Source organism: Solanum dulcamara, chromosome 12 (genome assembly GCF_947179165.1).
Source record: "Solanum dulcamara chromosome 12, daSolDulc1.2, whole genome shotgun sequence".
NCBI classification, from domain to species: Eukaryota; Viridiplantae; Streptophyta; class Magnoliopsida; order Solanales; family Solanaceae; genus Solanum; species Solanum dulcamara.
Window position 1 is genome coordinate 21,593,506 of NC_077248.1, and position 72,089 is coordinate 21,665,594.

At 35.1% G+C, this 72,089-nt stretch overlaps 2 protein-coding genes and 1 pseudogene across 3 annotated transcripts; 2 read left to right on the forward strand and 1 right to left on the reverse strand.

Moving 5' to 3' along the window:
- The first annotated feature begins 12,545 nt into the window (after positions 1-12,545).
- LOC129877918 (5S ribosomal RNA) lies at positions 12,546-12,665 on the forward strand (annotated as a pseudogene).
- An 18,338-nt stretch (positions 12,666-31,003) lies between these two features.
- On the forward strand, positions 31,004-32,461 carry LOC129876693 (fasciclin-like arabinogalactan protein 21). The gene has a single exon (XM_055952181.1). The coding sequence runs from the start codon at positions 31,082-31,084 to the stop codon at positions 32,276-32,278; it is 1,197 nt and encodes a 398-aa protein (XP_055808156.1). The 5' UTR covers positions 31,004-31,081; the 3' UTR covers positions 32,279-32,461.
- Positions 32,462-51,795: 19,334 nt separating this feature from the next.
- Positions 51,796-58,047, reverse strand: LOC129876231 (protein TIC 62, chloroplastic). 2 transcript variants are annotated; one of them, XM_055951601.1, is made up of 13 exons: positions 57,777-58,046; positions 56,479-56,590; positions 56,312-56,384; positions 56,172-56,220; positions 55,888-56,064; positions 55,602-55,683; positions 55,420-55,492; positions 55,204-55,314; positions 54,561-54,713; positions 54,048-54,175; positions 52,975-53,148; positions 52,711-52,893; positions 51,796-52,085 (listed from the first exon to the last, which is right to left on the reverse strand). In XM_055951601.1, exons 1-13 carry the CDS (start codon positions 57,934-57,936, stop codon positions 52,031-52,033), a joined length of 1,530 nt encoding a protein of 509 aa, XP_055807576.1. In that variant the 5' UTR covers positions 57,937-58,046; the 3' UTR covers positions 51,796-52,030. The 2 variants fall into 2 exon arrangements, with proteins under 2 accessions (XP_055807576.1, XP_055807577.1); XM_055951602.1 differs by lacking the exon at positions 52,975-53,148 and having other exon boundaries at positions 57,777-58,047.
- Positions 58,048-72,089: the final 14,042 nt, after the last annotated feature.

The following is a 72,089-nucleotide window of genomic DNA, read 5'->3' on the forward strand; positions in this document are numbered from 1 at the left end:
AACAAATTCAAGTCAAGGAAATGGACATTACCTTCAACATTCTCGTCGGTAGGCACGAATAGATGTGGATATTTAGATTTTATGGCTTCCTCCGCTCCTCATGTGGCTTCCTCAACAAATTGCTTCCTCCACAGGACTTTGACTGAGGCGACCTCTTTGTTCCTCAACTTGCGAATTTGGCGATCAGGAATTTGGACCAGAACCTTTTCATAAGACAAGTTATCCTTAATTCCAACGCTATCAATGGGGACTACCAACGAGGGATCGCCCAAGCACTTCTTCAACATCAAAACGTAGAACACCAGATGAATAGAGGATAGCTCTGAAGGTAACTTCAACTCATAGGCAACACTCCCAATCCGCCTCGAAATCTAGTAAGGACCAATATATCGAGGACTGAGCTTCCCTTTCCTTCCAAACCTCATGACACCCTCCATGGGTGACACTTTCAAATACACCCAATCATCAACCTCAAACTCCAAGTCTCTCCTCCTCATATCGGTGTAAGATTTTTGGCGGCTTTGGGCTGTCTTTAGCCTATCTTGGATAACTCACACCTTCTCCATGGCTTGGTGAACAAAGTCAGGCCCAATCAACTCAATCTCACCAACTTCAAACCACCCAATGGGCGATCTACACCTCCTCCCATACAAAGCTTCATAAGGAGCAATTTGGATGCTTGCATAATAGCTATTGTTATATGCAAACTCTATGACAGGTAAGTGATCATCCCAATTTCCCTTGAAGTCAAGCACACATGCCCTCAACATATCTTCCAATGTCTGGATGGTGCGCTCTGCTTGGCCATCTATCTAGAGATGGAAGGCTGTACTCAAGTTCACCTTCGAACCTAATCCCTTTTGAAAGGATTTCCAAAATTGGGAAGTGAATTGGGCTCCTCTGTCTGAGATGATAGACAAAGGGACCCCATACAATCTGACGATCTCCTATATGTACAACTTTGTATAATCTTCTGTGGTGTCAGTAGTCTTAACCGCCAAGAAATGAGCTGATTTCATCATTCTATCCACAATCACCTAAATGGAATCATGTTACTTTCGGGACCTCGGCAAGCCTGTAATAAAGTCCATATTGATCATCTCTCACTTCCATTCTAGAATTTCTATGTTTTGGGCTAAACCACATGGCCTTTGATGCTCAACCTTCACCTGTTGGAAATTTGGGCACTTGGAAACAAATTCCGCAATATCCCTCTTTATCCCACTCTACTAATAGATTTCCCTCAAGTCATGATACATTTTTGTAGAGCCTAGATGAATAGAGTATCTGGAACTATGCGCTTCGGCCATAATCCTCTCTCGAACATCATCGACATCAGGTACACACAATCTACTTTGGTACCTCAATACACCATCTCCCCCTTTGGTGAAAACCATCACCCCTTGTTTGTGAACAACTTCCTTCTACCGAAGGAGGATGGGATCCTAATCTTGTTTCTCCTTTACCTCTGCTACAAGTGAGGATGTAGCCCCATCTCGAGCGTTTACTCTACCTTCATTGTTCTCTTCGAGTCGAACTCCCAATCGGGCTAATCAATGTACCTCCTTCGCCAATACCCTCCTTCCCTCCTCCACATGGGCAGTGCTACCCATAGACAACCTGCTAAGAGCATCAGCAACAACATTAGCTTTACCTGGATAGTAGAGGATGCTCATATCGTAGTCCTTGAGTAGCTCGAGCCATCTTCTTTGCCTTAGGTTGAGTTCCTTCTGGTTGAAGACATATTGTAAGCTCTTGTGATCGGTGAATACGTCAACATGCACTTCATACAAGTAGTGGCGCCAGATTTTAAGCGTGAATACCACAGCCGTCAGCTCAAGGTCATGAGTTGGATAATTCCTCTCATGAACCTTAAGTTGTCTCGAAGCATAGGCTATCACCTTCCCCCTTTGCATCAACACACAACCCAAACCAATTCTGGATGCATCACAGTAGACCACAAAGCCCTCTATTCCATCGCGCAAGGTCAGGACAGGAGCAGTGGTTAGCTTGGCCTTCAGTTTCTGGAAACTCTCCTCACAAGCATCGGATCATTGGAACTTAGCCTTCTTTTGAGTCAGCTTAGTCAATAGTGATGATATGGATGAGAATCCCTCTACAAACCTTTGATAGTAGCCAGCCAAACCCAAGAAGCTTCTTATCTCTGCCGGGGATGTGGGTTTGGGCCAATTCTTCACAGCTTCAATCTTCTGGGTGTCAACCTGAATACCGTCTCCAGATATAATATGACCTAAGAAGGCCACTGATGCAAGCCAAAATTCACATTTAGAGAACTTTGCATAAAATACCTGGTCTATCAAGGTTTGTAAAATAACTCTAAGATGATAGGCGTGCTCCTCTTCATTCTTGGAGTAGACCAGAATATCATCTATGAATACAATCACAAACATATCAAGATATGGTTTAAACACCCGGTTCATGAGATCCATGAAAACTACGGGGGCATTTGTCAACCCAAAGGACATGACCAAAAATTCAAAGTGGCCATAACGAGTCCGAAAAGCGGTCTTTCGGAATATCACATTCCCTCACCTTCAACTGATGGTAGCCGGATCTCAAGTCTATCTTTGAGAAACACGTGGCACCCTGAAGTTGATCGAATAAATTATCTATTCTGGGGAGAGGGTATTTGTTCTTTACAGTGACCTTATTCAGCTGTCTATAGTCAATACACATTCTAAGGGACCCATCCTTCTTTTGCATGAATAAGATCGGAGCACCCCATGGTGAGACACTCGGCCTAATGAATCCCTTATCTAACAAGTTCTTCAACTGTTCTTTCAACTCCTTCAACTCGACTGGAGCCATTCTATATGGAGGGATTGAGATAGGCTGGGTGTCAGGAAGAACATCAATCCCGAAGTCGATCTCCCTATCAAGAGGGACTCCAGGCAGATCCTCGGGAAAGACGTCGGGAAACTCATTGACAATCGGGACCGACTCGAGAGATGGAGACTCAATATTTCCATCTTTTACTCGGACAATATGATAGACACACCCTTTTGAGATTAGCTTCATGGCCCTAAGGTAAGAAATAAACTTACCCTTAGGCATAACAGGACTACCCCTCCACTTTATGATAGCTTTGTTCGGGAATTTGAATTCGACAACCTGAGTTCTACAATCAATAGAGGCATAACAAACATAAAGCCAGTCCATGCCAAGGATCACATCAAAATCAACCATGTCTAACTCAACTAGGTCGGCCAAGGTATCCCTGTGATGAATTGACATAGTGTAATCTCTATAGACTCTCTCAGCTAAGACAGAATCACCGACTGGAGTAGATACACTGAAAGGCTCAAGAAGGCATTTAGGAATTTTATTGAATTTACTAGAAACATAAGGAGTCATAAAAGATAGGGTGGCACCCGGATCCATCAATGCATAACAATCAAGAGAAGAGACTCGAATCATACCCGTCACAACGTTTGGAGAGTTCTCTTGATCTTGGCGACTACCCATGGCATATAAACGGTTTGTACCTCCCCTCGTGCCTGAGGTAGTGCCCCTCTGATCACCCCTATCTGGTGGTGCGGTAGTAGAGAACTGGGTCCTGTCTCCCCTTGCTGGACACTCTCTCTGAAAATGGTTCATTTGGTTGCATTTATAAGAACCAGCCCTCCCCTCTTTACACTCTCCCAAGTAGAGCTTACCACACTTGACGCATGGTGGCTTCTCTTGCGAACCTTGACCCACACTAGCTTGGGATTGAGAACCCTGGGGTCTGAAATTCTGGCGACTCTGTCCTTGCCGATCATACCTGTTCTGCAGCATAGGTGCACTTGTGGTAGATGAGGCATAATTGGGAGGCCTCTTCTGGAAGAAGGACCTGTTGCCCTTGGTTTGCCTCTGCTCATTCTCATGCCCAGCTGATCTTGCCTTTTTGCTCAGATGCTCCTCTCTGTCCTTTTTCTTCTCATCCTCCACCTGTTTAGCATACACCATTAGTCTAGAAATATCCATATCGGAGATTAGCAATGCTGATTTGCACTCCTTCTTCACATGCCTCCCTAACCCGGAGACGAACTTCCTCGTCTTTGACCTCATATCTGGGATCATTTCTGGAGCATACCTGGACAGTTGGATGAACTTCAGGCTATACTCCTTAACAGTCATGCCTTCTTGTTTCAGATTTACAAATTCCTCCACTTTCGCTTCCCTCAATTCTCGGGGAAAGAAGTGGTCAAGAAAGGCTCCCTCAAATTCTTCCCACCTAGCAGTTTTAGCATCCTCACCCCTACCTTACTCCCATTGGTTATACCAGATGTTTGCCACATCCTTGAGTTGATAAGACACCAACTCAACCCCCTCAATTTCCGTAACATGTATGGCTTTCAGAATTTTCCACATCTCATCAATAAAATTTTAGGGATCTTCATCAACCTTAGAACCCGTGAATGCCGGTGGATTCATCCTCAGAAAGTCTCTAATTCTAGTAGCAGCAGGCGACTCTTGGGAATTAGAGCTAAGAGTTGGCGAACTCTGGTTACCATTTCGGGCAGCTATTAATTACGTGAGCATTGCAATTGCCCCACGAAATTTTGCCTCTGATGTGGAGTAGCAGGCACTTGAGGTGCCTCCGCATACCTTGTCGGTCGGCCTCTAGCCCTCGATGGGCATACCTCTGATTGGGGCATCTCGAGGTTATCAACATTCCTCTGTCTAGCCGTACATTTAGGAGGCATTATCTATAACGTATACACGCACGAATTAGAAAGGAGTTTTATAGAGTTTAACTCTATCGCACGAATTTCAGAGTATGAAAGAAGTGAAACAATTCCTAATGTCTTATAGCCTCCTGATTATAAGTGTGGTGCACAACACACCCATAAGCAAAACTCTAATAGACACGGCTTCATAGACTCCCTAGGACTCTTGAACTCTGGGCTCTGATACCATGTTTGTCACGCCCCGAAAGGGTATCCTAGGCATGGCCGGCACTCGAAGGCCATTTCTGACCTCTAAGCGAACCGCCTGGTCCAGTTACCCATTTATTCAATCACCTTCTCTTAGCAAAAAACTCAATTAAGGGTATACTGTTCATAAGTTAGGGCCAAAGGACAAACAATCATCAACTCGACATGAAATTTTAAAAAGGGCTACTCAAAAGAACAATTCAACATTTCTACACTCCGGTCTATGAAGCCTCTATCTACAATCTAGAAGGTGCCCATGACAAGCCCATGGATACCAATAATCAAAACAAAGTAAATGACATCAAAACTATGCAAAAAGGGCTTAACATCCTCCGAAACTAGGAGGACTCACCACTAGTTGGGAGTGGGTGTGGATCTTCAATGGAGCGCTGGTTGATGATCTCTGGTACATGTCTCTGCATCATGAAACGATGTAGGCCAAATGACGTCAGTACGTGGAAGGTACTGGTATGTAAAATGGCCGAATAAAATGACATAAAGGAAACATCAAACCCACTCGGAACTCAACTCAAGAGAAATAACAACTCAATCAAGTGTCCTAGATCTAAACAAGAATACGGTTTAGACAGGACCAATCACATATCATTCAACTCAATCCGACTCAGAGTACTATGAATACTTATGTGGGAGTTTCTCTTATCGGATAACCATCACTTATGAGCCAGTGACAGTATAACAAGCCGACGTTGTTTCCGCGTCCGTTCATGCTTTGCTAGGGCATGAATGAGTCAACCAATCATGGATCCAATCCAACCAAGTCCTACAATGTCAGGACAAATATTTGGGGAAACATCTGACTTTAACGGTTCAATCCCCTCCTACGTTTGGCGATGTAGTTATTGGGTTCGAGTATGGACTTTACCCTTACCCAATTCGGTGCTCGATACTCCTCCCAAGACTCAATGCTTATAAAACTCCATCCAATCAACTCAATAAAATCATATCGACAAGTCTCATTTAAACCTTGCCAATTCATCCACTCTAGCTCAATCAATCATCTGTAAATCACATCTTTCAAGAGAAATTTAAAGGCACATTTATAGCAATATGTAAACATAACCAATCATTTCCTCTATCCATTTAATCAACCTTTGAATCTCATCACAATTCCAAGGCTTTAAATCTACAATTCAAGATAAGCATCATTTTTAAGAAAATAGCATCCTTTATCATAATCCACATTACTAAGAAAAATCAATAAAACATATTTAACAACTCATATTCATCAACTCATACTCACACAAAGACTCTTTTTGGAAGTCCTTGACTAAACCTCATCAACATAGCAAGAATTACTCTAATAGACAACAAAACTCATTTGAACACAACCTAGCAAGAAACTTCATTTCTATGGGCATTTATCCTCAAAGAAGGTATAGGGCACATGGGTGGACTCAACCAATGTTTTAGATAGCCTTACATAACTTAGAGAAGACTTAAAGAAAACCTTGGTGTTGGGTCTTCAATGGAGAACTCGAATCTTGAAGCTCTTGGAACTCTTCTTGTTGGAAATTGAGAAGAAGAAGAGAGAGAGAGAGAGGAACTCCTAGGGCTTTTTAAAGAGAGAGAGGGGGCTGAAAATTTAAATCAAAATGGACAAGGGTGATACATATATAATTTGGGTAAGTTCCCAAATTACCCCTCCTCAAAAGTTTTGAAAATAGGCTAAAAATGCACCTGGCGCGATAGTGGTGCATCGCGCCCTTGCAGCGCCAGGCTGATAATGCCTAAAACCTGCACACCTCATAGTGGCGCACCGCGCCAAGGACTAAACTATTGAGGTACATTCTTCGTGCGATAGTGGCAAGTCGTGCCCTTGTAGCGCCAAGGCCAATATTTTCTGGGTTCTGGAAATCGGCTTGAAAAACCCTACACACCTTTTAGTGGCGTACCGTGCCAGAGACCAAACTACTGAGGCATGTTTCTGGTGCGATAGTGGCGCATCGCGCCACTGCAGCGCCAAGCCCAGTTTTCTAGCAATTGCAACCCAGGCCTGAAAATTTCTGCTGTGCTAGTTCATCTTAGGATCATCATATCTTTTGACTCCGAACTCCAAAAATTACATTCTTGGTGGAGTTAAAAAGAAGACTCGATGAACTTTAATTTGATGGGTCGTGGGCCACCCAAATTTTTGTCTTTCAAAAGATAGGATCATTAGAAGTCGACCCCTCATATGAACTCATCCTAAAACTTAGCCACGACGAATATTTTGGACTTAGCTTGGTCCTAGGGTTCCTTCGTGACCCCACATCACCTCTAACACTTCTCAATTTCTCAAGAACTCATCTTAACTCATGCAAATGCTCCACAATACTCGAGTTCTACCCTACCCGAATACAAGAAGGGTCCAAATTTTAGGGAAAAATTTTGAGGGGTGTTACAATATATCTTAGTATGAGGTACTTGGTACAGATGGTATTGCTATACCAAGTACTTCCTGGTATGGGACTGGAAGTAGGTTTATATTATGACTTTCATTCATATATGTATTGCCTATCACCAATATAGTTGTTTATACCTGTGGGGTAGTATGGAATGCTGTGCGAGTTTACTTGTTTGTGAGTGAACTTCCTAGGCACATAGGGGCTCAGAAGGTATTATCTTACTATTTTCGAACTTGTGGAGGTATAAAGGGTGGTCTCTTATATAAAGGTAGTTACTGTTGCCCTCGTTTTTATTTATCTAACTTTTATGCAGGGATTTAGTTGATACGGTCCTTTGGACCTTTATATGATATCTGTGTTTACTTCTATTAGTAGGATGTCACTTAGTTGTTCCCTCTTTCGTAGTGTGTCAGCGTGTTTAGGTCTTGGGCTGGCGTCACCAGGTACTTCCTTGGTTTCCTTGCTTGTTTCCTACCCTTTCTCCCTTTCTTACATTCGATGCTTCTTATTGCAGCCTTCTGTATTATTCCTGTTAGTTACTTGTAATTTATACTCCTTGCTTACATGTTATTTATACTTGTTTTATCTTTGGAGCTCAGTTGGCCGATGACTACTGAGTGTCACTTGTTGGTACTCATACTACACTTTTGCACCTTGCAGATCATAGTATGGGTTTTCGCTACTGATTTGGATATCGTGCGGAGCAGCTTTTGGATTTTGGATATTTTGGTGAGCTTTTGGCATTCGGAGTTGCCTATCTCCTTCTATTTTGAATTGGACTTGTCATGACCCAACTCCATAGGCCGTGACGAGTGCCCGAACTAGGCACTCACGTATATCCCTTCTATCTGTAAGTAAATTTGTCCCTTGTTTAAGTTATAGCACATCAACAGACAAGATAACATATTAGTCAATGAGGCTTATCATAGGCACCACTGTACATACATCCATATACAACCCACATACATGTCCATAGACCTCTAAAAGTAATAATAGTAACATAAGGCGGGATAGGGCCCCCGCCATACCTGTGAACAAATAAATATATACATCAAGGGTTAATACCAAAACTAGGCTCCGACATAATGGAGCGCTTCTGAATTGCTAAGTGGAACTCCTACGCTGACGGATCCCCAAGGTGTGTATTTGTACCTGTGGTCATGAATGCAGCCCCCTCGAGAAAGAGAGGTCAGTACGATATATGTACTGAGTATTTAAAGCATAGATATCATAAGAAAATTACAATTGGCATAGGGATGCAGGGGGCAAGTATAACATTTAACCATTTACCGTACTCGCATCGTATAAAAGAAAGTCATACATATTACCATCACATATTGTGACCAGCCCATTTTGGAGACTTGGTGTACCATCTACATCATTCTGTCATCATATGCACATATATATTATTAGCATTGTGGAACATACAACCCGATCCATGTATATAGTAAGTATATACCGAAGAACGTACGACCCGATCTGCACATCGTATAATAATGCCGAGGAATGTTCAGTCCAATCCACATATCATATAGTAATACTGAGGAATGTTTGGCTTGATCCACGTATCATTAGTAATGCCGAGGAACGTTCGGTCCGATCCACATATCATATACCGTACCCAGCCCTTTATGGGATTTTGTGTCATCATATCATCATATACCATACTCGGCCCTTTATAGGAGATGGTGTCATCATATCATTATATACCGTACCCGGCCCTTAATGGGACTTGGTGTCATAATCATCATATACCGTACCCAGCCCTTTATGGGACTCGGTGTCATCATATCATCATATACCGTACCCGGCCATTTATGGGACTCGATGTCATAATCATCATATCTTGTACCCGACCCTTTATGGGATTTGGTGTCATAATCATCATTACCTTACCATCATAGCACCACACTTATGTCAAAGACATATCAAGAGGAAAGAAGGGTAGCTCTACGTACTTATGCCAAAACATACCAAGAGAAAGGAGATAACTTCATATACTTACTACTCTCCATCATATAGAAGCCTTGAGAGGCAATAACTCAACTTGTATAGGAATTCTACCATCAAGAAGTGAATAAGACTTATGAGTCATACTTTGGGTTATATGAATGGAATTATCCCCACATTTCGTATATCAATCACTTAAGGCTAAGGAAAGGGTAAGCTTCACATACCTCTTACGGATTACTCTTACATGTTCTCCGCGTCGTATCTTGAACCTATTTAACATGAAAGTAATACTAAGGTTAATGACCTTTCACTTTCCGATTTCCAACTCTATACCCAAGTACTCATAGGAGTTATTTTCTTATCCATTACCCTCGACTAGTTTGTTACTAGTTCCGAATCTACCAAAAATCGGGCAGCATCTCCCCTATAACTTCAACATCCCCGAGATTTCAACTCGGACACAATATCAACAACCATACCACCAACAACAACCAGTAGCATATTTACAAGTAAATCACTTCAACCTTACACAATACAAGCTCCAAACTACGATACGAAAATAGAGTATTTTAATCTTTATTTCACAAAATCTTTAACCATACCAAATGGAGAGTTGTGTGGCTGAAACAAGAAGCACCCACACCCTTTTTAAAACACTTTAAATCCCTGAAACACGCAACCCAACCAGCTGCACCTGCAGAACCACAACGACAACCCACTACTGGACTTTGATTTAGCTATAACCACTTCAATTTAGTTTGTTTCTAACGTCAAGCATTCTTATGCAATTTTTCTACTTACAACCTTACTTAAGACATGTAATATACCTCATAGAAAATTTGTAAACTCCAATTTGAAAGGGAATCCCTTACCTTGCCCGAAACTCGTCAAAACTTGCCTCAGAAGTTCCTTTAGCACGCCTAAAATTTTGTGGTTGTTTGCTAACATTTTGGGCTTCTCCAAACCATACATTTTCATTACTGACACCTTCATAACATCGTAGTACACCCTAGATAATTATTTTATGGAGGAAAATTGAAGAACTCGCCTTTTTTTCCCAAAACAGTAGCTCTCTCTCTAGCTTCAAGTTTTCGCTTCTCTTCTTTTCTTGAATCTTTTTTTTGATAAAGAAGAAGCTTAAAGGATAAGGATGAATTAAACTCATCAAACATATATATATGTAGGCCACCTTAAGGGGTGACACGTGTCAACCCCTAAGTGGTGACACATGTCAAGCCATAAGTGGTGACATGTGTCAAGCCCTCATTGGGCCAACACATCCCTTCCTCCAATCACGGTCTGCCTTATGGAATGTGGGGCCCACCCCCTTTGGCATTCCCAGCTGCTGCCACATGTCACTCTCTTCTTTTCCTCATGGGTTCGTAATCTCGTCTTGCTTTATGAACCTATGTAATCCTTGCTACGTAAGCTTGGTATGTACTCAAATAGTTTAAGTACGTAAGATTTACAAGTTGGTAGCTTAAGTAAGTAAGTCGAGTCCTACGACTCATTATTTGGTCTCTAACTCCTTCTGGATTTTTACTACCCTATTTCCAATCTTCTTTATTTTAAGGTATCTCATTCTCCCTTCCTTGGAGTTATTTGGTAGCGTTATAGATTATCCGGATCACATGGTAACTTTTAAGAAGATCAAGAGCTTTAAGAAGCTCCAAGAAACTAAGAAGCTTAAGTAACTTAGGAACCTTCCAAAGTACAAAAGCACGGGGTATAATATACTTCTCCCCTTTAGAACATTCGTCCTCGAATATTAAACAAAACCTTCTTCAAAATCTTACACAGACTATAGGGAAAATTCCTCTCTATTGCAATAACATATACTTCCATCAACTTAAGAGTTTCAAAAGTTGGAATTACCTGTAGAGATAGGGAATAGGTATGGATATTTGTGTTTCACTTCCTCTTCAGCTTCCCAGGTCATTTCTTCGCGATTCTCATTTCACCATAACACCTTGACGAAAGCTACATCCTTAGTCCGCAATCTTCTAATCTGTCAATCCAAGATGGAGATAGGTTTCTCTTCGTAGGATAACTCCTCTATGACCTGGATATTATCTACGGGATATACTCGGGATGGATCACCAACATACTTACGAAGCATTGATACATGGAAAAATGGATGTACTGCTTTCAGATCCTTTGGTAAGTCTAGCTCATAGGCAACCTTGCCTATTCGGTGAAGGATCTGGTAAGGGCCAATATATCTCAAACCCATCTTCCCTTTCTTGCCAAACCTCATTACTCCTTTCATGGGCAACATCTTCAAGAACACCCAGTCACTCACTTGAAATTCCAAAGGTCGATGTCGATTGTCTGCATATATCTTCTGTCGACTTTGGGCAGCTAATAATCTCTCCTGAATAAGCTTTACCTTCTCCACAACCCATTGGACCATGTCTGGGCCTATTAGTCGTGTTTTGCCAACTTCAGACTAACCAATGGTGACCTACACTTTCTGTCATATAAAGTCTTACACATAGCCATACGGAGACTAGAATGATAGTTAATATCATAATTAATCTTGATAGTAGTAGGTAATTGTCCGAGCTACCTTTGGAGTCAATTGTATAGGCCCGAAACATATCTTCTAGAGTTTAGCTAGTAAGCTTAGTCTGTCCATCGGTCTGAGGGTACAATAGTGTACGAAGACCTGTTTGTGTTCCCAATCTCTTTGTGGGATGATCTTCAGTAGTTAACTGTAACTCAGGCTCCTTTGTCTGAGACAATAGTTATGGGAACTACGTCAAGTCCCACCATTATCTTGATCTATAATTTCATACATTCTCGGCTGAACAGGTAGTCCTTGATCAAAGGAACACGGGTTGATATTGTTAATCTGCGGATAACATTTCATATAGAATCATCTGTCTATGGAGTGCAAAGTGAGTCTTGTAGCCAGGGTTGTATTGTGGAATATTCAACCTTGTGTATTACTTCTTGCCTCCATTAGATGACATCAACTGGTAACCTTACCTTTTTGGGTTTTTTTCTGCTACCAAGTGTTGTTGAAGTTCCCCCACACAATGACCCCCATAGCCGTTCTGTATTTTGCTTGTCACTAGCTGGTATTATATTGAAGAACTATGGCACACAAGTGCGTCATCTGTTGGTACTCAATTAATCCAGCTCGTTTTGCTCGAGCCCTTTTACAACTCCCTTAACCCACTTATAACACTCTAGGTACATAATCTCATGTCGTTGCTTCGTCTCTAGTTCGAATTCTCCCATCTCGTGCGATCATCACAGCACTAACGCACCGGATCCCACCAGAATTCCGAAGTTAAACATGCTTGGGCGAGAGTAGTACTAGGGTGGGTGACCCCCCTAGGAAGTCCTCGTGTCACATTCCATTGTCATCCTTGCAATAATGTGTGAAGGCACTCATCTTAGCCTAAGATTTACCTTAGCATTTTCTCGCTAGTCTTTATATTTTGCCTTTCCCTCACTTTTTCTCTCTTACAATCGGTGTCGGGGTAGATCTTTAATTCAATTATGGTTGTGTCCTTTTTGTCTATTTGATTTAAATTCTCTTCGTATTCCTCTGTAACATCTCCAAAATATCATAACTCCTTTTCATCATGTACTCCTCCGCTTGGTCTTATGCTATATATAACTATTCGTAGGTTGCACAACTACTCTTATACCACTAGTATGAGGTAAACGCAATCTTTTCATCTCCTGGACTGTCTTGCTTTACATATCAACTTCACACTAGGACTTACTCGTGCTAATGCTATTTTGTCTTACTTCTTTCTTTTCTTCCTTTACGTACTCCTTGGTCTCCTCATTTCCTATCGTAGGAGATTTTCTATTCTCTTTGCTACTTGTACATCCTAATATCAGCGACCAATAACGTTGTTGCCATATCTTAATCTTTACTCAAACACGGCCCTACTACCCTTTTCGCAGCCCTTAGTTTACTCAATCCTACTCTCTTATCGTATTCACCTTTTTTTGTAGGCACCCATGATTTTTCGCACGGTCTCAGATACCGCGGCTTCTATCTATTTATTGTTGGCCTTGCGCTCTTGCTAACTCGTGCCAGTATGGGATCTCGCTTGAAATTTAAGCGGTCCTATCAACATGTGACAGTGTCAATTGATTTCCTCTCACACTTGTATTTCTCTTATCCACTTTCCCCCTTTTGGGTGTACCTATGTCATCCTTTTTTTATTTTCAACTGTTCATACACATATGATTCTGTTCCAACATATTTGGCATACCGCACCATATCTACACCTTCTATTAGATCACCTATACTTTAGGTTGTCCCTGCAGGAACCCTTAATACAACCATGGGGTGCTTACAATTCTTGATAACTAGTACCCAATCTAGTCCAAGTACTGGTACTCGAGCCATATAATTAATATAGTAGTTTATCCAGGGCCACATTCCTTTCTTCCCCACCAGTGCTTAGCTAGCGCTCATAATCATTTCAACTTCTCCATTCGGAAGTACTTGTACTCTAGTGACCCATGTTTCTAGCCATGCAATAACATTATCTTCATCCCAGTGGATGCCACTTGTTCCTCTTAATGGACTCGCAACATATCAATGGTTTTGCAGAGCTACCTCCCTCATCTTGGAGGGGTCTTTATATTTTCCACGGCGGAATCACATATCCCCAATACTTCTTTATATCTCATAAGCTTTTATCCTTGTTGGGTCCCTGAGGTTAACTTCCAATTCTTCTCAGTCTCGTGTCACTTTTACTTTAATACTGGTCTTATCTTCTAGCTTTTTCATACTACACCTTCAGTTCGTAGCTATCTATTCCCTTTTTTTTCTGATACTCGTACTTAATTGATCATGTCTATCTTGACGGATTCCTGCAGTAGTCCTGTATTCTTTCAATCCATGGCCATTTTTGCGCCTGAGGAGTTTTATGTTACCGCCTATATCCCTTGGGAAAATCATTCCTTGGTATCACCGACCCTTCTGCATCCTTCTAGTATGTTATCCAATATATGAAGCACATGATTCTGGACAGCCCATAAGTTCATGTATTCCATCCACAAGTTATTTTGGTCACTTAATAACTAATAAAAGGTTACCGTAAAGCATCCTCTAACCACTACCAGAAGGAAAATTAATATCCAATAAGCACCACAATACTGTTTAGTGCCTAATTCATGTGGTTTCCCTCTAGGTTCATTCTTGAGTCGTGAATAACTTATCTAGTTCACCACTAGTGGTTGAGGGTTCTGTACTTTTCCACCAAAGTGGAACCCAATTGCTGGACACCTTGCCCTCTAACAGGAGTTTTCCTCTGACCTAAAACTTCCTAAGTAAACATGGGGCCCCCTTACCAATAAAACGGAGGGTACCCCAACAGCTTTAGTTCATCATAATAGGGGTACTCGGTATCAACTTCCAAGCCGTATGATAAACTTATAGTTCATTCCCTTTTTTTTTCTAGAACATTTTGGCAGAGTTTCCTCTGTATTCCTTACTATCCCAAACCTACACTCAGGAAATACCAACAATGCCATGCAAGGCCACGTATATATACATCCATATCATATCATATCATAGCCACAATGCCTCACATGGCCAATATATATATATATATATATATTCATATCACCACCACACAAGGCGCCCAATATCAACAACAGTATAAAATAATGGACTTACCTTGTATGTCCAACTTGAACTGCACCCGTTACACTTTCCTGTCTACTTTTCCCTTCAATCTTCGACTTCATATTTCAATCATATTTCAATCCTCTTACCTTATCTAGCATGCCTCCTTCACACCATTACTTACATGTATACTGGGTAGCTTCCAATATCATCCATCATTTTCTTCTGTCGATGTCGTTCTTCAACTAAAACCAGAGGTTAGAAAAAGGAATTTCATGTCTTATGGCTAGGCTCTATCGCACGATCTAAGACAAGAAAGAAATATAATATCATAAATGTCCTATAGCCTCCTATTTATAGATGTGGTGCACTATACACTGATAAACAAGACTCTACAAGACACGATCTGTAGACATTCTGAGGACCAAACTGCTTTGATACCACTTTTGTCACGACCCAACCCCGTAGGCCATGATGGGTGTCCGAACTGGGCACTCGCATATATCCCTACTATTTGTAAGTAAATATATTCCCTGTTTAAGTTATAACACATCAACAGGCAGGATAACATATAAGCCGGCGAGGATTATCATAGGCACCACAGTACGTACATGCATATACAACCCATGTACAACCCACATACATGTCCACATACCTCTAAGAGTAAGAACAATAACATAAGGCGAGACAGGGCCCCCGCTGTACCCGTGAACAAATAAATATATACATTGAGGGTTAATACCAAAACTAGGCTCCTGCACAAAGGAGCGCTTCTGAACTGCTGAGTAGAACTCCTACGCTAATGGATCCCCAAGGCGTGTATCTGTACCTGCGGACATGAACGCAGCCCCCTAAGAAAGGGGGGTCAGTACGATATATGTACTGAGTATGCAAAGCATAGACATTATAAGAAAATTATAGTTGGCGTAGGGATGCAGGGGGCAAGTATAACATTTAACCATTTACCTTACTTGTATAGTATAAAAGAAAGTAATACATATTTCCATCAAGTACTGTGCTCGGCCCATTTTGGGGACTCGGTGTACCATCTACATCATTCTGTCATTATATGCACATATATATTATTAGCGTTGTGGAACGTACAGCCCGATCCATGTATATAGTAAGTACATGTCGAGGAACGTACAGCCCGATCTGCATATTATATAATAATGCCGAGGAACGTTTGGTCCAATTAACATATTATATAGTAATGCCAAGAAATGTTCGGCCCGATCCACGTATCATTTAGTAATACAGAGGAACGTTCGGTCCGATCCACATATCATATACCGTACCTGGTCCTTTATGGGACTCGGTGTCATCATATCATCATATACCATACCCAGCCCTTTATGGGACTCGATGTCATAATCATCATCTACTGAACTCGACCCTTTATGGGACTCGGTGTCATCATATCATCGTATACCATACCCAGCCCTTTATGGGACTCGGTGTCATAATCATCAAATACCATACTCGGCCCTTTATGGGACTCGGTGTCATAATCATCATTACCTTACCATCATAGCACCACACTTATGTCAAATACATATCAAGAGGAAAGAAGGGTAGCTCTACATACTTATACCAAAACATGCCAAGAGAAAGGAGATAACTTCACATACTTACTACTCTCCATCATATAGAAGCCTTGAGAGGCAATAACTCAACTAGTATAGAAATTCTACCATCGAGAAATGAATAAGACTTATGAGTCATACTTGGGGTTATATGAATGAAATTATTCTCACATTTCGTATATCAATCACTTAAGGCTAAGTAAAGGGTAATCTTCACATACCTCTTACGGATTACTCTTACACGTTCGCCTCATCGTCTCTTGAACCTATTTAACATGAAAGTAATACTAAGGTTAATGACCTTTCACTTTCCAATTTCCAACTCAACATCCCCAAGATTTCAACTCGGCCACAATATCAAAAACCATACCAACAACAACAACCAGCAGCACATTTACAAGTAAATCACTTCAACCTTACACAATACAAGCTCCAAACAACTAGCTCCAAACTATGATACAAAAATAGAGTTTTTTAATCTTTATTTCGCAAAATCTTTAACCATACCAAATGGAGAGTCATGTGGCTGCAACCAGAAGAACCCACACCCTTTTTAAAACACTTTAAATCCCTACAACATGCAACCCAACCAGCTGCACCTGCAGCATCACAACGACAACCCACTACTCGACTTTGATTTAGCTATAACCACTTCAATTTAGTTTTTTTCTAACATCAATCATCATTATGCAATTTTTCTACTTCCAACCTTATTTAAGACATGTAATATACCTCATAGAAACATCATAAACTCTAATTTGAAAGAAGATCCCTTACCTTGCCCGAAACTCGTCAAACTTATCGAAATTTGCCTTGGAAGTTCCTTTAGCACGCCTAAAATTTCTTGGTTGTTTGCTAACATTTTGGGCTGATACAAACCATAAATATTTATTACTAATACCTTCATAACATTGTGGTACACCCTAGATAATTAATTCACGGAGCAAAATCGAAGAACTCACCTTTTTTTTCCCAAAAATGTAGCTCTCTCTCTCTCTCTAGCTTCAAGTTTTTTCTTTTCTTCTTTTCTTGAATCTTTTTTTTGATAAAGATGAAGCGTAAAGGATAAGGATGAATTAAATTCATCAAACATATATATATATATATATATATAGGCCACCTTAGGGGGTGACATGTGTCAACCCCTAAGTGGTGACACATGTCAAGCCCTAAGTGGTGACACGTGTCAAGCCCTAAGTGGGCCAACACATCCCTTACTCCAATCACGGGCTGCCACATGGAATGTGGATCCCACCCCCTTTTCTCCAGCTCCTGCCATGTGGCACTCCCAGCTACTACCACATGTCGCTCTCTTCTTCTCCTCGTGGGTTCATAATCTCGTCTTGCTTTACGAACCTATATAATCCTTGATACGTAAGCTTGGTATGTACTCAAATAGTTTAAGTACATAAGATTTCCAAGTTGGTAGCTTAAGTAAGTAAGTCGAGTCCTACGACTCATTATTTGGTCTCCAACTCCTTCCGGATTCTTACGACCCTATTTCCAATCTTCTCTATTTTAGGGTATCTCATTCTCCCTTCCTTGGAGTTATTTGGTAGCGTTATAGATTATCCAGCTCACATGGAAACTTTTAAGAAGCTCAAGAACTTTAAGAAACTTAAGAAGCTTAAGTAACTTAGGAACCTTCCAAGGTACAAAAGTACGGGGTATAACAGGACTAGTCTTTATTTGGTAACAGGACTAGCCTTGTTCAAAAAAGCTAAAAAAAAAGGAAAGTTCTTCTTTCATATTCAACAAAAAAGGTTTTATTTATGAGATTTACGGACTACGCACACCTGATTCTCACCTTGATGAGACGTAGGCATCCCTCCACGGGTTCGGTGATATAAGTTCAAAAAATTCAACAAGATTTTTTAATCCTCATCAAAATAAAAAAAAATGAAAAATTTGTTCGCTCTTGTTAAAAAAAAGTTTTTATCCTGCCTTTAAAATAAAAAAGAAGATATTTTCTTACTTCACGTTTCAATCATTATGAACTACGCACACCTGATTCTCACCTTGATGAGATACGTAGGCATCCCTCCTCGGGTTCGGTTTTATTCAAAAAAAATTAAAAAAGATTTTCATCTTTATTGAAGAAATTAAAAAAAAGGAAAAAATTTTATCCACATTTAAAATTCAAAAAAGAAAATTTTCTTACTTCATATATTATGCATTGTGAACTACGCACGCCTGATTTTCATCACCTCGGTGAGATACTTAGGCAACATTTTATGAATCCGATGTTCCTTAAAAAATCCTTATTAAAATAAAGTGTCTTGACTTGGTTGGTACCATCATACTTAGGAGTGTGCCTGATATAAAAAAAACTGATGTGTTAAACTATTTAACATGATCGAGTTTACCAACTTTGTTGTGACCCATAGATTTCTTTTGGTACCTCTTAATTATACTTATGTAACACTTGAAAGATTCTCTTTCTTAAAGTTAAGTCTAAAACAAATTCGACCTTATTGTTTCGTGTGCATTGTGTGGTGAGATTTAGATATAAAGTCCAATGGCATGGCTTGATGATCTAGAACTTGACCCAAATATTTGTTGAGGCAAAATTTTGAGCAACATTTAATTTGGAAAACGATCGTAGGCTTTGTTTGATCCAATTATGCCTTATAAGCCTACCAAATGACATGTGATCCCTAGGTATTTCCCCTTTTGAGACTAAAACATCTTTATTTTGATGACCACATCCTAACTTAAATCATTATCAGTGTATAAAAGTACCACCCCTTGATCCCACCTCTCTAACGTAATGACAAAGATTTGAGTTAGATGACAAAGTGGAAAGATGAAAAAATTGAAAAAAGTCAAAAAGAAAAATTAGAAAAGAAAAACTCCAACAAAAAGAGAAAAACTCATAAAAAGAGAGTGGAAAGTCAAAGAAAAAAGAAGCAACCAAGTAAACAAAGATCAAGTGCGAAAATGAAGAAAATAAATTGAGAGCATAGTGCAATGCTTAGGGAGGAAATAGTCACTTTATCCAAAAATAATTATCTTACCCATTCCAAGCCTACATTATAAGTTGATAATAAGTCTTACTTGATCTCATTTTTCAGTGTTCTCACATTAGTGGATACTTACATGAGGGCCAAGAATATGATATCTCAATTTCATGCATTGAACATCTTTCTGAGTGTGAATGACTTTCAAAATGTCCTACGATTTAAATTCTTCTATTTTTTGTGAATTAAGACTTTATTTCTATAAGGACACTTGAAACATGGAGATATGAATAATTCTAACCCCTAATTTGATGCAAGATGAACAGATCTTGTCAATACTTAAGTATGTTTGAGGTACCATTTGAAACTATATGGATTACTTCAAAGTTGACTTCAGAATTGAGTGAAACTGGTTGAAGGTGATTCATATGCACTATACTAATTGTTGGTACCAACTAAAGTCAAAACACAATCAACCATAAATTGATTTCTTTCTATCCAACATTCTTTTTAGAAGATACCATTTGTTAAAAAAAAAGCACAAGAAAAAGAAAAATAATTTTTTGATCTATCTAAACTACATTTGACTCGATTCTTGCCTTGACAAGATACGTAGGAAACCTTATCCTTAGGTTCGGTCCAACCAAGAAAAAATCTAGAAAGAGTTTTTTATTTATTTCTTTTGCAAAAAGAGTGGATCTCAAAAGTTGAAAGTCTTAACCCTATAATAAGTATTATCTTTGAGCTTTTGTGCTCTCCCTATCTTTCTAATCATGTCCAAAAGTCACGTTACAATTCAAAGAAAGATTTTTTGATCAATTTTTTAGAAGGACAAGTCAAGCAAGCTTTCAGTGTGGATATCATATAAGAAAAAATATCTTGTCACTTGCATAAGGAGTAAAAAATGATAGATTCTTATCGATAAATATTCTCACGAGCACCGTAAGATATCATTGAGTTGAGAAAAGTGAAAAAGGAGAGAGTTTTATTGATGAAAACTCTCATGGACGCTGTAAGGCGATGGTGAGTGAGAGACAAACAAAATGAGAGAGACCTATTGATGAAAACCATTTGAGGCATCAAGACCACAAACCGACCACCATTTTTGAAACACACAATTTTTCTTCTTTCATTGTAGTCCTAAACATGGATCGTGTTACTAACATAGAGGTTATCTTGAGTCAGTTTGAAAACATGGTAGCGAAAATAAAAATATTTTTCTTTCTTAGCTTTATAGACATGCGCAAATATTTTTTATTTTTCTCCTAGGATAAATACTTTCTAGTCTAAGACATTCATTTTATTATTTTTCTCATAGGATAAACACTTCCTAGTCTGAAACATTTATTTTTTATTTTCTCCTAGAAGAAACACTTCCTAGTCTAAGACATTTATTTTTTATTTTCTCTTAGGATAAACACTTTCCAGTCTGAGATATTTATTTTTATTTTCTCAAAAGATAAACACTTGCTGGTCTGAGATTGTTACATTTCATTTTCTTCTAGGATAAACACTTTCCAGTATGAGACATTTATTTTTAATTTTCTCTTATGATAAACACTTCCTAGTCTGAGATAGTTATTTTTCATTTTCTTCTAAGATAAAAAATTTTTAGTCTGAGACGATTATTTTTTCATTTTCTCCTAGGATAAACACTTCCTAGTCTGAGATATTTAATTTTTATTTTCTCCTAGGATAAACACTTCCTAGTCAGAGACGTTTATTTTTTTATTTTCTCTAGGATAAACACTTCCTAGTCTGAGACAGTTATTTTTTATTTTCTTCTAGGATAAAAATTTTCTAGTTTGAGAAATTTATTTTTATTTTCCCCTAGGATAAACACTTTCTAGTCTGAGAGAGTTATTTTTCATTTTCTCCTGTTATAAATACTTTCTAGTCTGAGACATTTATTTTTTATTTTTTCCTAGGATAAACACTTTCTAATGTGAGACAGTTATTTTTCATTTTCTCCTAGGATAAAAACTTCCTGGTTTGAGAAATTTATTTTAATATTTCCCTAGGATAAACACTTCCTAGTCTGGGACAGTTATTTTTCATTTTCTCCTATGATAAACACTTTCTAGTCTGAGACATTTATTTTTTATTTTCTCCTAGGATCAACACTTCCTAGTCTGAGATAATTATTTTTTATTTTTCTCCAAAGATAAACACTTCTTAGTCAGAGATAATTATTTTTTTCATTTTCTCCTAGGATAAACACTTTCTAATCTAATACATTTATTTTTTATTATTTTCTAGGATAAACACTTCCTAATATCAGACAATTATTTTTTATTTATTTTCTCCTAGGATAAACACTTCATAGTCTAAATTTATTATTCAAAATTTGCAGTTGCTTATACAACTCACAATTTTATTTTATTTTATTTTTTTGAGTGAAAACTGGGGCAAAATTTTTGTCCGTATTGTTGGTCTATGGGATTTAGTTTAGCACGACCCTCCTATATAATGGGACTAACAAGAACCTCATGTATAATGAGATTTAGTTTAGAAGGACCCTCCTACATAATGGGATAAGTTGGACCCTCCTACATAATGGGATTAACAAGACCCTCCAGGATGGGACTTAGTATAGCAGTACCCTCCAGGATAGGACCTAGTATATGTCACGATCCAAATTCGGGTGTGATGGCACTCAACTCAATCCACCGAGATAAGTTTGCCTAATATCCAATGAAAAGTAGATGCGGAAGAAAAAGAAATAAATCAAATTTAACTTAACCAAAAACACGTAACACAAACTCAAAAGCACCAAGATTGGTTGTCATGTGTACAAGCCACTAATACATTAATCAAGTACGAAAGAAAATACAGTCACAATGTCTTTGTCTCTAGAATAGGACTAAAACATATTAAAGAGTAAGAGGTGTCCGCTAGATGGATGTAATAGCTACCTCAACACTCGAGATGATAGCCTCAGACGTGGTAAAGAACACTACGAGATCAAGCAGGTCTGGGCTCACAACCTACACAAGTGTGAAGCAAGGGGTGAGTACCAAACAACACGGTATTCATCAAGTGGATAACTAAAACTAAGCAAAGCTTAATAGATACAAGTACTCCTGTCCTTCCAACCGAACCTCCTTAACTACAACCTGCATAAAACCAGCCCAACTCTACACTTGTAAAATAATAACAGTAATACATTCCATAAATACTCATCAATAGTCTTATCAATAAATTATATCAAGTCAAGTTCAACATATATAGAGCAATAAAGGGATAAATACGAATTCACAAATATCAACAAAATATGATGCAATGCAATGAGATGATGCATGCTTGTCCTATCGGTACACATCCGCTGAATTACAGTCCGAAACCCATGGGGGACATTTCTGTCCATGTAACCTGCCACGGAGCGTATGGCCCATCCCCTCAATATATATATCCTAGCACGGAGCGTGTGGCCCGATGCCTTTGTTTGATAATACCTGCCACAGAGTTTGTGGCCCGACCTCTTTTGTTTCATATCATTTTCAGTCTCAACACAATATGTAAGAACCAATGCAATCAATTCATGTTCATATAATTCGCGATAATAACATGACAACAACAATAATTTTTCCTATCTCATATCAACATAGTCATTTCACATGTCCAAAATAAATTCATAATCACAACATATTAATTCCACCAATACATGTTATTAGATCACAATTTTATACCCCTCATCTTCATTTTTAAGGCCAATTATACAGTCAATAACCCAGTCCAATTCTCATTACTCCCCAGTACACATAACATAGAAATATAAGCATCTACAAGCTTAAACTGAGGTTTAGAAATTTACTTGCCTTAATTAATCAAGCAATCACTCTGGGACTTGAACCTTCCCTTTTCATTGGGCCTCCAAATCAACGTAATCTAGTCAAATAAATAATCACAATAAGATTTCGAAACTAACAACACCCTTATTATCATATGTCTAGCTTAGTCCCAAAAATTTAAGCAAATCTATAAACACGTTCTTAATCTTGATGTCACTTAACATGTCAACTCTCATATTTTCTGAATTTCAAAACTAGGGTTAAACCTCGATTAAATTGAATAATTACTTTAAAATTTGAGCCTTTCATAACGCTTTTGAACGATCAAAATTTGTTCAAATACATAATTTTCATAAGAATACGAATCCAATGACACCCATATTGCTATATTTATTTTCGGATAAAAAAATTAGGTCAAAAAGTCATTTCGAGTCATTGAAGTCAAATTTAGAATTTTTTTTCTGATTATGTTCACTCATGATAAAATAAACTCACATGTCAAATTTCAGCTAAAACGGATCGTTATTCGATCCCGAAATTAAGATTTTATGTGAAGAACCCTAGGGTTATATTTTCTTATTTCAGCGTTATTTCTCCACTAATATACCCTAAAAATATGTTCATAATCGCATAAAAATTTAATAGAAAGGATGAGAATAATTACCTTGACGCTTTGAAATGAAAATCCCTATTTTTCTCTTCTCCTTTATTTTTTTTCCCCTTTCTTTTCTTTCTTCCTCCGTATTTTTTATGTTTCTGCGTTCTTTCTCATTTTATCTTTACATCTGATGGCATTAAGCCATCAGATTTTATATATATATATATATATATATATATATTTATTTTCTTTTCTTTTCTTTTATTATTATTTATTTCCTTCTTTTTCTTTTCTAAATTAATCATGTACTAAAAGTGACAAACCCTACTAACCTATTTTATTAAATATAAAAAAAATGGTATAAGTATTAAATAAATTAATACTTTAGCCCATTAATTAAATTAATTATTTAAAATCACCCATCAATTAATTAACTGAAGTTATCGAATAGTCTAAAATTCTCAATTTAAATGTACGGAATGAGTCTTTTATGAAGGAAAGAGGACTCGTTCTCAAAATTACCTAACGGATCATTACAGTATAGTAGGACCCTATGGGATTTAGTGTAGCAGGACCTCCTGGATAATGGAATTTAGCGTAAGAGGACCCTTCTGGATAATGGCATTTAATGTAGTAGGACCCTCTTGGATAATGGGACTTAGTATAGCAAGACCCTCTTGGATAATGGGATTTAGTATAGTAGGACGTTCTTGGATAATGGGATTTAGTGCAGCAAGACTCTCCTGAATAATGGGATTTAGCATAGCAGGACCCTCTTGGATAATGGGACTTAGTGTAGCAGGACCCTCCTGGATAGTGTGATTTAGTGTAGCAGGACCCTCCTGAATAATGGAATTTCGCGTAAGAGGACCCTCCTGGATAATGGCATTTAATGTAGCAGGACCCTCCTGTATAATGGGACTTAGTATAGCAGGACCCTCTTAGATAATGAGATTTAGTATAGAAAGACCTTCTTGGATAATGGGAATAGTGTAGCAGGACTCTCCTGAATAATGGAATTTAGTGCAGTAGGACCCTCCTGGATAATGTGATTTTGTGTAGCAGGACCATCCTAGATAATGAAATTTAGCATAGGAGGACCCTCCTAGATAATGGCATTTAATGTAGGAGGACCCTCCTAGATAATGGGACTTAGTATAGTAGGACCCTCCTGGATAATGGAATTTAGTATAGCAGGACCCTTTTGGATAATGGGATTTAGTGTAGGAGGACCCTTTTGGATAATGGGATTTAGCATAGCAGGACCCTTTTGGATAATGGGATTTAGCGTAGCAGGACCCTCTAGGATAATGGGATTTAGCATAGCAGGACCCTCCTTGATAGTGGAACTTAGTATAGCAGGACCCTCTTGGATAATGGAATTTAGTATAGCAGGACTCTCCTAGATAATGGGAATTAGTATAGCAGGATCCTCTTGGATAATGGGATTTAGTATAGCAGGACCCTCCTTGATAATGAGACTTAGTGTAGCAGGATACTCCTGGATAATGGTGTAGCGGGTAGTATAGCATGATTCTCTTGGATAATGGGACTTAGTATAGCAGAACCCTTCTAGATAATGGGATTTAGCATAGTATAACCCTCGGGGATAATGGGACTTAGTGTAGGAGGACCCTCCTAGATAATGGGATTTAGTGTAACAAGACCCTTCTGGATAATGGGATTCAGCGTAGTAGGACCCTTATGGATAATGGGATTTAGTGTAGTAAGACCATCCTAGATAATGAGACTTAGTATAGCGGGACCCTTTTGGATAATGGGATTTACCGCAGTAGGACCCTCCTGAATAATGGAATTTAGCGTAGCAGGACCCTTTTGGATAATGGGATTTAGCATAGCAGGACTCTCCTGGATAATGAGATTTAGTGTAGCAGGACCCTCCTGGATAATGTGTATTAGTATAGCAGGACCTTCCTGGATATGGGACTTAGTGTAGCAAGACCCTCCTGGATAATGGGAATTAGTATAGCAGGACTCTCATGGATAATAAGATTTAGCGTAGCAGGACCCTCTTGGATAATGGGACTTATTATAGCAGGACCCTCCTGGATAATGGGACTTAGTGTAGCAGGATCCTTCTGGATAATGGGATTTAGTATAGAAGGACCCTTCTAGATAATGGGACTTAGTATAGCAGGACCACTTTTATTCATACTCACAAAATGTTCTTTATTATAAACTGGGGCAAAATTTTGTGTTGTTTCTTTTATTCATTTTTTTTTCCAAAATCCGCTTGTAGAAAAGGTTAATTCACATTTCAAGCACATGATCTTATCTGAAAAGCATTGCCAACTTTTAAGTTTATGTTTAATTCAAGTAGCAGAAGCTCGCCTAAAGAACAAGATCAATTTCAATCTCAAGTGGCAGAAGCACCTGGAGGACAAGTTAACTTCAAATTAAAAAAATGAATATCTCACCATTTGAGAAGGCTTGAAGACTCAAGTCGAGATTCAAGAGAAGCTATATAGATAGGATCTTCTTCTCATGTTTTCTTTTAATGTTTTGTTTTTTATTTTATGTAAAAATAGGAGCCGTGAACTAGAGCTTCAATGGAACCTCACATGACTTCCAACCTACCATTTCATCTTCTTGAACTACACGTGACTTGATTCCATTATAACCCAGGATATGTAGTTTGTCCAAAATCAGGACTCGGTCGCATCTTTTTCCTTTCAAATAAGAGTTCGAACAAAACTTGTCACGTTGTCTACTTCTTTGTCTGCAAACTCTTTATGTTTTCAATCAAATAGGAGCAAACTATAGACACGTAATTTTTGACCGAACCCAAGATTTTACACCATTTAGTACTTAAATATGTCTTTTATATCTACACTTAATATTTATGATTTTATCTTATTTTTAGTAAGTTTATTTTAAAAGATTTGAAAACTAAAAATATAGGACCACATTTTAGTGCAAGTTTTTTTCTAAAGAAAAGAAAATTTACAAAAAATATTTGTTTTCCTTTAATTTTGTTTTTTATTAATAAGTTATTATTTTCTTAATTATTTTTTTAGTTCTATCTATTTAAATTTTCTATAGTTTATTAGTATGAAAATAACTAATTAATATTTTTATCATCTTTCAAAATAAATAAATAAACTAAAACCTTCTCACTCACATGTTCTTTCCCTCAACCTATCTATACTACCCCCCATTATCCCCACAACACTCCACTCATCTCCCACACCTCTCACACATTTACACCTATATACTACCACACTCCTACACAATACAAAAAAGGAAGACTCATAATCTGAAAAGAGGAAGAGAAAAAAGAGAGCACAACACACAAAAAAAAGGAAAAGAAAGAGAGATAAAGAAATACACCTTCAAATATTTTCTTCCTTTCTTATCACTTTTATATAAACACAATATATATATCACTACATACAACCAATAAAAAAATTTATGGGTGTCCTAATCGAGCTTCGGTCAAGATTTCGTTGTACGTAGTTTCTTCATCTGAGGCTCAATTTTATCTTATCTCTTTAAATTATTTATGGAGTATGATGTAATTATATGATAAGTTTTGTTTTGTTCTTAATTTGATTGAAATGAATATTGGGTTAAGTGTGATGTCTTTATTTAATTAATTAAGATAGCTCTAATTGATGATTATCTGTGTTTATTTATTTTTACTCGTTAGTTGTTATCTCTTAAAAATGAACGGGTCATGATGGTGTTATTGTCTTGATTTAGATGCCAATAATAATAAAATACGAATTATTAAGATCAAAAAATTATTTTCGTTTTTATTTTATCAAACAAAAAAATAAGATTTTTAGCATGTTGGAAAAATTTGCAGTATGTGTATGCTTAATCTTGATGTTAACTTCAAGAGTAATAAAAATAAAAATATATTGGAAATGATCCTAAAAAATATTATATTGTATCCTAGAAGTTTAGATTTATTTTATTTCATTTCTTTATAAGGAACAAATATTTTCTTCGTTAGACAAAATTTTAGGCATATGAAAAATATTTGTTTCGATTAAGAATACGATTGTGTATCTTTTTTGAGACACTTAAAAGAAATTCAAGGATGCGGTGAGCACTTTGACCAAATTATTTAAACTATTAATTTTCATTAATTTAATCAAAACACGTAGAGAATCTTAGTGATGCAATCGAGAGAAGAAAACAATTTTGTTTTTAAGATATTGTATGTCGAAACCGAGAATGCAGTTATGCATCTGATTTGAGACAACAAATTCAACAACAAAAATGCAAGAAAAATATAGCCTGTAATAATATATCCAAAATAGTATAAAATAGGTATAAGTAAATAAAAGCGACTGTGCTAGAACCATAGAACTCGAGGGATGCCTAATACCTTCTCCTTGGTCAACAAAATTTCTTACCCAAATTTCTAGTTTGCAGACCAATAAAATAAAGAGTCAACTTCCTTTTGATTAGGAATTTAAATAAGGTGACATGGAACACCATAACTCAATTTCAAGTGAAGACTCTGAAAAAAATAAAATAATTCCTAATCAATATCGTCACTTAAATTGGAAAAACCCGTCGAAAAAAGGGGTGTGACAATGAATACTGCAAATTTCGTACAAAACGCGACTGAACAAGATGGGTTCAAATCGAGCTCCTACAATGGATGACAACCATCAATATTGCTTCTAAACTACTAAAATATATCTATTAACGAGTTATGAGACAAATTGAGTGAGTGATCTTGAAGGATTATCAAGCTTCAAAAATAGAGGGAAGAACAATTTTTTAAAGATTTTTTAAAGAAAATGAAGATGTAAACATGGAAGTAATGAATAAGATGATGATGATTTCACTCGTGGAAAGGAAAATATCGCCGGAAAAGGACGTCGGAATAATCAAAATCAGCTCCAAAATCGGGAGTATTTTTGGGTGTGTTCTTGGAAGACTTCTTTGTGCAAATATTTTTTTTAATAATAAAATAAAATGTCCCATGTTTTTTGAATGAGGGGGGATTAAAAGGTAATATGGAATACTTTGGGAATTGATTTTGTAAGATTTGAAAGTCAAAATGGTGATGTCATAATTAGTGGGCATTGAGCTAATTTTTCAAGACTTGTGATTAATGGTTAAAATAAGTTTTGAAAGTGGCTATTGAGCCAACTCTCCACAGTAAGTAGCAATAAATTAAGATGAAGCATACTGTCATACTATATAATATAAGTTAATTTTCATAAACGGGGAGCTTTCTATAGAGATACTAGTGTTTTCGAACCCCTGGGAAACTAGTCCTTCTCCAAGCACTTTGTTCAGTCTCTATATACAAGTTTATATATATATTTATATGATGACACTCTTTTCTTGAGGGGACTGGTGATGGAATGAAGAATTTCAAGAGAAGGTAAAGGCTCAGAAAGTACCATTAGTAAAGTTGGTGGAAAGTAAGAATGAAGAGGAAAAGCGGACAAATGGGGAAAATTATAAAGTGGCAAAGAAGGAGGAGTAAGTGTTACGATGACTAAGAGAACGATTTTTGAACTCATGTATATGAAATAAGAGGACAAGGCAGGGATAAGAAGTTGTTCAACCTAGCGAAGGCGAGAAAAAGGAGAGCTCTGACCAGGATCAAGCAAAGTGCGTCAAGGACGAGGACGACAAGGCTCTAGTGTAAGAGGCACTCATTAGATAGAAGTGATAGTCATACTTCCATAAACTCTTGAATGAAGAAAGGGACAGAAATATTATATTGGGAAAGTTGGAGAAATTAGATAGGCATCACAATTTTGGGTGTTGTACGTGTATTAAGGTTGAGGAGGTTGAGAAAATAATTTATAAGATGCATAAGGGAAGAGCAACTAGACCAGACAAAATTTTCGTAAAATTTTATAAGAGTGTAGTCAAAGTAAGTTTGAAGTGGCTTACCGGGTTGTTTAATGTATTTTTTAAGATGAAAAAAATATTCGAAGAATGGAGGTGAAGTACGATGATTTGGTTGTACAAGAAAAAAGGTGATAATCCAGAATTGCAATAGTTATAGGGGTATCAAACTACTAAGCCACACTATAAAAGTTTGGGAGAGGGTCATAGAGTTGAGGGTGAGTAGGAAAGTATCTAATTTTGTGAATAAGTTCGAATTCATGTCAGTTTAGAACATGTATGATGGAGCCAAGCCGCGGGTAAGGACTATGGGAGGAAACTTAGAGTACTTTCTAGCTGTGATGGATTTGCATCAGGGATCAACTCTTACCTTATTTTTATTTGCCTTGATGATGGACGAATTAACATGACATATCCAACGTGAGGTTCCTTGGTGAATGTTATTTGCGGATAACATTATCTATATTAACGAGATTTGAGATGGAGTTAATACTAAATTGGAGGTAGACCTTGGAGTCTAAAGGATTCAAATTGAGTAAAAACCAAGACAAAATACTTAGAGTGCAAATTCAATAATGTAACACCTGAGGTTGGTGTAAAGTAAGTCTTGATACACAAACCATTCAGAAAAGAGTAAGTTTCAAATATCTTGGGTCTACTATCCAAGGAAATTATGAGATTAACAATGATGTCACACATCGTATAGGTGTAAGGCGGATGAATTGGTGGATCATATCTGGAGTCTTATGTGATAATAAGGTGCCACCAACACTTCATGGCAAGTTCTATAGAGCGTTGGTTATACCGACGATGTTGTATGAAGCAGAGTGTTGGACAGTACAAGATGAAAGTTGTAGAGATAAGGATACTAAGATGGCTATGTGAGAATACTATAAGAGAAATGATTAAGAATGAACATATCCGATACAAGATAGAAGTAGCCCTGATAAAGGACAATATGCAGAAATCGAGGATGAGATGATTCAGTTATGAAATTACACCAAATATGTTATTGTTGGCATTCTATTCTATATCCATTTTGAAAGGTCTCAAAATGTCATTTGACATATATCACTCCACTAATAATATTGTTTTATTCCAACTTTTAGTATTCGACACTAATTCAATAATAATAATATATATAAAAGTTAAATTAGCATTTTTAACTTTGTGGCCGATAAAATTGTGATTTTGGTATAAAAGGATTATATAGTGTACATGGGTAGAAAGAACAATTAGCGGTAGGGGCAAACGTGTCAATTCAATGGAGGAATCTGATAACCGACTTGTCTAACTGAATTGGGTTTCCCGCCCTGCGTGTGAGAAGTTGCATCTACATATAGACCTGCACAGACCCATCTTTTTCACACCCATTTTCTCTCGATCCACAACAACAATGGCGATCTCTGCTCACAATCTCCTTCTGATTCTCATTTCTCTCTTCATCTCTGCCGCCACAGCAATTTTCCCTGACTCACAGTCACCGTCGCCGATGCTATCTCCTCACGACCACACATTTTCCCCTACTCTCTTCCCCAATGTTCTCTCTTCGCTCGGTTTCCAGCAATTCTCCGCCGCCGCATCTGCCGCCAATCTATCCACCACTGCTACTCCAATCACTGTCTTTGCTCCAGCTGATTCTTCTCTCATCACTTGTCCTACTTGCTCCTTCCCACTGCTCCTTCAGGAACACTCTGTTCCTGGACTTTATCCGCTTCACTTCCTCCTCTCTTTAGCCTTTGGAACTAAGCTCGAAACTCTAGCTCCGAATCGATGCCTCACCGTCACTTTCTCCACTACTTCTCGTGATCCGAAGGTTTTCATCAACGGCGTTGAAGTAGCTCAGCCGGATCTGTTCAATAATGGAATGATTCTTGTACATGGATTGCGTGGCTTTGTATCGCACCTCTCTTCTCTTTCCTGCAATGTGGAGAGAATGAGTTCTCTGTCGTTTGACTCATTGCCTCTTCCTAATTCGGTTTCTACAATATCCTCTGCATCGCCTTTCTCTATAATGCGCTTCATGTTAAAGGATTCCATTATCAGGTTACGGAACAGCGGTTACAGTATTGTAGCACTAGCGCTGAGAGTGAAGTACGCTGAACTTTCAGAGCTTAAGGCGATGACGGTATTTGCTTTAGACGATGTGTCTATTTTCGCCAGTGGAGGACATGCGTATCTCCCGCATTTCAGGTTTCATGTTGTGCCAAATAGGAGGATTATGGCTGGGGAAATGGTGAGTTTGCCTGCGGGAACAGTGTTGCCGACGATGGAGGGCGAGCAGAAATTGGTGGTAACTACTGCCGGTGGAGGAGGTGTTTTAGCTCCTATGAAGATTAATTACGTGAGGGTTGTGCATTTTGATCTATTGCATAACACTAGGATTGTGATTCATGGAGTGTCAGTTTCATTTCCTCACATGCATCATCATGTCACAGCTGATCAGAAAGGCTTCGCCCAGATGGAACAGTCACACGCACACTGTGACGTCTCTGGAAGTGGTACTGGAGTCTGTGATGTTCATGATGATTTTGCTCCAGCTGGCATGCGATCATCAGTGATGGGGAATATTGAAGAGCATGAAGGTCTCTGAAACTTTACTACTGTTTGTTGACTAATAGTATCAAACTATAGCGTAAATAATTGAATTTCACTTGATCATTCTTCTGATCCATGGTTGCAATTCTTCTTGTGCTAGTTACTTTAGTGTTATCTTTTGTAAAATGAGGTTATCGTTTCTGATATGAAGAGCATTTGTAGTTTGTTTGGTTGATGATTTGTAGGTTCCTATATTTTTCATGCCAGATTTGGGTTCAAATCAGAACTAGAATATATTGCCACTAAGTGTATAAGAAGAAGCATAGATATCGATTGATTTTAATAATATGATCGATTGATTAATCAACCAGAAAGTTGAGTCTGGAACTGCTCCAACCATGTAATGCTTGCTCATTTGGTTCATGATATATCAAATCACCGAAAGGTACTTCCCAATGCAGGGGGTTGGGGATTAGTGTGGGGAATCGAGTGATGAATCAAACAAAAAAGAACAAGTGTTCTAGGCTGCTTTAATTGATATATGCACTTTTGGTTTTATGAATCTGATTCTTAATGTAAGTTGGTTTCCTCAAGTTGTTGTTTGATTTTTGGAACATTTCCAGTAATTAAAGTTGGCCCCATTACTTAAATAATACAATATATAATATTAATTAGTTCATATTTTAGCTTTACTAAAAATAGCATTACTTTTTTTACTCAAAATAATAAAAAAAATATTTTTCTCTTTCTTCTTTTCTCTTTCTTTTTTCCATTCTCTCTCTCCTTCTTTCTTCCCCTCTCTTTCCTTTTTCTCTCTTTTCTATTTTGGTCCCTTTTTTCCTCCTCTTTTTTCCTCTTTTAAAAATAATAATTAATTATTTTAATTTAAAACTTAATTTTGAATTAGAGATTACGAAAATGATGATTTTGGTACTTTTTAAATTAAATAATTTCTATGTAAATATATATAAAATGCATTTCTAACCCAATAAAAGAAATAAATATAAATAATAATTGTAATACATTTTAAATTCAATATATTATACATATTATACACATATTTCAATACAGGTGGTGAATATATAACTAAAATATTTTTAATACAATAATATATTCCGTTAATAAGAGAAAAAAATAAAAAATAATTATAATAGATTTTGAATTCAATATATTATATTATAGTGATGTTTCAATGCACATGATGAATATATAATTAAAATATTTTTAATATAATAATATATTTTAGCATCCTTAATAAGAGAAAAATTAAAAATAATTATAAATATTTTTTAATTCAATATATTATACATATTATATGCATGTTTCAATGCACGTGATGAATACATAACTAAAATATTTTTAATACAAATGTATTATAAGTATTATATGTGAATTTTAAACATTCCAGTACTATTCAAATTAATTTATATTGTTAGAAATATATTATATTTGTTGAAATAACAACAATTGAATTCATAACAATGTATAATATTGAATTCGAATTATAATATATTATACATATTATAAGTATATTTCAATGCACGTGAAGAATATATAACTAAAATATTTTAATAAAATAATATAATCCGTTAATAAGAGAAAAAATAAAAAAATATTATAATAGATTTTGAATTTAATATCTTATAATTAAAATGTGGTGAATATATCATTAAAATATTTTAAATATAAATATATCATAAGTATTATGTGTGAATTTTAAATATTTTGATATAATTTAAATTAGTTTTAAATTAAGATAATTAATTATTATTTTTAAAAGAGAGAGAAAGAGAAAGAAAATGGAAAAAATGGAAAAAAAGAAAGAGAAGAAGGACAGAAAGGGAAAAAAAAGAGATAAAAAAAGAATAGAAATAAAAAAAGAAATGACGTAAAAAGAGAGAAAGGGCAAGAGAGGGAGGGAGGGAGGGGTTAATGGGTGATTTTAGTTATTAATTAAGATAAATATGCTATAAATCATAATAAAAAAAATATTCTAAAAAAAATAATTATTAATCTAAAAGAGTACATTTATATAAAAAATTTATTAAAGTATGATATTGCTGTTAAGTGGAATGTCCACTACATAATTTATTAAAGTGGGGGCCACTGAAAGTGGGCAGCCCACTAATTCTCTTCTATCACTAATTGTCTTCTATATATATTGTCATGAATTGGCAATGAAAGAGGGCATAAACAGAAATATATAAGATAATTTTCTTCTCAATTCTCTTCTAACTTGCTCTTATTTCCTTTCTCTTAAATTATTAAGTTAAGCTCAGTTTTACAACACGTTATCAGCACGAAGTTCTGCTATTTATTCAAGGTAACAAAAGTGGTAAGAGTTTTATTTAAATTTATTTTCATAAAATGGCAAATATTTCAAAAATTGAATTTACTGCTCTTGATATCTCTGGAAAAAGCTACTCATCATGGGCACTTGATGCCGAAATTTATTTAGAATCAATGGGTCTGGCAGACACCATTAAAGATGACAATATGGCATCCAATCAAGACCGTGCTAAAGCCATGATATTCTCCGTCACCATCTTGACGAGGGGCTAAAATTACAATATCTCACATTAAAAGACCCCCTTAAATTGTGAAAAAATTTAAAAGAAAGATATGACCACCTAAAGTTGGTCATGCTTCCACAAGCTCGTCATGATTGGCTAAATATGAGATTAATGGATTTCAAAAATATAACTGAATATAATTCTGCTCTGTTTAGAATTATAGCTCAGTTAAATTTATGCGGAGAAGAGATCACTGAGCAAGATAAACTTGAAAAGACATACTCCACATTTCCACCCGCGAATATGCTCCTGCAGCAGCAATATCGCGAAAAAGAATTTTAAAAATATTCTGAATTACTTTCTCACCTTCTTATTGCTGAAAGACATAATGAACTATTAATGAAAAATCATGATAGTCGACCAGTTGGTTCTTTGTCACTCCCTGAAGTGAATCAAGCAAATTCTAACCAATCAGAAAGAGGCCATGGCCCCAATCGTGGTCGTGGTCAAAGAAGAAATTTTAATCATGATGCTCGGCTGGCACCGAAAAATAACCAGCAATATAAAAGGCAGGGTAAAAAGCCAGAAGCTTTACCGAAGAATAATTCAGAAACAATATGTCATAGCTATGGGGGTGTGGGGCACTGATCGCGGATTTGCCGGTCATCAAAGCGCCTTGTTCAGCTATATCAGGCATCTCTGAAAAGGGCAGAAAATAATCCAGAGACGAATTTTATCTCTGAAGATAATATTGAGCCCATGCATTTGGATGTAGCTGATTTCTTTAATTTTCCGGACAAAAATATGAATATTGATAAGACTAATAATATGTAAATATATTTCTTTTTATTTGTATTAAATATGATATTTGTATTTTCCTAGTCAATGTAAATAAATAAAATTTGTGTAATATATCATGTGTTAATACGTATTTTATTTCTTATTGAAGAAAATATGGAAATGCCTCAAATCTTGTTTGGATCAATGATAAATCAAGATGATATTTGTGTAATTGATAGTGGAACAACTCATGCTATTTTTAAAGACGAGAAATATTTTTCCAATTTGCTTAGAAGAAAATCTAATGTTAATACAATATCTGGTAATTCAAAAATCATAGAAGGCTCCGGAAGAGCTACTATAATTCTGCCTAAGGGGACAAAAATTATTATATAAGATGCACTATTTTCTTCTAAATCCCCAAGAAACTTGTTAAGTTTTAAAGATATCCGTAGAAATGGATATCATGTTGAGACACTAAATGAATTGAATATTGAATATCTTGGTATAATCAAGAGTGTCTCAGGCCAGAAATATATTTTGGAAAAATTACCAACTCTGTCATCTGGCCTATATTATGCAAAAATTAGTGTAATTGAAGCACATATGATCGTAAACCAGAAGTTTACTGATCCAAATACATTTGTGCTATGGCATGATCGAATAGGTCATCCTGGATCAATAATGATGAGACGAATTCTTGAAAATTCAACTGGACATCCGTTAAAGAATCAGAAGATTCTTACGAATGATGAATTTTCATGTGTCGCTTGTTATCAAGGCAAATTAATTGCCAGACCATCGACCCTGAAGATTGGCATCGAATCTCCTAGTTTTTTAGAGCGTATACATGGAGATATATGTGGACCTATTCATCCACCTAGTGGATTGTTTAGATATTTTATGGTCCTAATAGATGCATCATCTAGATGGTCTCATGTGTGCCTGTTATCATCTCGCAACCTGACGTTTGTGAATTTGTTAGCACAAATAATAAGATTGAGAGCGCAATTCCCAGATTATCCAATTAAGGTCATTCGCCTTGATAATGCTGGAGAATTTACATCCCAAAAATTTAATGATTATTGCTTATCAATTGGGATAAAAATTAAACATCCTGTTGCTCATGTTCATACTCAAAATGGCCTTGCAGAGTCATTTATAAAGCGCCTACAATTGATAGCAAGACCTCTACTAATGAAAACAAAATTGCCCATTACTGTTTGGGGTCTTACATGCAACAGCACTTGTACATCTCAGATCGACACATTATAATAAATACTCTCCGTCGCAATTAGTATTTGGTCATGAACCAAATATAGCCCATTTAAGAATTTTTGGTTGTGCGGTATATGTGCCTGTAGCACCACCACAACGTAAAAAAATGGGCCCTCAACGAAGATTGGACATATATGTTGGGTTTGACTCACCCTCCATAATTCGATACCTTGAACCGTTGACTAAAGATTTATTCACTGCTCGATTTGCAGATTGTCGGTTTGATGAAATAATTTTCCCGCCATTAGGGGGAGAGAAAAAGGAACCCAAAAAAGAAAAAGAAATTGCGTGGAAAATTTCATCACTATCACATTTTGATCCACGTACCCGCACATGTGAGCAGGAGGTCCAGAAGATCATCCACTTACAAAAAATAGCAAACCAAATGCCAGATGCATTTACTGATTTGAAACGGATAACTAAATCACATATCCCTGCAGTGAATGTGCCTATCCGGATTGATGTCCCTAAAGGACCATCTACTAGTATCATAGCTTCTGAATCCCAAACACGCCTGAAGCGTGGTAGACCATTGGGTTCAAAGGATAAAAATCCTAGAAAAAGAAGCGTAAGAAATAATAAAGATGATACTACACACGAACTTCCTGAAAAAGGTCAAGGTTTGAGTATTGCTGATATTCCTGAAGAAATCAGTGAACCCGAGACTCAAGTGAATGAAGAACTTTCAATAAGTTCTACCGGTGATGAGATAAATTTAGATCGATCGAAAATTATGATGGATAATGTTTTTGCATATAATGTTGCAATTAACCTCATGCAAGATAGTGAAAGTCTTGAGCCTAAATCCGTCGAAGAATGTCGACGTAGATGTGATTGGCCAGAATGGCAAAATGCAATTTAATCAGAATTAGACTCACTTGCTAAACGTGAGATTTTTGGACCTGTAGTCCAAACCCCTGAAGGTGTAAAACCAGTTGGCTATAAATGGATTTTTGTGCAAAAACGAAATGAGAGAAATGAAATTGTAAGATACAAGGCACGTCTTGTTGCACAAGGATTCTCTCAAAGACCCGGGGTCAACTATGAAGAAACATATTCACCAGTTATGGATGGAATAACTTTTTGATATCTCATCAGTTTAGCTGTACATAAAAATCTTGAAATACATCTAATGGATGTAGTTACAGCTTACCTTTATGGTTCACTTGATAATGAAATTTACATGAAAATTCTAGATGGATTAAAATTGCATGAAGCATGTAAAAAGTCTCAGAAAATGTACTCAATAAAACTGCAAAGATCATTATATGGTTTAAAACAATCAGGGCGTATGTGGTATAATCGCCTCAGTGAGTACTTGATAAATGAAGGCTATATAAATGATGTCATTTGTTCATGTGTTTTTATTAAGAAAACGGAATCAGAGTTTGTGATACTCGCCGTTATGTTGATGACATAAATCTCATTGGAACCCCTGAAGAGGTCCAAAAGGCGAGTGAATATCTAAAGAAAGAATTTGAAATGAAAGATCTCGGAAAGATAAAACTTTGTCTAGGCCTGCAAATTGAACATTTAGCAAACGGAGTTTTTGTCCATCAATCTGCCTACACTGAAAAGATCTTAAAAAGATTCTACATGGATAAAGCACATTCATTAAGTACTCCAATGGTTGTTCGATCACTTGAAGTGGAAAAGGATCAGTTTCGACCTCCAAGAGAGGATGAAGAAATTCTTGGTCCTGAAGTACCATATCTCAGTGCTATTGGTGCACTTATGTATCTTGCTAACGCAACTAGGCCTGATATAACATTTTCTGTTAATTTGCTAGCAAGGTATAATTCTTCCCCAACACGAAGGCATTGGAACGGTATCAAACACACTTTGCGATACCTGAAGGGTACGATTGATATGAGTTTGTTTTATACTAACAAAGGTTGCGCAGACCTTATTGGTTATGCAGATGCAGGTTATTTATCGGACCCACATAAAGCCCGATCTCAAACAGGCTATCTATTTACACACGGAGGAACTGTTATATCATGGCGATCTACAAAGCAGTCCATTGTTGCTACTTCTTCAAATCATGCTGAAATAATAGCAATTCATGAAGCAAGTAGAGAATGTGTGTGGTTGAGATCGATGATACAGTTCATCAAAGAAAGATGTGGTCTGGAAAATAATGATAAAATACCTACAATTATATTCGAAGACAATGTCACGTGCATAGCTCAATTGAAAGGTGGCTTCATAAAAGGAGACAGAACGAAATACATTTCACCAAAATTATTCTTCACACATGATCTTCAGAAGAACGATGTAATTGATGTACAACAAGTTCGTTCAAGTGATAATCTTGCAGATTTATTCACAAAGGCATTACCAACATCAACTTTTGAGAAGCTAAGGCATAAGGTTGGAATGCGCCGTCTCCAAAATATCAAATGAAGTTTTCATCAGGGAGAGTAAAATACGCGTTGCACTCTTTTTTCCTTAATCACGGTTTTGTCCCACTGGGTTTTTCTGGCAAGGTTTTTAATGAGCCAGCAATCAAGGCGTATTACCAGATCTGTGTACTCTTTTTCCTTCATTAGGCTTTTCCCACTGGGTTTTTTCCTAGTAAGGTTTTAACGAGGCACAACATCAGAATAACTTAGTATATTATTTCTTGTAAAGTATTTTTATGTAGACACATTACACGTGGACATCCAAGGGGGAGTGGTAAGTGGAATGTCCACTACATAATTTATTAAAGTGGGGCCCACTGAAAGTGGGCAGCCCACTAATTGTCTTCTATATATATTGCCATGAATTGGCAATGAAAGAGGGCAAAGACAGAAATACATAAGATAATTTTCTTCTCAATTCTCTTCTAACTTGCTCTTATTTTCTTGCTCTTAAATTATTAAGTTAAGCTCAGTTTTATAACAATTGCATATTATTGGACGAGTCAAGAAAATTAGCGTGGTGATGAGAAAGAAAACAGAGGATTTCGTTTCAGTTTTAGATATAGAAGTATTTTTGTAACTTAAACACTGAAGCTGAAGTAGATCAGTTGGTTACAGTTGTGGCTGTTAAACCACAAGGTTGAAGGTTCTCAACCCCTTCCTCTGGCGTATTCTACTATTTTGTTCCTTCAATTTTTCACTCTATAATAAATAAACAACAAACTTTTTGTCTCTCCAATATTTATCATCATTTATATTATATTAAAAGCATGAAGATCTTTAAAATATTGATTGGATTTTTTGTCTTTCATTACAAATTCTATTTTAGATACACTTATTTTTTTTTTAACGATATTAACTATTAATCAATAATAATCAAAATTTTAGAATAATCCATATAAAATAATAAATATGTGCTTATAAAATAAATAAAAAATATGAATCCTAATTCATGAATAATCAAAATCGTAAAATAATCCATATATAAAATAATAAATATTAAATGGAGAAAATTTTCTTATTATGGTTAAATAACTACCGGAGAATTTTTTCCAACTAAAATAGACTTGATCCAAAAAAAATTATCAAAAAACTTTCAAAATAATAGGCAAAAAAGATTTTAAAAAGCTTTCTAAAACATAGGTAAAAAGGTCCCAAAAATAGGGCAAAAAAAGTTCAAAACGTCCAAAAAGGAAAAAAAAAACGTACAAAAAAATAGGATTTTTAATGACTCCTTATTGAACGAGAAATCCTAATATTTCTTTTTGTCTTCTCACGTGTCCTTTTTCGATTAAAACAATTTCTCTATTAATTAGATTTGTAACATCTTTAGGTTTCCTTGTTTAATTTAGATAAGAAATCATAATATTTTATATTTTTAAATTAATTAAAATTTTATTTTATATATAATTTTTTTTTATAATTCTATATAAGTAATATTTTTGATGAAAATTTATAAAAAAAAACATAGGCTTCTTCTACTTCTACTTTTTCTTCTTATTTGAATTTGATTCAAGTCTTCTTTTTACATTCACTATCATCATTCTTTTTGTCTTTCTTTATTTCTTTAAGTTAGCAGTTTTAAAGATTATATAGAAATTATACATAATTTACAATTGACAATGTATTTCTCTATTTGATGATTTCTCTTGTTTCTTTCAGTTGAAATTTTTTATCGAAAAATTGAGCGAAACAAGCATGTCGCCGTTGAATAAAGTAACCTAATAAAAATCAAAGGTTAGCTCTGTTTTTTTCTTTCTTTGTTTAATTGTTTTGATAATGTTGTTAACTATATTTTGATATATTATTTGTTAGTATTATAGTTGAATCTTTACAACAACAACAACAACAAGCCCAATATAATTTTACCATGTGGGGTCTCGGGAGGGTAGAATGTACGCAGACCTAACCCCCACCTTGAAAGGTCGGCTGTTTCCGAAAGACTCTCGGCTTAAGAGAGAAGAACAAGAGAGTAAAAACAAGGAAACAAGACATAGATCAGATAGAACCAAGCATATCGAAAACAATATAAAAATATGAAAAATGAGAGCGAGAAAGTCAGGATAGGACAGACCGAAAAGAAAGGAGCACTAACTACTATAGATAAATAGGAATTATAGTTGAATCTTTAATTAAACTTATTTTTTTTATTTTTTATTTAAATAATGAATCTATAAATTTAGGATTTTAGTCGACCCTGTCAGTTTGGGGCTTAGTTGAAGAAGAGGACTCAACTGGTAATATTTCTTGATTTTTGTTTTATATTCTTCATTAAAAATTCATTAACTGAAAAATGTACACGTTTAGATAAAGAATTTATATATCCATCATGTATCCAAGAAAAAAGTAATGAGCAATAAGGATCAATTTAGTAATATTTCTTGATTTTTGTTTTATGTTCTTCATTAAAAAATTCTTTTAAAAATTCATGCTATTTTTCCCTGAAATGCCATGCGCTTTGTTATTAATAATAATTTATTTTATATAATAATTGATTCTTTAGATAATTAATATATATTGTTTGGGAAATTAAAATATTGTAAGGTTTATCAAATTAATAAAAATGAAGATTAAGGGGAATAAAATACACTCTTAGACCAAACATTGTGTCGAAGGGAGATCATAATTGTCAATATATATGTCGTAATAGATTTTAAGGAGCCTTTCATCCAACCCACTTAATTTATTCTTAATTCTTTTACGCATTTTTATTAGTAAACACATTATACACGTGTACAGTAAATACTTTAGAATAGACATTTTAAATAATTATCATTTAATTATTATCATAGTATTTAGGACTTGAAATTAATTTGAAGACTTTAATTATTAAATCTTTCAAAATAAAATTAAAATGTTTACATATATAAATCATTTTCCTTAGAAAATGTGTAATAAATAGTCAAAGTTTCAAACATTTAGTGCACGTTAAATGCAGCCAAGAGTTCACCATTTTCCCCTCCTATATTTATTTTCCCCTCCTACATTTAATGACATTCCTAAAAAATTATGATTATTTTTACTCAATATTAGGAGAATTAATAATTAAGAAGTTCTAAAATATATAGTAAGAGAATATATTTTAAAAATATGAAATTCTAAAATATATAGTAAGAGGTACTAGGAAAATTAATTATTAAGAAGTTCTAAAATATATGGTGAAAAAAATATATTTTAAAAATTAAAAAATGCGAAAATATAGGTTAACAAAAAAAATATAGCTATGAGTTCTAAGGTTTTCTCTCATCAACAAAATTATAAAATTATGAATTAATGTTGCAAATGTGAAGCTGCATATTGACGGGTTGATGCAATAGAGCATGAAATTATATATTCTCTCAAATTTTGTCCACTTTAAATTTCGTTTGTGAACATGAATTTTTTTTTACTCTTTCGAAAACAGTTTTTCTATCTTCAAGAGGTAAGAGTAAGATTTGTGTACACTCTATTTTGCCCAAACTTTACTTTATAATATTTCATTGAGTATATTATTATTGTAGCATGTAAACTATTTTACCCTCATTTTTGTTATTAATTTTATTTTATATTTATAAATATTAACATAAATTATGTTTTTAGATAGTTCTCAATAATATTTATTTTAAGAAGTTAATCAACATACACATAAATTGCCCGTACATCACGATTTAAAAAAATAATCAATTGTATCATTAAAAGTCCATAACAACAATTGATCAATTTAAACTTTAGAAACTAATAGGAATAATTTATCATTTGTTGCAAATAAAATATAACCAATTCAATTAAATCCATCATATTTATGCGTTAAAAATATATTAAATTCAATCATTGTATCAATATAATAATGTTCAATTTTATTTTAATTTTTTTTGTATTTAGTGTAACATTAAATAGTTTTTTATATATAAATTCTTTTTCTTATCGTTTTATGTTAATTGAAGCAATGCACACGTGCAAAGCACGTAAACTAAACTAGTATATTATTAAAACTGGGAAGCTCCAAAGTACAAAGTTGAATTACCATCATACCCCTACATTAATTCAAAATATTATAAAATATTTAATTAATTAAATGTAAATGGTAAGTTACTATATTATTATTATTATTATTATGATAAATACTAAGTACAAGTGAAAAGGTGTAAAATCAAAAATTAAAAGTTGAAAATATCCATTAAAGTACAGTAAAACCTCGATAAAGTAATATTTGATAAGGTAATAATCTCGCTAAATGAAAAAAATTTCCGATCCGACTTGGGCCAGTTATATTAAAGTAATATTCTCGCTAAATGCATTAGATAATAATTAAAAACAAAGTATTAAAGGCCCAGAAAAAATATTAAAGTAATAATTACTAGAATACATCAAGAATTTATATATATTTAATCAGTCAATAATACCAATAACTATTTCTAGCTTTTTCCTTTTATAGTTAATATAAAATCTCTTCATATTCTATATACATGAATACAATTAGAAACATTAAAATTTACTAAATTCGTTTAGCTTTTCTAGATTTAAACAATAAATATGCAAAGACTACACTTTTTAGTTTCCTAGATTTAAACTTTTGAAAATTCTTAATTCAAATATTTTTTTTTCTTATGGCACATACTGCAAAATACTCTCTAAAATAATAAAATAAATATTTTATGCACTTATCGATAAATTAATAATCTCGATAAATGAATTTTTTTTTTCGATCCCAAGTATATGCATTTATAGAGATTTTATTGTATGTGCATTTATTTGGTACATGAAAACGTGTATCTAAATATTCTAACTAAACATTTTCCCCTTCTCTAAATTAATTTGAATAACTTAATTAATGTAGTAGTATTTGACTTCATGGAAATTAATTTGCATTTTCTATACACGTATCCTGAAGTTCATAAAAGTAATTATTACTTTCATGTAAAGGAAAAATCAAAGAATTGTATTTGAAGTCTTACTATTATGATGTAGTTATTTTTTGTTCACTATAAATAATATGATAACGATATTTGCCGTAATGTTTTTTTCTCTTTTATTTACTTATTTATTTATTAGTTTTCTTATTTCTTTTTTGCTTTAAGTATTCACCTTCATAACTCATATCTAATTATATATTCAATTTACTCTTAATATTAGCAACTTTTATGCTTTTTATATTCATAACTTTTAAATATTTAATTTAAAACTTTAAGATGTCTTTTGATATTCCTCTACTTTTATCTATATAAATTATCTTTTATTTCATGAGAAGAATTCCTATCCAAGATAGCCATTTCATTGTACAGTTAAAGTATGTAGTAAAACGCTTGGATCATTCTTGTACTATTTGATTCATATTTTAGTCTGACTCAATGAACAACACTTTTGAATTTTGATTGGTTATGAGAGAAGGCGCCATCCAAAACTCAAAAAATTATGTACTAATTATGTATTTGTTGTTACCATCTAACTGTTACAATTAAAGTTTTAAGACGGATGTGAATATTGTATTTGTTTTTATCTGTTTAATTTTTTTGTATTCTTTATCTATTATACTTTTTAATTAATCTTTTATGAAATTCTGAATGTTGTAAGTTTCTATTTTTATTAAATTAGTCATTTATGACTTTTATATTCGTTTCTAAATGCACTTTTATAATATTTTCTTTCTTTTATCCTTTTCTTAGTGATATGGTTTCTTTAAGTAGCTGCATTTTTGTGCACTTATAGATATGGAGCATAATGAGAGATAATTGAGGATAAGTCATACCTATACATTCATATCATTAGAGGTTATATTAACTTAATTAGTTTTGCACATTTGTGGCTTGATGGCCAAAGTGTCATTCGATTGGTTTGGATTTTATTTAATGAATAAAATATAAATTGTATTATAAATTAACTAACTTGACAATTTTATAAAGGAAGAAGAGCAAGAGAATATAAAGAAAGCATTAATATAGAGAGAGTAGTAGAAATTTTCTTCTTTTGTGTATTTTTACATTGAAGAGTAAGACTATATTTATAGCCATATTTACAAGTGGAGGAAAATATTAATAGGCAATTTACCCACTTAAAAAGTAGATGGATTATCCACTATTGTGAAGTGGACAACCAATTTACTTGGTTGATAACACTCCCCCTTAGATGTCCACGTGAAATGTGTCTCATTAAAACTTTACAAAAAAAATAATATACATTGTTATTCTGAACATCCATAGATGTTGTGCCTCGTTAAAACCTTACTAGGAAAAACTCAATGGAAAAAAGAGTGAAATAAAAGAGTACACACATCTTGTAATACGCCTTGAGTGCTGCTTCATTAAAAACCTTACCAGGAAAACCCGGTGGGATAAAACCCTGGCTAAGGAAAAAAGAGTACAACGCGTATTTTGCTCCCCCTGATGAAAACATCACTTAACATCTCGAAGACGACGCATTTCAATTTTGTATCTCATTTTCTCAAAGGTTGAAGTTGGCAATGCCTTGATAAACATATCTGCTAAATTGTCACTTGAACGAATTTGTTGGACATCTATTTCACCCATCTTTTGAAGATCATGAGTGAAAAAGAATTTTGGTGAAATATGTTTTGTTCTGTCTCCTTTGATGTATCCTCCCTTTAGTTGAGCTATACATGCAGCATTGTCTTCATATAATATTGTTGGAGCGTTTTTTGTCAAAGAAAGGCCATATGTTTCTTGAATGTATTGAGTTATTAATCTTAACCAAATGCATTCTCGACTTGCTTCATGAATGACTATTATCTCTGCATGATTTGAGGAAGTGGCAACCATAGTTTGCTTTGTTGAACGCCATGATATAGCTGTACCACCACATGTAAATAAATAGCCTGCCTGCGATCGATCTTTATGGGGATCATATAAATATCCCGCATCTGCGTAACTGATCAATTGTGACATGGAATCATTTGAGTAAAATAATCCCACATCAATGGTACCTCGAAGGTATCTGAATATATGCTTAATTCTATTTCAGTGTATTCATGTTGGGGAAGAACTAAATCTTGCTAACAAGTTTACTGAGAAAGCTATATCTGGTCTAGAATTGTTGGCAAGATACATTAATGCACCAATTGCACTAAAGTATGGTATTTCAGCCCCAACAAGCTCTTCATCATTTTCATGAGGTCAAAATAGATCTTTATTAATATCAAGAGATCTCACAACCATTGGGGTACTCAATGGATGTGCTTTATCCATATAAAATCTTTTTAAAATATTTTTACTATATGTTGATTGATGGACAAATATCCCATTTGTAAAATGTTCAATTTGTAGACCAAGACAAAATTTTGTCTTTCCAAGGTCTTTCATTTCAAACTCCTTTTTCAGATATTTTATTGCCTTTGAAAGTTCTTTCGGAGTTCCAATAATATTCAAATCATCAACATATACTGTTATTATAAAAAATTCAGATCTAGACCTTCTCATAAAGACACAAGGGAAAATTGGATTATTTTTATATCCTTCTTTTAGAAAATATTGGCTAAGACGGTTGTACCACATTCGCCCTGATTGTTTCAACCCATACAAGAATTTTTGAAGCTTTATTGAGCAATTGTCTCAAGAATCCTTGTATGCTTCAGGCACTTTGAACACTTCAGGAATTTTCATAAAAATGTCGTGGTTCAATGAGCTATATAAATAGGCAGTGACCACGTCCATTAAGTGCATTTCAAGCTTTTCATGAATTGCCAAATTCATTAGATACCTGAAGGTAATTGCATCCACCATAGGGGAATATGTTTCCATATAGTCAATGCCAGGTCTTTGCGAAAAACCTTGGGCTACAAGTCGTGTTTTATATCTTACGACTTCACCCTTTTCATTTCGTTTACGCATAAAAACTCATTTGTACCCTACTGACTTGACATCTTCAGGTGTTCAGATTATTGATCCGAAAACTTTACGTTTTTTAAGTGAAGTTAACTCTGCTTGAATTGCATCCTTCCATCTTGGCCAATCATTTCTCTGTCTGTATTCATCGATAGATTTTGGTTCAAGATCCTTATCTTGTTGCATTATTTCAATGGCAACATTATAAGCAAAAATATTATCGACCACAATATCATTTTTGTTCCACCATTTTCCTGTCGAGACATAACTTATTGAGATTTTTTCATTCTCACTATTTTCAGGTATTTGGACCTCCTTGGTGGTATCAGCATTTGTTGTGTCTCTGGGCTCTTCTTGAGCACTTTCTTCCAAATTATAATCATCTTAATCATTTATTCCTTTCTTTTTTCGAGGATTTTTGTCTTTGGAATCAATTGGTCTTCCACGTTTTAAGCGTGGCCTAGACTCATTTGCCTAAATAATTTGTCTTATCGGAATATCAACTCGAACTTGAGCATTAGCAGCTGGGATATGTGATTTAGTAACCCGTGGAAGGTTAGTAAATGCATCTGGCAATTGATTTGCAATATTCTGTAAATAAATCATCTTTTAAACTTCTTGCTCACATTGATTTGTTCGAGGATCTAAATGAGATAGTGACAATGAATTCCAATCTATCTCATTTTTCAACTGCTTATGTTCTCCCCCTAATGTTGGATATACTGATTCATCAAAATAACAATCAGCGAATCTTGCCATAAATAAATCTCCAGTCATAGGTTCCAAATATTTTATAAAAGAAAGAGATTCATACCCAATATATATTCCCAATCTTCTTTGGAGACCCATCTTTGTGCGGTGCGGTGGAGCAATTGGGACATATACAGCACACCCAAATATTCTAAGATGGGATATATTTGGCTCCCTTTCAAACGCCAACTGTAATGGGGAAAATTCATGATAATTTGATGGCCTTATGCGCACAAGTGATGCTGCATGCAAAATAGCATGCCTCCATACTGAAATAGGAAGTTTTGTCCTCATTAGCGATGATCTAGCTATCAATTGGAGGTGTTTAATCAATGGTTCCGCTAGACCATTTTGAGTATGGACATAAGCGACCGGATGCTCAACTTTTATTCTAACCGACATACAATAACCATTAAATGATTGAGATGTAAATTCACCAGCATTATCAAGATAAATTGTCTTTATTGCATAATCTGGAAATTGTGCTCTTAACCTTATAATTTGAGCTAACAATCTTGCAAAAGCCATGTTGTGAGTTGATAATAAACATACATGTGACCATCTTGTAGATGCATCTATCAAGACCATCTAATATTTAAATGGTCCACATGAAGGGTGAATTGACCCACATATATCACCCTGTATACGTTTCAAAAACACAGGAAATTCAATCTCAACCTTAGTTACTGATCGTTTGATAATCAGTTTTCCTTGGGAACAAACAACACAAGAGAATTCCTTAGATTGAAGAATTTTCTGATTCTTCAAAGTGTGTCAATGTGAATTCTCAATAATTCTGCACATCATATTATAACCGGGATGACCCAACCGGTAATGCCAAATGATAAAATCATTAGAATCAGTAAACCTTTTGTTTACAATGGCATGTGATTCAACAGTATCAATATTTGTATGGTACAACCCAAAAGAAAGTGAAGGTAATTTTTCGTGTACAATTTTCTTCTCCATATTTATTGTAGTAATATAAAGATATTCAACCTTTCCTTCATTTGCAGTCTCAATATGATAGTCATTTTGGCGAATAACCTTGAATCTTAACAAGTTTCTTTGAGACTTACTACAATACAATGCATTATCAATTACCAATATCGTTCCTCCAAGTAGTAATAAGGCCGCTTTTCTAGAATCTTCAATTAATTTTGTACTACCAGATATTGTATTGACATAGACCTTTTTCATAATCAAATGTTAGAAATATTTCTTTTCTTTTAATATCGTATGAGTTGTGGCACTATCCAAAAGGCACATATCTCCATTATTCATCTTGAATCCAATTGAAGACTGAGAAATTTATTTATCTTCATAAAATAAAAATGCATTATAAGAAATAAAATAAGTAACAATATTGCTAGAAAAACATAAGTCCCCTTTTTTTCTTAAAAGTTAAATTATGGTAATTTAGAATTTAAAAAATTATATGATTCAATTATGATGAATGTTACAATAATTTAGTTTATGGAATTATATTGTAATGAATTTGTAACACAGAAAAATGATTAATAATATGAACCTAACGTACCAAATTATTAGAATAAGAATTAACAAACTGAGGTGTGACACGTTAATAATAAACATAATTTCATATTAATAATTTACTAGTGAATTAGTTTAATGAACTTAGAATTCAAAATATTTATGGCAAGATATACTTATTAACCTTAAATAAATATTATACATAAGTATTAAAAACAGATATAAAATAAATAAAATTATAAAAAATTAATATAATATTATTCATCATGTATAGAAAATTTGTTTATTGGCAAAAATAATACAATTATTATATAATATTAATGTCTAAAACATTAACAAGAATAAACAATTAGTATAATGACATTAAATAAAGCAAATATTATTTTTTAGTAACAATATGATATTAAGATTAAATAATAGCACACCAATAGTAATTAATTACAACATTGTAAAATAGCATAATGTAATAAACAACATACAATTATCATCAAAATGTGGCCCTGATTTTTTTCTTGATTTTATTTTAATTTTTTATTATTATTATTATTATTTTCAAATACATAAACGTAAAAACACGATAATTTAAAGTACATAAAAATGACAACATATTGAAAAACATGAAATTAAACATCAATTAAGATCCTTAAAAAAATCTTCAACCTCCAAATGAGTAATATCATTGAGGTCATTAAAATCACCATTCCTCAAAGCCAGATTTGCTTCAATATTATCATTATGCAAAGGCCTTGCCTCAATATTATTTTCGAACGCCAAGTGTGACTCTATTCGAGCATTAGAAGAAGAGGCACCACCTCTATTTGCCTTTCTTTTGAAAGAATTTTGATAAATTCTTACAAAATGCTCAGGCTTTCGATATTCATTTTTCCAGTGGTCTTTTATGCCACAACGATGACAGTTACTTCTTGAAGGGCCATTTTGAGAACTGATATTGTTCTCCCTTTTATGTTGACCACCATCACGACGATTATTATATCGTCTTCTGTCATTGCCACGTCCACGTATATTATTGTGGCCATGATTTTTATTTTGTCTTCTTTCAGACTGACCATGTGCTTTTACCATATTTGCCTTCAGTAACGGAGCAGTTCCAGTGGGACGGACTTCATGATTTTTCATTAAAAGGGCATTATGTTGCTCAGCCACCAGAAGACATGAGATCAATTCAGAGTATTTTTAAAACCTTTTTCACGGTATTGCTGCTGTAATATTATATTAGAGGCATCAAAAGTAGTTAGTGTCTTTTCTAACATGTCCTCATCATTTATAGTTTCCCCACATAATTTTAATTGGGAAGTTATTCTAAATACAACAGAATTATACTCAATTACAGTTTTAAAATCTTGAAACCGTAAGTGCATCCACTCATAACGAGCCCTTGGCAATACCGTTGCCCTGAGGTGGTCATACCTCCCTTTTAAGTCTTTCCACAATTCAAGTGGATCTTTCATTATCAAGTATTCCATTTTCAGGCTTTCATCTAGATGATGACGAAGGAAAATCACAGCCTTTGCTTTATCCTGACTTGATGCTGTATTTCCTTCAATTATAGCATCACCAAGACCCTTAGCGGTAAGGTGGATTTCAGCATCAAGTACCCATGACAAATATTTTTTGCCAGAAATATCAAGTGCCACAAATTCCAATTTTGACAGGTTTGACATGATGAAAATTAATTTGAAAATAACAAAGACAACTTAAAAATTAAATTTCTTTAGTAGATATACCTGATATATAAGTTAATTTTCTGAAAAATTAGAGCTTCGTGCTGATAACGTATTATAAACTAACTAACTTAACAATTTTATAAAGGAAGAAGAGCAAGAGAATATAAAGAAAGTATTAATATAGAGAGAGTAGTAGAAATTTTCTTCTTTTGTGTATTTTTACATTGAAGAGTAAGGCTATATTTGTAGCCATATATACAAGTGGAGGAAAATATTAGTGGACAATTTACCCACTTAAAAAGTAAATGAACTATCCACCATTGTGAAGTGGACAATCAATTTACTTGGTTGATAACAAATTGGTAAAATTAATATTGTTAATTTCAGCATTTTCTATATAATAACTCAACTTCATATATAATAATTGTATGGGATAAACGTGCAACACACGTTCTCAAAACTAGTTTTCAGAAATAAAGCAATGTCCAAGCCAGCAGTGTGTGTGTATATATATTCAGTTTCAACAAAAGTATAACCAAATCCACCTCTAGAGTTTCATTCTTGAAGTTGATGAATGCAAATAAATAATCTGCTAAATGACATTTTGTACAAATCTATAAGAATGGTATTTCAAGATTCTAGTCTTGCAGAGAATGACATATCCTTAAATTTCACTCCTCTGACAAAACAAATGAAGCTATACACAATGTGCCAAAAGGGCACAATATGTACTTACATCTCCATAATTGGAAGTTCAATTTATCAAATCCAATATTACGAGAACCAAAATTACAACTTGACCATAATTTAGGGATGAAATTAGAATTTATTTTTCTTCTGCAACTTTTCACAGTAAAGAAGGAAAATGTGGTCTCATTTTATACAATAACATGTGAATGCTAAAAGAGTTAACAGTTGACAGTATGCAAGTTGACACCAGCAAATCAAATACAAGGGAAAGAACAAAATAAAGACATCAAAAATTGCTCCAACTGTAATTCTTTGAGTTGATGCATTACGCAATAAGCTTGCCGAGATACAGCTAGTTATTTATTCCTTGAAACAAAACAGAACTAGATTCCAGCCCTTCACATTTTATTGAAAGATGGCGTTGGAGAACTTGGAGGCTTGAAGTCCTCATACCTGTTCAATGCAAGGAAAGATAGTAACTTCATAGCACAGCTTAAAGAAGTGACAAACATGGCATGGATTATGTCATTCCTTCAACCTTCAGGAGGACTGAAGATATCTAAAACATAAAACCTCATCAACTACTATCACTCTTGCATGGTAAAAGGTTAATGAGCGGTTCGTTTTAAAGCATTTACATGCTTTTCATTTCCTTATTTATCTGCAATTGGAAGCTGAGTCTTGTCTTTTTGTGACAGGGTTGTTGCATTTAGTGATGGTGATACAGGAGGGGGTTGAGGTTGGCATAGCCTTGAGATAAGGCGAAAATTGATCAAACCACATAATAACATCAAGACAAGAAATGAGTCGGGGACTATTATGACTCTAACATCGAGAATATTACTTTACTCATTTTTATCTTGTTTTTTATTCTTTCCAGGAGAAAGATCTTGTCAAGAAATTGGACCCAGATCTTGTCAAGGAATTGGACCCAAAGTCTAAATATATGGTCAAATTATTGAAAAAGCTACTTCCACTTATTTTCAAATAGGAAAAATGAAGGAGATATAGCTGATATCCCGTTCCTATCGCAATTGATGCAGTGCAATCTGTCAAGTAAAAAGCTAACTTTACTTACGCAGGGAAGGGAGAATGACAGGAAGCTAATTTTTTTGACGAATCCTCCTTGGCGGAATTGGTAGCACTATGGATTGCCACATTGTTGCCTCCAGTGACTGGTGATGTTACTTCCACAGTACTTGAGGATTTCGGACCACTCGGTCTTGGACTTGGAGATGTAGGTGGCCTCAAGTCTTCATAACTGCCAAGATTGAATCAGTCAGCAAATAAGATACACTATACTTGTGTGTAAGTAGTTGGACTAACTCAGGAATGACTTAACACAGCGTATGGAGACAAAGGCCTTGTAGTCAGAAATTCTTCTTTGTCAAAAGTTTTATCAACAATAGAAGGGGCTTCCTTAGTGGGTTTGGTCTCTTCTTCTCCACTTGCACCTTCTTGATGACCACCGGGAGGATTTGGACTAGGAGATGTAGGCGGTTTAAGATCTGCATAACTGTGGTAATAACGGTAATGATATGCAAGATTTCTGTTTAATGTGTAGGCAAACTTCAACTATGATACTTTAAATGAATAAATAGACTTCGTATTTCCCTTATTTTGCTTTGATGTATTCCTTGATAAACATCATTAGATCAGGTTCCACGAGACAAGCACACACTGAAAATATTCATTCACACTTAAGGTGCTTTCTGAGTGCATATCAGATTCTGTCACTATGAATCGGAAATTCCAGAATACTGTGGACCATGATGATTCTACTTGAAAGATTCTGGGATGTCTAATCATCACATTTTGTATGCAGTCAACAACAGTGAAAATTAAAGTGGAGAGAACACAGATGAGGTACAATGGATAAGGTGAGGAAGAAGCTGTTTTCTTTTTGTCTGTCGTTGAGTTTTGCTAGCAGTGTCAAGTATTGAGCTTTCTGAAGAACTAATTTCGGAAGAAGGTGGTGAATCGTTTGCTTTCACTGTTGAGCCTGCTTTGCCTTCTTTGGTCAAACCTGTGCCTATGCTAGGGGTTGGAGTAGGACATATTAGGTGGCTTTAGATCTTCATAGCTTCCAGAAAAGTAAAAGAAAACAAAACATCTAAAGGTGTGTTTGGTAGTAAGGTAAATGTTTTCTTGGAAAGATTTGTGTGTGTGTGGGGGGGGGGGGGGGGGGCAATGAAGTTGGTATGTCACATATAGGACTTGTTTTCCCTACTTCGATTAGGAAAGTCATTTTCCTCATCTTTAAGAAACTTATTTTTCTAAAGAAAATATTTTCCAAAACATAACTGACCAAGCAAACATGAAATAATTGGAAAACAAATTTTCCTCCGTACCAAACACACCCTAAGTTAATTTGAAGAAGAAACATGCACCTAACAAAAAATAAATAAAGCTTACGCAGTATATGGAGAGAGTGGTACTGCTGCTTTCAACTTTGTTTCAGCAGGTTTTTTCTTGAGCGAGGTATCAGGGATCTGAGACGTAATACTGCTTGAAGTTGTAGGCTTTTGTAAATCACCAGATTCCTAGAAACAATTGGGTTAATAACACTTAAAATGAAGTGATTCTAAGGTCATCTGCATGAATTTATTAGAGTATATTTGTCCTTCCCTTATATACACAACATTCAAAGGTTCTCTTGTGAAATCTGAATTTACTTTCAAGGATCAAATACCTACTGCTGAGTGCTAATTTTCTTCATTGATTAAAACAGAAAATGGATGAACGTGGAACTATTTTCATCAATGCATAGTTTCTTTTTTCAAACAGATGGTTCCTTCCAAAATAAGGAAAGTGAAGAAACACTATTTCATAAAAGTAATTGAATGACTCAACTATCCTAATTCTGTATAAAAGCCATTTTGAGCAAAATATCATCTCTGTTTTCCATGAAGAACTAAATGAAACTACCTTGGTCGGGGAAACCTCAACACGTTGGGAGGGAATTTTTGCAAGAAGATCCTCCATGGGGGTCAACGGTGCTGTTGTTTCTGCAACTACTTCAACCACTTTACAGTATGAAAGGCTACGGTTTTTGGCCATAACCGCCATTAGTTCTGCCACCTGATCAATCAGAGTTGTCTTAGCTGCTGACTGTACATTGCTAGCTCTAGATGTAAATAAAATTTATGAGACTTAGCAAATACTTCAACCACTTCTCTTAATGTCTATAGATCTCATGTGACTCTACAAAATGTCCAAGAAGAGTAATGATGCTGATAAGAGGAGCTACCCCCTGACGGCCCAGATAAAATGCTATCGGTTGACATCAGAGATAGCAAAATGCATAACAATTTTCAACTCGATATCGTTCATCACCCGTTTAGGCATTTTGGAGCAGAATATAAAATAGTAGCTAGCATGATTTTCAACATGAAAACTACTCGAGGAAAGTATTATTTTTCTCTGAACAGTTAACCACATCACAAGCCCATTGAATTCAATGCTGGAATGTATTTTCATATCATGTCAAATTTTGTTAGTGTAGATTGTCACATCAAGTTAGCCTAAAGAGGTGAAGAAATTTTAATTGCAAATTAAGCTTTGTAGGAACCTGAAGGTTTGACACGAGACCACCAAATAAAGTATCTTCCTCCGAAAGAGTAATATTATGAGTTTCCTTGAAAGAATCAGTGGGACGTTCCATTCCTCCAGGTCTCACAATCTGAAAGAGCAGAGTGAAATATGAGCACCATCTGGTAGCCTGTAGTTACACACATATCACCTCCGTTTCCTATATTTTTTATGCATAATACAGTGAAAAACTCACAGTATAAGGAAGTCCACTGGCAAGCAGTGCCTCTTCTGCTTTCCTTTTCCAAATGAGGACTCCCCAAAACAAACTTCCATACCAGAAGAAAATGGAGAGTCAATGAACTAAAGAAATTCATATTTAAAGCCAAATACGTCTTCCGGGGACTCTTGTGTGAATCAGAAGACTCCCAGACTTACTTGAGAATGGCTGCAGGAAAACCGACCTTGTTTGTTCCCAAAGATGTGAGCAAGATAAAGTGGTCAACTTTTGCGATGGTTGCTGCACGGAGAAAGAAATCAACTTTCTATCACTCATTTTATGTGAGTTTGAGTAATTTAATGGCACTGCATCTGATTTAGTCAATACCAATTGCTTCTGAAGGAACTAATTGAAGAAGATAATATGACGAGAAAAGAGAGAGTATGACCAACTTGTTGGCATGGTAATGAGAAAATCTATGACTTAAATGAGAATTCCATTCACCTGCATCAATAAGGTTTTTAGTGGCCTGGTAATCAATTCGATATGGTCCAGTAACATCAAAGATCTCCTTTTCACTGGCACCAATGCAACATATAACAATTGATGCATCGCCCAGTGCAGGCCTAATCTGATCACTTTTCTCCAAATCGCATTCCACAATTTCAAGCTTTTCTATAGCTGGGCTAAAGACCAAATGTAACATGTGATGTTCCAAAGAAGCGCATTTACTCTAAACTGCTAATACCAAAATCAGACATGAGAAGTCCTTTCTGCATCAATCTTACCTTTTGCTCCTCCATCCGCAGCATTCTCAAGTTTTATCTGCTCAACACTCTGTAACAAGGAACAACTTATGAGTCACAAAGGATCAAGAAACATGTTAACCAGTAAAAATCAATATGTTTCCACTAGTCAGAACTTTTACTTTGACAAGAGGTTGAGCTCTTTGAGCACTCCGAACTCCCGCTCGAACTTTAAAGCCTAATTTCAAAAGCTCCCTGAAAACATTCTGGTCTTTCAGCAATATATACTTAGTAGCAGGCTTTAATGGATTTATATAATCTAAAATCAATGTTGAAAACAAAATACAACCTTACAGTCCGAGAACCAACCCTACCAGTTGCACCGGCAACAAAAACAAGATTTCCATCTTTTGATTTGACATCTTTTGCAGTTCCTTGAGGTTCCAATGAGCTAATTTTTGCTGCACATTCATAAATCCATATAATTATAACACTTCTAAAAAGATTGTTTATTTATTAAGCACCTTTAGACCACCAGAGAGAAATGAATAAATTTGTTTCCTTCTAGAGATGGTTCTACAGGCCCAGCCATAGAAGATCATCGTATAAAAGCTCTCCAAATCATGCTTGTAAAAACTAATAGAAGCAACAACAACATACCCAATGTAGTCCCACAAAGTAGGGTCTGAAGAAGGTAGAGTGTACGCGGACCTTACTAGTCATACCTCAGAGGTAGAGTGTCTATTTCAATAGACCTTCGGATCAAGGAAAAACAGTCCAAAAAAAAAGTAATGGAAGTACAAGAAACAACAGATAGCAACATAATATTACTACAATAAAATGATACGCTAGTCGAAGTACAAGCCACAACAAATAGTAACAGAAATTGAAGGACAAGAAAATACAGGATCAAAACCACGACGACTAATATGGACAGACAACAAAGACAACGCATAAAAGCTAATAGAAGATCATCCAAAAGAAAAAAGGCATAATAATACATCTCAATAATTCATCTATATGAAGGTGTTAAATTGAAGGAGTTTCAAGCTAGGCTATGAAGCCTTAGCTAGATAGTTGACTTTAGAATATGCTCTATAGGAAGAACTCAGGACTCTACTTTACGCATTAAGCTGTTTCAGATTCAGGCATCTTCCCTGATTGAGACCATCTGCATTGCAAATTTACCTCATTGCGAGTAATTTATGGTTGAATTTAGTCATTATCAGACATTGAAATGCTCTTTCTTTCCACTATTACTGGTAATTATATTAATGTCGAGAGCGAAATTTAAAACCACAAGATTCAAAATTATTTTTACTTACTTAAAATTCTGTGCAAGTTAAAACCACCCAAACAAAAGTAAAATTCTGTGTCAAGTTAAAACCACCCAAACAAATTAAAAGGGAGTGAGCACTTAAGAACAGGATACAAACCCCATCACTCAAACTGAAATAGATTACTTCATAACACCCAAAGGAAATATATAAGAGTTCCGAATCAAATCTCTTTAGGAAACTCATGGCTAATGAGCTCATCACTGTACGGCTGTACCCAAAGAAATGTACATACAAAACTATACCCGTTAATTCTTGATCATTTTCTTTTCTTTCTTACAAGGGTATGACATAATCAAAATTACATTACCTGTAATTTGAGCTCTGAAACGAAGGGGCTTAAGGTTCTTGGAATTTGGGGCTCTCTTAGTGCTAGTGTGAATCAATGTAACAGGGTGTCCACACAAAAATGGCTTCTCTGTTAAACCAGTTGGAGGTATATTGAGTGACGGCAAGCAACGCAGCTCCATTATTGGAAATCTGTTACGTTGGAGTTGTGTGTTTTAGGAGTTTGCCCATGTGGAGTGGATGTTGTTAAGCTCCCCAGTCACCACATTCTGACCACATAGTCTATATCGGACCCAACTCTTTCAAAATAAATTATTCAATATTATCTATAAAAAAAATAATAATCTAATATTGACTTCTAGATTGAAAAGACCGGATAGGAAAACTTTTGGAAATTTTAATTATGGGTGATAAAAGAGTTTCAAAATTAAGAAAAAGTTATCTAAGTTTGTTATAAATAAATCAAATTAAGAAGATGGAAGGGAGAGCAAGTGAGTAATCTATATGTTTTTTCTCTTTTCTATATACATCCATGCTTACAAGAATGACTATTTGTAACTTTAAGAGAAGAAATAAAATGAGGTGAAAAGACATAATAGTGAAAATAAATTATGGTGGTGGATAAGATATAGTGAAAATAAATTGTGGTGGTGGATAAAATATAGTTGAAACAAATTGTGGTGGAGGTTAATATGGACATATATTATTTTACAACACTCCCTTTTAGATGTTCATGTAAAATAAAGGTTCTAATGAAAGAATAAATATATATCTTTATTCCTAATACACATTATTTGCTGCATCATTAAAAACCTTACCAGAAAAAATCAATTGGGATAAAAACCTTGGTTAAGGAAAAAAGAGTACAACGCGTATTTACTCCCCTGATGAGAACATCACTTAATATCTCGAAGACGACGCATTTCAGTTGTATCTCATTTTCTCAAAGATTGAAATCGGCAATGCCTTGGTAAACATATCTGCTAAATTGTCACTTGAACGAACTTGTTGGACATCTATTTCACCCTTCTTTTGAAGATCATGAGTAAAAAAAAATTGGTGAAATATGTTTTGTTCTGTCTCCTTTAATGTGTTCTCCCTTTAGTTGAGCTATACATGCAACATTGTTTTCATACAATATTTTTGGAATGTCTCTTTTCAAAGAAAGGCCACGTGTTTCTTGAATGTGTTGAGTTATTGGTCTTAACCAAATGCATTCTCGACTTGTTTCATGAATGGCTATTATCTCTGCATGATTTGAAGAAATGGTAACCATAGTTTGTTTTGTTGAACGTCATGATATAGTTGTACCACCACATGTAAATAAATAGTCTGTCTGTGATCGACTTTTATGGGGATCAAACAAATATCCGCATCTGCATAACCAATCACTTGTGATGTAGATTTGTTTGAGTAAAATAATTTCATATCAATGGTCCCTCGGAGGTATCTGAATATATGCTTAATTCCATTCCAGTGTCTTTGTGTTGGAGAAGAGCTAAATTTTGCTAACAAGCTTATAGAGAAAGCTATATCTGGTCTAGAATTGTTGTCAAGATACATTAATGCACCAATTGTACTAAGATATGATATTTTCAGCACCAACAAGCTCTTCTTCATTTTCATGAGGTCGAAATAGATCTTTATTAATATCAAGAGATCTCACAATCATTGGGGTACTCAATAGATGTGCTTTATCAATAGAAAATCTCTTTAAAATATTTTCAGTATATGTTGACTGATGGACAAATATCTCATTTGCAAAATATTCAATTTGTAGACCAAGACAAAATTTTATCTTTCCGAGGTCTTTCATTTCAAACTCTGTTTTTAGACATTTTACAGCCTTTGAAAGTTCTTCAAGAATTTCAATAATATTCAAATCATCAACATATACTATTATTATGACAAATTCAGATCCAAACATTTTCATAAAGACACAAGGGAAAATTAGATCATTACTAAATCTTTTTTTGTAGCAAATATTTGCTAAAATGATTGTACCACATTCGCCCTGATTGTTTCAACCCATATAAGAATTTTTGAAACTTTATTGAACAAGTTTCTCGAGAATCTTTGTATGCTTCAAGCACTTTGAATCCTATAGGAATTTTCTTTAAAATGTCATGATCGAATGAGCCATATAAATAGGTTTTGACCACGTTCAATAGGTACATTTCAAGCTTTTCATGAACTGTCAAATTCATTAGATACTTGAAGGTAATTGTATCCACAACAGGAGAATATATCTCTATACAATAATGTCAGGACTTTTGCGAAAAATCTTTATGCCCTAAGGAACAAGTCATACTTTAAACCTTATGGTTATAGTTTCACCACAAATATTCATTTGTACCCCACTGACATTTTACCTTGATCTATGGAGTATAAGTCCAAAATATCACTTTTTCAAGTGAAATAAATTATACGTATTTTATTGACCAATTATTTATTTGTCTATAATATCTGACAGATTTAAACTCAAGATTCTCATTACCATTTGTAATGTTGAGCACCCATTATATCAAAGATACCATCAACTGTCATTTTAATATTGGTTTCAATATGACATAGCTTATCGAGATATCTTCATTTTTCATCATTTTCAGGTACCTGAACTATTACCAAGATTTTCTAAAGATTATGTCATAGTGCTCTTTTAAAGCACTTGTCTCATTATCATGACCATTTTGATAATTTACTCCTTTCCTTCCTCTAGGAGCTTACATTTGGAATCAATTGGTCTATCACGCTTCTAACGTGCCATAGATTTAGTCCTTCAAAGACCATTTATTGGAGCATTTGTAGCTTAATTCATTTATAAAGTCAACAAATACATCAGGTAGTTGGTTTGCAGCATTTTACAAATGAATTATCTCTTGAACTTCAAGTTCACATTTTTTTTAACGAGGATCTAGATAATTCATCCACACATAATTTTTAGTTGCTAATCATATCTTGTCCTAATGTTAGAAAATCTAATATTCACTCTAACTTCATTTAGGGATCTATCTTGGTGTAGGTGGAGCAATAAAATCACATACCGCACATTTAAATTTTTAGATGGACATTATTTGGTTCTTGACCCTAAACCAATTGTGATGAGTGAACCTTGTTGGCTTGATGCGTGCATATGCTTCTACATGTTAAATAAGTTCATCTGTACCAAATTTTATTTGAGAGTTTTGTTCTCATAACCAATGGTTTAACTATAATTGGAGCCATACAATTTCTGCTAAACCAACAAGCATTCTCAACATAAATTTATAGTTTGAAATTGTGCTCTTAATTTAACAATTCGAGTAAACAACCTTGCAAAAACTAAATTGCAAGTTGATAGCAAACGCACATGTGATCATACCATAGATGCATCTATTAAATCATAACAGTAAACGGTCCACATGGTAGGTGAACGGGCCCATATTCACTTTTTTATATGTTCCAAATAATTTCAGGGATACAATCCTAACCTTAGCTATAGTACAATGATCATTTTATCATGAGAACAAGCAACACAAGATAATTCTTGAAGAAAACTTTTATTTCTTCAATAAATAGTCACGTGAATTTTTAATTTCTTCAACTGATATGTATTTTAGTAAACTTTCAGTTTACTTTTGCATGTGATTCCATCATCATGCCCATACTTGTATAAAAGAAACAAGAGGGAAAAATCAGGTAATCTTAACCTACTTCGGTTATAGTAATTTGAAGATATTAAATCTTTCCATAATTTAGTCTCAATGTATTAATTTTTTTTTCAATTTCTCCGAAACTTAACAAGTTTTTTTTGAGACTTACTACAACCCCAATATTATGAACTATTTCATTCCTCTGGATAGCAACAAATTAGCCCTTTCCGAACCCTCATTTAATTTTGTGTACTACCACAAAATTTACAACACCATTCTTATGGTGACCATCTCCTTCAAGGAGAAAATTATTATTGTTGTCATGGTTAAAGTTATTACAAGCAACACTTATTTCTCGACAACTAATGACAAATTTGTATTGTCAAAATAAAATTTCTTTATTTCTCTCAAACCTTCCATAGAGGTGAGTTGTTGCCTTTATCCGATCATACAATATCTCTCAAACCTCCTGTAGAGGTGAGTTGTGATATTATCCAACCATACATGACCACATACTTATCCATATTTTTATCACATTTTAACACATTCACTTTTAAGAATGGGCACACATTCACAATGCTTATTACAAGTCACATTGAGTTGACTATAATCATTTATATTTGCTTCATAAGTTTTCATTAGAAGTTCATTCTCATACATTGATATTTGACATATTTACATGACCCGCCTCAACATCACTTTGAAAGGTCAAATGCACTACCATTTTTTATACCTTTATTTTGATGGAGGATTTATAAAAGTTTTCAAATTGGATTGCATCGATAACAATGTGCCCAATAACCTTTATACCACTTTGATGATAAAAATTACCTTCACATTTTGAAGGACCATCTTAAGAACCCATAATGTCAATTTCTTTTAATTACCACAGACCATTAACATTTTACAATGTCCATATTCATACGGTCAATCACTTGTCATCTTTTAGACATATTATGTGCTGCTACCACATTCACATAAGAGAATGAATAAATTAATTGGGTGGATTTCATGATTTTAGTCAAAAGTATATTACTTTGCCTTATTCATCATCATATCATTACTATGGTGCATTAGGACTTAAATCCAATGTCTTATCCATATAAATAAATGTTTTGGCCATAAATCAAGGGGACTTGAACCCAACATCTTATTCTCATGGTATATCAAGACTTGAACCCGATGTCCTACCCTCTTTGTTGGAATCAAAATTTAATTCATCATCTTATCCTTAACCAAGATTGATTGGCCAAGTTTACTTCGACTCATCCTCAAATCTTTGAAATATTACCACTTTTGTGATTATATACACAAGTAAAGTAATTCTCAACAAAATATAAAATATAAATTTATCTAAAACAAATAAATGAAATACTGACCTTCACTTTAATCATCATAAAAAAAGATTGACCTTCACTTGGCCAAAAATGGAACAAAATTAATCCTACAATAAATCTTAACAAAAAAAATACTTGTCTATTCTACCATATTAAAACAACATACTAAACATTCATGACCAATTAAAAAAATAACGTATGTCCAGTATTTATTGGAGTCAACAAACCACATCAAAGAAAGAAAAAATTGTTAACTGATCACAGTGAATATGGCACCAATAGAAGTTGTAAATTTATGTAGGCATGTCAAGAATGTTAGTTTATGCATAGACAAAGAAAAACTAATACTCTTATTTATCATATCTGAAGCATATTATAAATCTCCATTTCGAGATCGTGAAATGAATTTAATACTTCAAAGGAATTGAAATTTTATAAATCAACCAACAACAAAGAAGAGAAACTCACCATTTCCACGATCTAATTATCAAGTTAATCTTACCTTTAATTTGTGAGATTTGTGCTGATAACGTGTTATAAATAAAATGATAAACCAAATTAAGAAGATGGAAGGGAAAGCAAGTGAGTAATCTATATGTTTTCTTCTCTTTTCTATATACATCCATGCTTACAATATTGACTATTTATAGGCCTAAAAGAAGAAATAAAATATGGTGAAAACACATAATAGTGGAAACAAATTATGGTGGTGGATAATATATAATGGAAACAAATTGTGGTGGTGGATAAGATTAGTGAAAATAAATTGTGGTGGAGGATAACGTGGACATATATTATTTTACAACAAAGTCTTAATTATTGAGTAGGGAACTTTTGAGAATTTTAATTAAGGTTGACAAAAGAGTTTCATTAAGAAAAAATGATCCAAGTCTTAATTATTGAGTAGAGAACTTCTGGAAATTTTAATTAAGGGTGACAAAAGAGTTTCAAGTTATTTTTAAAAAAGTAATCCAAGTCTTAATTATTGAGCAGAGATAACAATTTTAAGATTAGTGTTAATGACACTAATTTCAAAACTCTCAAGTTTTATTATTTACATAAAAGTCTGATCTTTCTCATCCCATCCCTACCCTGCCCCTTCCCACTCTACCCTTCTATCATCGTTATCCCCTGCCTTTCTACTGTCATCGTCACCACCACCTCCACCATCACCAATTCTTCATCTTCTTCCTCCATCACTACAACTTCTTCCTCCATCATCACCGTTGTCACCTCCTTATCCTCCACTGTTGCCACCACAACAACCACCACCTCCACCATCACCAATTCTTCATCTTCTTCCTCCATCACTACAACTTCTTCCTCCATTATCACTGTTGTCACCTCCTTATCCTCCACTGTTGCCACCATAACAACCACCACCTCCACCTTCGTTGTTACCTCCAACATCAACACCTTCTTTGCCGCCATAACCACCCTCTCCTCCAGCTCATAAATGTTGAAGTTGTTGCAATAGGTGTTTTATCTGTTGCAACACATGACGATATCTATTGCAACATATAGTGATCTGTTCCTATCTGTAGCAACATATAGCACATCTTTTGCAACATATTGATAACATATTGCAACAAGTTATAAAAATAAGGACAAAAACGAGAAAAAAAAGAAGAGTGAGATAAAAATTGATGAACGATGGTGGCGTTGATGAAGGCAACAAAGACCATAAAGAAGAAGAACAAGAAAATAGAAGAAGAGAGAAAGAAGAAAAAAGAAGAAGATGAGGGAGAAAGAAATTTGAAAAGAGAAAGAAAGGATAGAGAAATGAAGATTAAAAAGATAATGATGGGGGAAATTTTAAAATTTGAAAATTTAAAAGGGGAGGGAAGACTTTTCAAAAAGTTTGAAATATTAACATACACCCAAATTTTTTTAATTACTCTAATCAAGTATACTTTTTATTTAATTCCATTTGACCAAGTAAAAATTACCAAAAACAAAACCAACACTTAAAAGACACCTTTTGTTCAATCCTCTCAAAATGTTTTAGGGTCGTTTGGTTTGAATATAAGTTATGATGAGATTAGTTATTGTAGTATTATTTCATCCATACGTAGGAATAACATATTCCGGTACTAATTATTAATCTTGAGATAAGTTTTCCCATACTTTATATCCAAATAAGGTGTAACACCCCAAAGTATCCTAGCTCAGACCTCTTAGAAAGCCCAGAAAAAACTGAGTAAAGTTCTTCAAAACTGTGATCCACGACCAAGAATCTATGGGCCGTAGAAGAGTCTACAAGTTGTAGGATCGTAGATCACTCCCACACTTAGAGAAAATTAAGCCTCCTTCAACTCTTTCGTGACATATACGAAGTTCTTATGAACAGTAGGTGGTGCCCGTAAAAGAGATTTTAGAGCCTCAAAAAATTAGAAACTTCCAAATGTACACGACAAAGGACCCTACGATTCATAGAGGGTTCTACGAATCGTAGAAGGTCCCGCAGATCAAGCCTTGAAGCTCTACCCTTAGACCCTTTCCACGACCAGGGTCTATGATGTGTAAAGAGTCTATCACTCGTAAAAGGGACTTATAGACCCAACCCTGCAATTCCAGGAGCTCCAATAAGTGTACCTCTCTTCCACAAACATTGCCTACAACCCATAGAAGGGGTCCGTATATCACGCCCTGAGTCTACACCCTAGGCATGGCCGACACTCAGAAATTATTGCTGGTTTCCAAGTAAACCCTTAGACCGTGTAACTACTCAGCAAAAGGCTCAACTCAATAGAAATAGAATCATAAGGATGAGCATTCAAAATACATTAAAAATAAACTCATGCATCTCGAAAATAAGTCCCTGAATATGTAGTGAAACACTATTTAAAAATAGACTCTGAAAGATTTAACTAACTCAACTCTATCTCTGTCTGTGAAGCCTCTAACTCATAATATAGGTACCGGGACAAGTCACGGCTAGCTCAAAAGACTAATAAATAAAGAATGAAATAAGAAACTAAAAGAGCTCCTCCCAAAGCAAGGAGGTCTCACCAACAAGGTGGAGGACTGTGATCTTCAATGATGCACCTGTTGAGGATATCTAACACCTGTATCTGCATCATAAAATGATGCAACATTCAAAGATGCCAGTACATGAAATATATAGTATATAAAATAGATGAAAGGAAACGTACTCAAAGAATACTAAACTGGAATCAATACTGAAGTAACTCAACTCGAATAAAACATATTATTATTAAATAAGTTAATAATTTACAAAATATAAGTAAGTAGATGCATCTCAATATGAAAGTAATGTTTTATCTTTTTGGGATATTTTTCTAACCAACAACCATCACTATGAGCCTCGTGATGATACAACAAACAACTCTCATTGCCAGAGCCGTCAAATACCTTACTAAGGCAAGGGACAAAAACTCATATCATGGATCTATATAAATTCCATATAAGGGATTGAAGTGAGGTGTTGCCCAAACTAATGACACAATTCTATCATACGCTGGCTACGTAGTTTATGGGGTTTAGTTATCTAAATTCTTACCTAAATCGATGCTCAATACTACTCTAAAAAATATGTAATAATGCTAAAATACTTAGGTGAGTGAAAATACTCAAAATAATATCTCATTTAGCCTCATTGGAGTTTACTCAGTTTAACTCAACTCTTCTCAAACTCACTACATTCTCTTTTAAAATAGTTATACTTTTCAAACTCAGTAAATGCACTAAAAATATACCTTTAGATTTCTCAACTCAGTCTCAAGGTGAGCAAAAGCATAATTACTCTATCTTATTTAGACTTGATAATGATCATGCTTAAAATTAGATAATTAAAAAATTTCATAAACTCAAATAATATAATATGCTCAAAACTCCTTTCTAGATTAAGAAATCATCTTACGTGATTCTTCAACTTAAAAAAATGCATGTAAAAGCAATTGTAGATACTCAACTAGGGTTCATGTGAATATAACATGAACAACAATTTAAGAAATCGAAGTATGAGAATGATCGCAATAGAATCAAATACATAGTAAACTCAATGAGAGGTAACATAACAACTCGAAAACTTAATATAACAAGATTGAAACTCATGCTTGAACTTTTTAATTAAGGAATTGAGATGTAAGGCGCGAGAAAGAACTTAGTACAACACTATGAATAACTTTACATACCTAGAAGAACGTTGTTCTAAGAGAAACTTGAAGAACTTGATTATTGCTCTTGAACCCTAGCTTTTTCTCCTCTCCAATCCTTGCTCTAAATCTTCTAATTGTAAATAAGAGAAAAGGCACGTAGGATACTAAGAAGGGACTTATTTTAGTCCCAAAATGCGAGGATTTTAGTTTGGATAGGATGAGAAAAGACCAAGATACCCTTTATTAAAAACTGACTCAGGTCGTCTATGGATCGTTCTATGAGCCGTAAAGACCCCTCATGGGAACTGGGGTCAAAAAATAGATTACGTGAAATTGACATGTTGGGTCTATGAACCCCTTCTATGGGTCATAGAACCTTCTATGTGCCATAAAGATTGATCGTAGAATCATGATAGGTATTAAGAGGCTTGGAGTCTACGGGACCTTCTACGGTCCGTAGACCCTTTGACGGATTGTAAACATGGGTCACAGGACTGAGTGCATTTTCCAGTAGCTATAGGAAATTGTAAGGTGGGTTTACAAGGTTCCCCTATGGGTCGTAGACCTTTAGATAGATCATATAAGGGCTCGTGGAAAAGGGTCTTGAGAATTCGCATTGGGATCACTTCTACGGACACTTCCTATAGTTCGTAGAAACTTTTATGGGCCGTAGAAGCCACCCATAGGAAGGTCTCAGTAACTCAAAAATTTCACCAAGAATGGAAGGGTTCTACATGTCACGACCCAACCCTGTAGGCCGCGACTGAGGTCCGACTTGGACCCCCATATACATATTTATCAGCTTTGGTCAAGTCAAATTATATACACATAATGCATATAAATCAAGTGTAGTCAAACCGGACTACAAATAATATGATACGTACATGAGAACCCCCATGGGTCATAGCATTTCATATATCTGTAGCCTCTTTCATTTGTATTATAACATGAAAGGGCACGCAAGCCGATAAGGCTGCCATAACATAATAACATATACCATACATCATGTAGACCCAGCTAAACCAAACTGACATATACAACCCACATATATATGTCTGCAGACCTCTAAAAATAATAACGACAACATATGGCGGGATAGAGCCCCCGCCGTATCTCTAAATAAAAAAACCAATTATATAAGTCAGTGGCCAGTGCCAAAAACTAGGCTCCGATACAATGGAGCCTCTTCCAGCTAAGCTGAATGGAATTCTAAGCTGATAGACTCCCAAAACCTGTATCTGTACCTGCGGGCATGAAACAAAGCCCCCCGAGAAAAGGGTCACTAAGACATATGTACTGAGTATGTAAAACATAACATAATACAACTGGAAATATATCTAAAATAGAGAAGAAGGGGATAAAATATCAAATCTGAAAGCTGTACCTGTATCCTTTGAATCATAAAAGCATGCATGCTCAAATTATACAATATAGCCGGCCCTATCTGGGATCCGGTGAATATATCTGTAGGACCATCATAGGCCTGGTGCCATCACCACCGTATTACAACATATCATCATATATATACATACGTACCCGTCCCTCTAGTGAGGAACTCAGTGAGTTTTTCATGTCATTGCATTATTATGTCCTCGTATAGTGTATCCAGCCTCTTTAATGAGGGACTCGATGGATAATGCATTGAACTGCGCATGTCTACGTACCCAGCTCGGGAGTCGGTGATAGAAGGGTTCCAGTATACATGAGTAGAGTAGTGAGTGACCATATGCAATTTAAAACGTTATCAGAGACTCGACCATATAAGAAAATTAAGCTATCATCTGAGAACCCGAGTAGTAGTATGGTCATCTTGAGTACCCTCTAAATGCCATTATGGGCTATACCAATTGTAACCTCGGGGACCCTAGACATGTACCAACGTAAGGCCAAGTCGCTTATGGAATCAGAAACACTTGTTATCATATAGTCGTTAAGACTTGGAGCCTGTACATTTGGTACCTCTTTAACATATATAAGTTTCTAGGGAAATAGATCAACTACTACAAGAGTTCAATATTCAAAAGTAAATAAGAGATTCTTAAGAATGGAATTACCCCGGAGCTCATATCATATTTAACTTACAACTAGGACATGCGAAAAAAAAGAAAGAGAATAAGCTCCATTTAGTCTGTACTTCCTTTTATGTGGTCATCATGTATATATTTCGTACACGGCCCATCCTGGGGCTTAGTAAACAACCATGGCATCATAATCTCATTTTCATGCCAAGTACATATCAAGAGAAATGAGAGATAGCTTTCCACACACTACTTTTTAACCCGTAGAAGCCTTAACAGGCAATACTTAATTCTTGCAGGAGTTCCAATACCAAGCCGTGGATAGGGATTATGAGCTGTACTTGGAGTCCTGGGAATGGAATTACCCCCATATTTCACATCCAATTCACTTACGGCTAAGGCATGCGAAAAGGAAAGAAAGATAGCTTTACATACCTATGCCAAAAATATGCCAAGAGAAAGCTTCACATACCTCTTACGAGTTACTCTTTATCATGTTCGCCTCGTCGTCCTTTGAACCTATTCAACATGGAATTAATGAGAATATCAACCATCCCTAATTTTTTAGCTTCTTAAGTTGCACATGAGTATTCATAGAACTCATTTCCTCGCTTGTCTTCTCGACTAGTTCTTTAGCTAGTTAAGGAGTTAACGAAAATTGGGCAGCACCTCCCCTATAATATGCCCTATCCGAATTTCCAATTAGATCCCTAGTCACTACAGCCAAAAAACAACAACAACCTGCAGCTCATATACAAATAAAACATGGCAACATTACACAACATAAGCTCCAACCAACTTGCTGAAAATTATGATACCAAAATAGGGTTTCTAGTCTTTATTTCACAAAACCTTTAAGTATACGAAAGAAGGGGTCGTGTGGATGCAACCAGAAGTACACACACCTCTTTTAGAATACTTTTAGGCCCTTCAACACACCACCACACGCCTGCAGCAGCATACCACAAGCACAATACTTTACTTCGACGACAATTCAACTATAACGACTCCAATTTAGATTGTCTTCAACGTCAAGCATTTCTATGACATTTACACATTTTCAGACACCTATAGGGCGTGTAACACACTCCATAACAACACCATAAAGTACAAATTGAAAGGAGAAACCTTACCTTACCCGAAATTGGCCAAAACTGCCAAATTGTGACTCTGAACTTCTCTAAACGTGCTGAAATTGAGCGGACTGTTTGTATCACTTCCTTGCTGCCCCAAAATGGAATTTTATGTTATCAAACACCATTATATAACTGTGGGACACCTTAAATAATTAATTCACAAAACGAAAGTCGGAGGCTCACCTCAAGGTGGCCAAACCCGTAGCCATCCTTTCTTACCTCTAGCATTTTTCTCTTCAACTTTCTCCTATCTTTTCCAAGTGTAGAGCTGAAGACATGATTCCGTAGGCATCATAAAATACATATATACACCTCCACGTTGTTGAGTAACACAGTAGATAATTAATTCCCGGAGGAAAATTGAAACTTACCTTGAAATCTTCAAACTGTGTCTGCCTTCTTTTTTCCTCTCTACGTTTCTTTCTTTTCTTGCTCTTTGGATGAAGTTTTGGATAGATAATGAGGTCCTAAGTCACAATACATATATTTATATGTTACCTTTAGGAGGTGACACGTGTCATCCCCATAGGGTGATATGTGTCCAATCCTTATTGGACCAATGTAACCATGCAACCACTTAGGGGCTACCACATGTCCTTGGTGAGGCCCACCCCCAAGTAGGTGAGTCACCTACTTGACCCCAAGCAGGTGGGTCACCTGCTTCCACGTGTCACCTTCCTAGGATGCCATATGTCGCCCCTTCTCTCTGCCATGTGTCACTCCCATATGCTGCCATGTGTACCTCTCACGTGCTTCCATGTGTCAAGTAGGTGCATCACCTACTTAGTCCAAGTAGGTGCATCACTTGCTTACTTCTTCTTCGTGGGTTTGTAATCTCATCTTACTTTAAGGACCTATGTAATCCTTGCTATGTAAGCTCGGCATGTACTCAAGTAGCTTAAGTATATAAGACCTTCGAAGTGATGGCTTACACACGTAAGTCGAGTCCTACGACTCATTACTTGGCCTCCAACTCCTTCCGACTTCTCATGACCCTATTTCCAACCTTCCTTACTATGGGATATCACATTCTTCCTTCATTAGAGTTGTTTGATAGTTTTGTAGCTTATGCGGCTCAAATGATAACTTCTAAGAAGCTTAGGAGGCATTCCTAGCTTAAGAGTGTGGGGTGTAACACTACGTCCCTCATACGGTCTATAGAAGCTTCTACAAGCCATATATGGCACTCGTACAGGGTTCTTTGGACTAATTTAAGTTAGAATATTTTGGTGTATTATAATATTTTTCCCATAGGATTATTCATTTTCAAATGATGACCAAGCTAAGAATTTACACAAGGCACGAATGCAATGCAAAAATTTAAAATACTCAAGAACTTGAAAGGCACTAAATCTAACATAGGAATAAGAGTGTTACATTCATCATCAACACTAAGAGTAACGAATAGATACGAGTATCTATCTTTCATATCCTCTTCGACTTCCATGTAGCCTCTTCAACAAACTGATTTCTCCACATAACTTTGACTGAAGTAACCTCTTTGGTCCTCAACTTACGAACCTGATGCTCAAGAATCTGAACCAGAATCTCCTCATAAGACAAGCTATCTTTCACACCAATGCTTTCTATAGTAACAACGAGAGAAGAATCTCCTAGGTACTTCTTAAGCATAGAAATATAGAATACTGGATGAATGACTATTAACTATGATGGTAGCTCTAACTCATAAGTTACACTATTAATCCTCTTTATAATCTGGTAAGGATCAATATAACGGGGACTAATCTTTCATTTCTTTCCAAATCTCATAACACCCTTCATGGTTGAAACCTTTAGGCATACCCAATCATTCACCTAAACTCTAAGTCTTTTCTCTTAACATCAGTGTAGGACTTTTGATGATTTTGTACGATTCTCAACCTCTCTTGAATGATCTTCACCTTCTTTATATCTTAATGGACCAAGTCTGGTCCTATCAACTTTACTTCATGATAACGCTCAATCACCTCTCGAAAGAGATATAGATGATTGTTAACAGTATATGTTACCCAACTAAGAGTCAGGGTTGAATCCACATAGAATAGGTTGAAACAAATTTTATTAGCTATCACTATTTAGTCATAGTTGCCA

Excerpts from the sequence above, each read along its gene's own strand:
- LOC129876693 (XM_055952181.1), top strand. The coding sequence starts at position 31,082 with ATGGCGATCTCTGCTCACAATCTCCTTCTGATTCTCATTTCTCTCTTC.
- LOC129876231 (XM_055951601.1), bottom strand. The coding sequence starts at position 57,936 with ATGGAGCTGCGTTGCTTGCCGTCACTCAATATACCTCCAACTGGTTTA. Across the intron at positions 56,065-56,171 it reads TGCGGATGGAGGAGCAAAAG|CTATAGAAAAGCTTGAAATT; the intron begins GTAAGATTGATG and ends TCTTTAGCCCAG. Across the intron at positions 54,176-54,560 it reads TTGAGGTTTCCCCGACCAAG|GAATCTGGTGATTTACAAAA; the intron begins GTAGTTTCATTT and ends AATTGTTTCTAG.